Source organism: Gastrolobium bilobum, unplaced genomic scaffold (genome assembly GCF_033153095.1).
Source record: "Gastrolobium bilobum isolate Gb01-03AN ecotype WA unplaced genomic scaffold, APGP_CSIRO_Gbil_v1 utg2191, whole genome shotgun sequence".
NCBI classification, from domain to species: Eukaryota; Viridiplantae; Streptophyta; class Magnoliopsida; order Fabales; family Fabaceae; genus Gastrolobium; species Gastrolobium bilobum.
The window spans coordinates 41,179-113,267 of NW_026896526.1; the positions used below are offsets into that span (position 1 = coordinate 41,179).

Consider the following 72,089-nt stretch of genomic DNA (forward strand, 5'->3'; position numbering starts at 1 on the left):
AAAATCAGAAACATACCTGGTCGAAACTCGGGGTACTGCCGGAGAAGCTCGTCCTCATGCTCCCAAGTACACTCCTCAGGAGTCCTTCCGGTCCACTGCACCTTGACCATCGGAATGATCTTGCTCCTCAGCTGCTTTTTGCCACGATCGAGAATCTTTAGTGGACCTACGGGAGTCTTTAAGTTCTCCCGAACTTCCACATCATCCGGTTGCACCACGTGCGAAGGATCTGCTATGTACCTCCGAAGCTGAGACACGTGAAACACGTGGTGGATGTTGGCCAGGTTCGGGGGCAAGGCAAGCCGGTAGGCAACAGGTCCTACTCTACCAAGAATCTGGTATGGCCCAATAAAGCGCGGGCTCAGCTTCCTCACTCCGAGTGCTCGTCCAACACCGGTGACAGGTGAAAGTCTCACAAACACGTGCTCACCCTCACTGAACTCCAGTGGTCGATGCTTGACATCGTAGTAGCTCTTCTGACGATTCTGCGCCTGCTTCAGCTTTTCCCTGATCATCTGGATCTGCAGGGTGGTATCTTGGACAAAATCCAAGCCAAACAACTCACGATCCCCAACCTCCGACCAGCAGGTAGGTGTACGACACCTCCTACCGTAGAGCGCCTCGTAGGGTGCCATGCCCAGCTAACATGGAAACTGTTGTTATAAGAAAACTCTACCAATGGCAGGTACCTATCCCATGCCGAGCCCTGCTCCAACGTGCAAGCCCGCAACATGTCCTCCAAGGTCTGGATAGTCCGCTCAGTCTGTCCATCAGTCTGAGGGTGATAGGCGGTACTCAATCTCAACTGTGTACCAAAAGCTCCCTGCAGAGCCTCCCAGAACCGAGATGTGAACTTCGGGTCCCTATCACTGATGATACTCACGGGCACCCCGTGAAGCCTCACAATCTCGCGAACATACAATCTGGCCAACTGCTCTGTAGCGAAGCTCACCTTCACTGGAAGGAAATGGGCAGACTTCTTCAGTCTGTCCACAATGACCCATATCGAGTCACAGCCAACCTGAGTCTTCGGCAAACCCACAACGAAGTCCATGGAAATGCTCTCCCATTTCCACTCTGGAATCTCAAGAGGCTGAAGTTTACCAGACGGCTTCTGGTGTTCAATCTTCACCTTCTGACAGATCAAACACTTGGACACAAACACAGCTATGTCCTTCTTCATTCCCGGCCACCAGAAATTCTTCTTCAAGTCTTGATACATCTTAGTAGCACCAGGGTGGATAGAAAACTGACCTTTATGGCCTTCTGCCATAACCTCTTCTGTCAACGGACCTCGAGGAACCACAATCCTCCGCTGGAACAAAAGCAATCCATCATCATTCCAAGACACACCGTCTTGGTTCTTCACATAATCCAGACACTATCTCTGAACTTGTGCCTCTTTAATCTTTTCTAGCAGCTCGTTCACAACATCTGATGCTTCCAACCCGAGAAGTACGCTCACACACGGAGCGGTCACTGCCAAGTGGCGGAACTTCTCAACCACATCGAAGTTACCAAGTAGCAAACTGGATGAACTACTGGATTTCTGACTCAAAGCATCGGCTACCACATTAGCCTTGCCAGGATGATACCTTAGCTCAAAGTCGTAGTCCTTAATGAACTCCATTCATCTCCTCTGCCTCATGTTCAACTCCTTCTGGTCGAATAGGTATTTCAAACTCTTGTGGTCACTGAACACCACAAACCTCAAACCAAAAAGATAATGCCTCCAAATCTTGAAAGCAAACACAATCGCAGCCAACTCCAAATCATGAGTCGGGTAGTTCTCCTCATGAGGCTTCAACTGCCTCGAAGCAAAAGCAACAGCTCTACCAGACTGCATCAGCACACAGCCCAGCCCTTTTCCAGAAGCATCACAATAAAGCTCAAACTGCTCCTCAGGATCAGGAAGGATCAACACAGGTGAAGAGGTCAATCTCTCCTTCAACTCCTGAAAGCATGCCTCACACTCGTGAGTTCACACAAATGGAGTCTCCTTTCGGGTAAGGCGAGTCAAAGGGAGAACCATCGTGGAAAAACCCTTGATGAACCTCCGATAGTAACCTGCCAAACCTAAGAAGCTCCTCACCTCCGTAGCTGTCTTGGGTCTCTCCCAATCCAACACGGCCTCAATCTTGTTGGGATCCACTGCAACTCCATCTGCTGAAATCACATGCCCCAGAAACTTGACTGATTTGAGCCAAAACTCACACTTAGAAGGTTTAGCATAAAGCTTTTTCTCTTTCAGCACTTGCAGAATTATCCTCAGATGCTCCGCATTCTTCTCCTCAGTCTTGGAGTAGATCAGAATATCATCAATGAAGACAATCACAAACTGATCCAGATATGGCTGGAAAATCCTGTTCATGTAATCCATGAACACTGCCGGCGCATTTGTGAGTCCAAATGGAATCACCAAATACTCAAAATGACCGTATCTCGAACGAAACGCGGTCTTCGGGACATCCTCCGGCTTCACCCGAATCTGATGGTATCCGGACCGGAGATCAATCTTGGAATACACACAAGCACCCCTGAGCTGATCCAACAAATCATCAATCCGAGGAAGAGGATACTTGTTCTTGATTGTCACCTTGTTCAACTGCCTGTAGTCGGTGCACAATCGCATTGTCCCGTCCTTCTTCTTCACGAAGATGACCGGTGCTCCCCAAGGAGACACACTCGGTCTAATGAAATCTTTCGCCGAAAGATCCTCAATATGCTTCTTCAGCTCAGCCAACTCCGGTGGCGACATCCGATAAGAAGCTAAAGAAATCGGCCCCACACCGGGCAACAAGTCAATGGAGAACTCTATCTCCCGCTGTGGCGGAAACTCAGGAATCTCCTCAGGAAACACCTCAAGGAACTCCCCCACCACAGGAATGCCAGTGATATCCTCCTGTGTCCCACTCACCAAACCACCCAACATGACATAACCCAATGCCCCTGCTCGCAGCGCTCTCCTGGCCTGCAGCAGTGAAATGTATGGCGAGGAACTAGCTGTGGAATCACACGGAGACATCACCACTCGCTTTGCACAACAATCAATCAATGCACAGTTTCTAGACAACCAATCCATGCCCAGAATAATCTCAAGGTTGGCCATCGGCAACCCTATCAGATCTACCGAGAACTCACGGCCATCCCACTGAAACGCTACACCGCGATGTACAGTGGTAGAATCACAAATCTCTCCGGTGGCGGTAGTCACCCGCAACGGTGGAGAAAGCACAACACTGGGCAACTCAAGCCCCAAAGCAATCGGGGTAGCAACAAACGAATGAGTAGCCCCAGAATCAAAGATAGCATCGACAAAAGAATCACCAATAGACACAGTACCTCTGACAAGGTTCGGAGCGCGGTCCGACTGCTGCCTATCTAGTGTATACACTCTCCCAACAGAAGGTGGCACTGCAGGTGCCGAAGAAGATGCCATCGGAACCATCTGCAAAGGAACTGCCTGAACAGCTGCAGCTCTCGCTGTCGACGACGGACAATCTCTAGAGAAGTGGCCCTCCTTGCCACACCTGAAGCACAGCAACTGCCCCGTAGCACAGCGTCCCACATGCTCCTTCCCACATCCCGAACATCTCAGAGTGGTAGGAGGCCTAGCAAAACTCCCCTGATGTGAAGTAGCTCTCTTGAACTGACTAGGCGCCTGCCTAGTCGCTAACTGCTTTCCCTTGCTCTTATCAGCAAACCTCCTGTCCTTCCAAGAAGTAGGAGCAGGAGTGGAACCACCTGTTCCATTGCTCTCCTCAACCTTGGCCCTCTTGGCCTTGCTTGCCACGCAAACATCTTCGATGTCCTTACACTGCTGTACCAGTGTACCAAAGTCCCTCGAAGCAGCACCAGCAAGATGCTCAACAATCACCTCACTAAGTCCCCTGCGGAACTTAGCTGCCAGAAACAACGGAGTAGGAGGAACCATCCTGAAGTGTGCAAACTTCACTACCTCATTAAACTTAGCCAGGTACTCATCAACAGACATCGAGCCCTGTACCAAACGATCAAACTCTCCCTGCTTTCTCTCCTGCGCATCATAGGGAAAGTATCGGCCCAGAAAGCACTCCTCAAAGAATGGCCACGTCATGACACGACCCTGCCTCTCAAAAGCACGAGAGGTGTGCGTCCACCACTCATGGGCATCGCCCTCCAGCATGTAAGTCGAGAACATCAGCTTCTGTGGGTCTGTACACTGCATAACCCGAAAGATCTTGTCCAGCGACTCTAGCCATCTCGCAGCAGCAATAGGATCCAGAGACCCCTCAAACACAGGTGGCTTATGCTTCCTGAAAGCATTCAGCCGGCGATCGATCACATCACGATCCTCAGCAATCCCCACAAGGGGCTCCCCCGTCTCAGCGGCATGAGTAGCACTGCCGATGTGACTATGGCTCTCCTCCTGAACACTAGGTGGAGGCGGTGGCGGTTGTGGCGGTGGTGGTGGAGCCTGGCCAATAGCAGGACCAGCTCTCATCTCCTCCAACATGACTCTCATCATCGTCATGTTCGCCATCCTGTTCGCCTCGAGGACTTCCTCAGTGGTCCTCCGGTTCGCTTCACGAACCTCAGCTGCGGCTATCCGGTTCGCCTCGCGAACAGCTTCCATCATTGCCGCGTTGGCCACTCTAGCGGCCACCTGATCGGCTAACCTAGCTGCCTGCATCTCAGCCAATGCAGTCAGGATAGGATCAGATTGATCCTCAGAAGTCTCTCGTGTTCTCCCGGACCTTACCATGACTTTGCACAAGTTACACAAATTATGAGTTGATCAGGCCCACGCAATGTGATCACATATACATCATCATAATAAAATTCGACGGAGTAAACACAAAGACAGACACAACCAAACAACCTAGAAATTGCAATACATACAGGCTTTTCCCTTGAACCATTGCTCTGATACCATAAATGTAACACCCCGTATATATCCGGTAATGTTATCACAATATCGTATTAAGCTGCCCTTAATTAAAATGCGGAATTACTTTTTCTTTTCAATTATGATGCCATTAACATTACCAACTTGCTTAATAATCCATTTATTAAAACATCGCCTGTTTGTAATTGCAATAAAACAGCTAACTGAAATACCTCATAACATAGATAATAAAAGTGTGGCTCTAGTCACGGAACTACAACAACGTAGACCGGACCATCTAACAATTTATACAACTCCAAACTAAAAGTACTAACAGAAAGTGTCATGGACAATCCCCATGCTCACTCAATAAGGCAACATGCCCAACATCAGTCTCAACAACAACATATCATAAATAGCAGAAAACATAAACAACATCCAAATCCAGTCATGCTAACATAAGCAGTAAAACATAATCAGCTAAGCTCCGGCCTCCTGCCGCCTGAGGCATCAGTACCTATACTACTTGATCCTGAAATAAGCATTCCCCAAACGTGGGGTAAGATCTATAATCTAGAAATCTCAGTAAGTCAGTGAGTCCTCAAGGATCTTCCACCCCAAGCTCACTTACATGTGCAATATAAGTTCAAAACAGTTTATCATTTATCATTTCTAAAACAATGCAATGCAGCAGATAATCATGTCATGTGTGTCAATACTAATCTACTGGCCAGAGACAGTGCATGTATACGTCTATCACCTACACACCGTCCAAGTACCACTTGCATTCACCCCGGTACACCATCTTGTATGGCGCTACATACTCAGGCTTCTCGTCAAGATGAAACAACATATGCATATTAAAAGCCATTACATGTAAAGTTCAATCAACATATCAAATATCCAAAAGCATGTACACAACATGCATAAACCATACCCCCATGGGACATGGTGGAACCACAACATGGCTAAACCGAGGATACGAAAGCTTACCTTGCAAGCTAACCCCAAAAGCCAAGAGTCCACCGCTCAAAGTCCAAACACAGCAGATTCAAAATCTGTTATGGACCAATACTATATCAATAATAATGCAACACAAGCATATAACTTAAAGACAACGCCTCTCTTTACGTTTTACGTCTTAAGGCTCCATACCAAGCCATAAGTCCTTAATCACAACGATTCTGACTTAGTTCATAAATTACAGAAGTTCAACTTCATCAATCTAGGGTCCACAAACCCCCAATAGCCTACTGTACACACAACACAGCTACTGTTCTACGAAATCCCAGAATATCCAAATATTCCTCGGGACCATATCCGGATATGCAATATCCGGATATCTCACTGGACATATCCGGATATGCAATATCCGGATATCTAGAATCCCATATCCGGATATCTATTATCCGGATACTCAAAACCCATATCCGGATATCACATATCCGGATATTCATCGGGCACATATCCAGATATTTCACGACAGAATGTAGAAAATGCATTTCGTGAAGATATCTTTCCAAGGTTGGGTTTTTACCGATTTAAAGCACTTAAACATGCATTTCTAGGTGTGTTCAACATTACTCAACAACAAGTTATCATCTTTAAGCCTTAACATGCATCAAGCTTTCATTTTTAAGCATTAAACTCATGATCAAAGGTTGGTACACATACCCCAGCTCAAAACAGAAGAAGAGGTTGTTCTTTGGAGCTCACAATCAGCCCCTCAAGACTGACTCAACAAGGTGCACAAAAATGGACCAACAAGATGAGTCCTTTCCTCACCAAGGAAGCTACTTAGAGCTTTAAACCACCAAGAACAAGATGAATCTCCTCCAAACTCTCCAACTCAGAGCAAGAACCTCACAAACAGCAACTCATAAACTCAGAAAGATGACTCTTTTCTGCTCACAAGACTCACACCCTCAAGACCAAGTGTTTAGGAAGAGGTAACATGGAGGTAGAAAGTCACAAGGCTCACACAAGGGAAGAGAGCACAAACACAGAGTAAAACTGATCAGCCACCAAAAGACACTCACGTATAGAGGCAGTTTTCTAGGGTTATGTGCCCTTAAAAGGGTATTTATAGCCCAAACGCACTTAAACACACATTATTAACTTTAATTGCTACGCTTAGTATTTTAATCCCAAACTTTGGATTATGAAACCACATAATTTTCTAAGATTTATCATATTTTTCTTATAATTTTCTGAGCACCTTTTCCGGTACGCGCTTTTCCAAGCCAGTACCGGTTTCCAGCACCAGTTCTCATTATCTGGACTTGAAACTCGTTTTACAAGTCCTACATATTATTCTAGTAATTATCATCCACTTACATTAATTTTCCGGGATACTTTTTTTGCACGCATTTATACCGACTAGCAGAACCGGTATATGCACTTTTCTTCCGAAAAGCGACTTTCAGCATTCTTAATCACTTATTACGATTATTAAGCCACATAAATAATTATTAGGGTCAATTATGGAATCATTTCCTATTTTCTCGTAATTTATTAATTAAATTCCTTAATTAACGGTGCGGGTTCTTACATTCACCCCACCTTTTTAGGATTTTGACCTCAAAATCAGAAACATACCTCGTCGAAACTCGGGGTACTGCCGGAGAAGCTCGTCCTCACGCTTCCAAGTACACTCCTCAGGAGTCCTTTCGGTCCACTGCACCTTGACCATCGGAATGATCTTGCTCCTCAGCTGCTTCTCGCCACGATCGAGAATCTTTAGTGGTCCTACGGGAGTCTTTAAGTTCTCCCGAACTTCCACATCATCCGGTTGCACCACGTGCGAAGGATCTGCTATGTACCTCCGAAGCTGAGACACGCGAAACACTTCTGAAGATTTTGCGCCTGCTTCAGCTTTTCCCTGATCATCTGGATCTGCAGGGTGGTATCTTGGACAAAGTCCATGCCAAACAACTCACGATCCCCAACCTCCGACCAGCAGGTAGGTGTACGACACCTCCTACCGTAGAGCGCCTCGTAGGGTGCCATGCCCAGGCTAGCATGGAAACTGTTGTTATACGAAAACTCTACCAATGGAAGGTACCTATCCCATGCCGAGCCCTGCTCCAACGTGCAAGCCCGCAACATGTCCTCCAAGGTCTGGATAGTCCGCTCAGTCTGTCCATCAGTCTGAGGGTGATAGGCGGTACTCAATCTCAACTGTGTACCAAAAGCTCCCTGCAGCGCCTCCCATAACCGAGATGTGAACTTCGGGTCCCTATCACTGATGATACTCACGGGCACCCCGTGAAGCCTCACAATCTCGCGAACATACAGTTTGGCCAACTGCTCTGTAGTGAAGCTCACCGTCACTGGAAGAAAATGGGCAGACTTAGTCAATCTGTCCACAATGACCCATATCGAGTCACAGCCAACCTGAGTCTTCGGCAGACCCACAACGAAGTCCATGGAAATGCTCTCCCATTTCCACTCCAGAATCTCAAGAGGTTGAAGTTTACCAGACGGCTTCTGGTGTTCAATCTTCACCTTCTGGCAAACCAAACACTTGGACACAAAGATAGCAACATCTTTCTTCATGCCCGGCCACCAGAAGTTTCTCTTCAAGTCTTGGTACATCTTCGTAGCACCAGGGTGGATAGAAAACTGACCCTTATGGCCTTTTGCCAAAACCTCTTCTGTCAACGGACCTCGAGGAACCACAATCCTCTGCTGAAACAAAAGCACTCCATCGTCATTCCAAGATACACCGTCTTGGTTCTTCACATAATCCAGACACTCTCTCTGAACTTGTGCCTCTTTAATCTTTTCTAGTAGCTCATTCACAACATCTGATGCTTCTAACCCGAGAAGTACGCTCGCACTCCATCGTCATTCCAAGATACACCAAGTAGCAAACTGGATGAACTACTGGATTTCCGACTCAAAGCATCGGCTACCACATTGGCCTTGCCAGGATGATACCTTAGCTCAAAGTCGTAGTCCTTTATGAACTCCATCCATCTCCTCTGCCTCATATTCAACTCCTTCTGGTCGAACAGGTACTTCAAACTCTTGTGGTCACTGAACACCACAAACCTCAAACCAAAAAGATAATGCCTCCAAATCTTGAAAGCAAACACAATCGCAGCCAACTCCAAATCATGAGTCGGGTAGTTCTCCTCATGAGGCTTCAACTGCCTCGAAGCAAAAGCAACAGCTCTATCAGACTGCATCAGCACACAGCCCATCCCTTTTCCAGAAGCATCACAGTAAAGCTCAAACTGCTCCTCAGGATCAAGAAGGATCAACACAGGTGAAGAAGTCAATCTCTCCTTCAACTCCTGAAAGCACGCCTCACACTCGTGAGTCCACACAAATGGAGTCTCCTTTCGGGTAAGGCGAGTTAAAGGGAGAACCATCGTGGAAAAACCCTTGATGAACCTCCGATAGTAACCTCATGTGCTACAGATATGGAGATGTCTTAGCTAAAGTCGTGGGTGGACCTATGAGGGTATAGCTCGCACTGAACAGACCCACAAAGAGACTCTATGAGGAAATCTCACAGAGAGTATCATTAGAGTAGTCTCTTTATATTTGGGTATGTCTTTCCTTAGACCAGAAGTTATTACCTAGACTGTGTTCTAGAAGGCATGCTTTGACTGTATACCTCGTCTGCCTGAAACATGGAGACTCATAGGTATACTGTTGGGCTTGTCCTGAAAGAGCACAGGGCTAGGGTGATAAGCTGAAGGAATTCGTCAAATCTCTGTGAGAGATTAGGTTATCTGTAAACCGGAGAAATCGGGATGACATTTACAGAGACTCGGGAATCTATGCATAGTAAAAGAGATCATGAGATGATCTGCCTTTAGAGTCAGTAAATTGAAGATTCCCTATTTCGAATAAAGCTTACCCTAAACCGCAAGGGTTGATACATTTCCTTACCCTAGGTTAATGAGAAGGTAACCGAGACGAAGGGAAATACATACGGCAACCAAATATGTGTAATAGGATGATCAAGTCATTAATCTAACTAGTTCTGGGGCAACAAAGCATTGCTAGTGCTCTGTGTTGTTATTAGATGAGTTGTGGGCTTATTGGGCCCAAATCCATTTATGTCAATGGCTATGTTGGACCTAATGGGTCACACGCTAACACCTAATTGTCTAGATGAACTAGCATTAAAGGTATTAGGCCTAATAATGGTCATTAGTCCAAGAAGTAGTTTGGAAGTCCACCTTGAGGGTGGAGGGCACATGGATCACAGTAATGGACTTGGATAGTCCAAGACACTACTAATTAATTTAATTGGTTAAATTAATTATCAAACATTTAAATTTTGAATTTTGAAATTTGGAATTTGAATTTTGAAATTTGAATTTTGAATTTGAAATTTGAAATTTGAATTTTGAATTTTGAATTTTGAATTTGAATTTTGAAATTTGAATTTTGAATTTGAATTTTGAATTTGAATGTTTGAATATTCGAATTTAAATATTTGAATTCAAATTTGAATTGGCTATGAAAAGTTGTTTCATAACAAAAGGATAAGATAAGATCTTGTTGGAACAAATCACTAGTATCAAGAGGAGATCTTTTGGACATGATCCAAGAAGATTGGGGCGCTGATTTTGGCTGTTGGTGAGTGTCATTTAGTCATCAAAATCAGCTCCAAAAGATACGGTCTGTTGGGAGAATATTTGAGTGAGTTGATTCAAGTTTGAATGCAACTACTCAAACGTATCTGGACTCCTTTTGGGACTGAATGGGGCGCACAGTATGAGTGGTCATGTGATGACCATCAAGTCAGAATCTTGATTAGATAAAGACCTTATCTCATAAGGATTCAATGGAGAGGTTGTTGGGAGTTTTGAATGGCAACAACTCCTTTATCTCCTCATTTTGTTGTGCGCCACTTTCATAGAATTTTGAGGTGAAAAATCTGATTTCACTTATTTATTCCCTCACTCTCTTGTGCGAAAGATTAGTGTGTTCCTGCTTAGGGTTTTTTGAGAAAAGACCTAGCCATTCTCTCCTCCTTCCATGCGCCACCTTGTGAGGTTTTCTCTCTGAAAACATCACTCTTCTAAACACATTTGCCTAGCCTCCTCTTTCATACATTGAGCGCATAGCAAGCCTCATTGTGGTGATCAATTGGTGGTTCTACAAGGAGTTCTTGCATCTAGAAGCTGGTGGTGTGGATCAACGTTAGAGGGTTTGAACCCTTTAGACCTGACCTTGATCATCCTGAAGTTTCACGAACAAGGTATGATATACGTCTTAAAGCACGTATCTTGATATGCATGTGTGTTCCGCTAGCGAAAAATTTTGTTTTTCCCTGTCACATGCCTCGACCTTCAAGGTCATTTACTTTCAGTTGTTACAATATCATACCCTAAAATTAAATTGGGAAAATTTGAATTTTAGGAGAAAAATATTTTCATATTTTTGCATCATATTTTAAGGGTGGGCACTTGCCCCCCTTCTCTAACACTTGGATCCGCCTCTGATTATGCCAACAACACCATCTTAGACTTGGGACTTGTCCATTACCAGAAAAGATGAAGTCGGCAACACAATTGCAGAATGTTGCAGAAAGCCTTCATCGTATATCAAAAAGAAAAGTCCAAGATCTTAATGAAGAGATAAGGGAACCATTTCTCTTGTGTTACTTTTATATAATTATTTATAATTTTCATAATATGACAAACCTAATCTTAAGTCACTCCAATATTGTCTATCTACTAAGCTTTTTGTTTTCTAGAGAAAATATTGATATGCAGAATATGGTACCTGCTGACTTGGCCTCATCACAACTCAAATAAGCTTTCTCAAAGAAAGAATTCAACTTTTGATTCAACAAGAGTGTCGGGCCCATGCATAATGTGATACACCAATATTACCGGATGATCATAGACCAAATATGAAGAGTCTTCCTAACATGATCCGGAGCATTATTGTTATAGCCTAGCTCATTGATGGAGACGGAGTTTGGGAATGACTTTGGGTTGATGTACACCATCAACGCCATCGATGTTGACCCCATAGAGAGAACCAAAAAGAATCGGGGCAACATTTTCAAACTAACAACAGGCTGCATACTAAATATAAAAGTTGATGAAAGGAAGATTCAGAGATGCATGTTTTGTGGATAAAGCTATTCTATTGCAATCGCCACAAGCTATTTGGGAAGGAGTCCTACTAATCTCTAGCCGAGTTATGATAAATCGGATGAGGCTGTTAGTAATTTAGTAGCTCGGCCTACCACTAGGGTCAATATATATCATCCTTAAGGAAAATCAAACCAGAAAAGGATACTCTTTTTATATTAAACAGTAACATGCATTCTTCATCCTTTTTAGACTCTTTCTTATTTGTTCTTGGGTAAGATCAAGAATCTTAAAGTTATGAAACATAACATCTAAAAATATTATGATGTTCTCATGATGTAACAATTCTGTTTGAGAAACTGGTCTCCTGATTAACATAAAGAAGAAACCGGTTGAAAACTGGTCTCAGATGAGAAGAGCAACTTGATCACTGATTATCTTATATTCATATTATATATATAATGATTTTTAGTTATAGATGATGATTTTTCTGCAAGAATAAGTGCAGGTGAAATAGAGAATACGTCCATTAAGTTCAGTACAATATTGCTATCATGCAAGCTATATTCATTTTACCCAAGATATACTGTAACACCCCGTGTATACCCGGTTTGTTATCATGTCATCTTATTAAGCTTTGCTTAATTAAAAATGCGGAATAACTTTTTCTTTTCAATTATGACGTCATTAACATTAACCAAGTTGATTAATTAATTCTCTTCATAAAACATTGCTTGTGTGTAATTTACAATAAAACTAAATACACTGAATAACCTCATATATAAATAACTGTGAGTATATAAGTCACAGAACTACAACACGTAGTCCGGACCATAATCCTGATACATTAATACAACTCGAATCTAAAATAAGACATAGTCAATCAATGTGACATGGACAACCCCCATGCTCACCAAATAAGGCAACAAAGCCCCAACAAAGTCTCAACAACAAAATCATAATAATAACATAAAGCATGTCAGCATCCAAGCATAACAGTAGAACAACATATATCTAACTCAGCTCTGGCCTCCTGTCGCCCGAGGTCTCAACCCCCGAGTTAACTGAACCTGAAAATGTGCCCCAAACGTGGGGTGAGATCTTTAAACAAAAATCTCAGTAAGACAAGGTGTAAGAACTGTTAGTATATGGATATCCTAGAGACAATCTTTTGATTAGATTAGGACATATGTGGACCTTTTATATTGTCACAAATAAATAAAAAGCACTCTTTATCCTGTTTCATATTTTGTCTCAATATTGTAGTTAATATTTTATATGATTAACTGGATGAACCCCTTGGAATAAAATAGGTATCTCTTGAGTATCTGTGATGAGATCACGATCATGAGGATTCAAGGATACTGGATGTTTATTCCTAATTTTATGTTCCTAGTCTAGAGACACTGAGAATGGGGATCAGTGATCTCGGGTAAGACTAGCACGACTTATCTACTTGTATTCGGATGCAAGGTAAAGACCTCATGAGCTACAGATATGGAGATGTCTTAGCTAAAGTTGTGGGTGGACCTATAAGGGTATAGCTCGCACTGAACAGACCCACAAAGAGACTATATGAGGAAATCTTACAAAAGTATCATTAGAGCAGTCTCTTAATATTTGGGTATGTCTTTCCTTAGACCATAAGTTGTCACCTAGACTATGTTCTAGAAGGCATGTTTTGATTGTATACCTCGTCTGCCTGAAACATGGAGACTCATAGGTATACTTTTGGGCATGTCCTGAAAGAGCACAGACCTAGAGTGATAAGCTGAAGGAATTCGTCAAATCTCTATAAGGGATTAGGTTATCTGTAAACCGGAGAAATCGGGATGACATTTACAGGACTCGAAAATCTATGCATTGTAAAAGAGATCATGAGATGATCTGCCTTTAGAGTCAGTAAATTGAAGATTCCCTATTTCGAATAAAGCTTACCCTAAACCGCAACTGTTGATACGTTTCCTTGCCCTAGGTTTAATGGGAAGGTAACCGAGACGAAAGGAAATACATACGGTAACCAAATATGTATAATAGGATGATTATGTCATTAACTTAACTAGCTCTGGGGCAACAAAACATTGCTAGTGCTTTGTGTTGTCATTAGATGGGTTGTGGGCTTGTTGGACCCAAGCCCATTTATGTCAGTGGCTATGTTGGGCCTAATGGGTCACACACTAACACCTTATTGTCAAAATGATATATCATTAAAGGTATTGGGCCTAATAATGGTTGTTAGCCCAAGAAGAAGTTTGGAAGCCCACCTAAAAGGGAAAAGGGCGCATGGATCATGTAATGGGCTTGGATGGTCCAGGACATTACTAATTAATTTAATTAGTTAAATTAATTATCAAATATTTAAATTTTGAATTTGAAATTTGAATTTTGAATTTGGAAATCTGAATTTTGAAATTTGAATTTGAATTTTGAAATTCGAATTTTGAATTTGAAATTTGAAATTTGAAATTTGAATTTTGAATTTGAATTTTGAAATTTGAATTTTGAATTTAGAATTTAAATGTGAACGTTTGAATTTAAATGTTTGAATTCGAATTTGAATTGGCTATGAAAAGTTGTTTCATAACAAAAGGATAAGATAAAATCTTGTTGGAACAAATCCCTAGGATCAAGAGGAGATCTTTGATCACATCCAAGGCTGAATTTGGGGTGCCACTTTGGTTGTTGTGAGTGTCATCTTGTCAACCAAATAAGCTCCAAATCAGATTTGGTTTGTTGAGAGAATCAGTGAGCTAGTTGGTTCAAATTTGAATGCAACTGCACAACGTATCTGGACTGTTTTTGGGGCAGAATTGGGCGCACCATATGGCTTGCCATATGATGGTTGTTAAGTCATATTTTTGTTAAGATATTGACTTGTTATCATGAGGATATGATAGGAGGTTGTTGGCAAGATTTGATTTTGCAACAACTCCATTTTTCCTCTCTATTGGGCGCTACTTATGGTTAGATTTTTAGAGAAAAATCTGATCCAATTTTGATAGTTCTCTCATCTTTTTTGGTCATCCTTTTGTTAGGGTTTTTCTTAAGAGGTTTTGAAAAATAACCTAGCCATAGATCATCAAATCCATGCGCCACTTTTGTGAATTTTTAAGCTGAAAATTTCACTCTTCTAAACACCTTTACCTAGCCTCCTCCTTCACACATTGGACGCCTAGCAAGCTTTTGTGGTGATCCATTGGTGGCTTTTCAAGAAGAGTTCTTGCATCTTGACGTGGGGTGGTGTGGATCACCATTAGAGGGTTTGAACCCTTCAAACCTGACACTGATCTCCTTGGTGTTTAAATCAAACATCATGTTGTCTTAAAGCATGAGTCTTGATTGCATGTGTGATTCCGCATGCTTTTTTTTTCCTTCTCATATGCTTCGGTCTTCAAGGTCATTTAACTTTCAAGTGGTATCAGAGCCTGGTTGCTTTACCATCGGCGGGTGATGGTACCTTGTTTGTGAAAATTGTTTTTCACGGTAAAAAATCTTTAAAGGGTTAAAGCTTGAATTTTTGCATATGGATTTTGAATTACAATGCTTTAAATTGTTAAAGTTTTTGTTTTTATGAACATGTTAATTTGATTGCTATGATCATATATCTATATGTAGTCATGGTTTTGTTTCTTTTTCTTTGTTAAAGTTTTAAAAGGAAACACCTTTTTGAAAAGGATGATTCGGCCATGAAAGGTACTTAGAGTACCTTGATTGTTTTCTTATTTTTTCTCCATGAATTGTTTCATGAGCATAGCATGAACTTTTGTGACAAAATTTATCATATATATGCATATATGATTCAGCCATTAAAGGTTTTATGGTTGCATGCATGGTTTAATTTTGTGTTCTTTAAGAAAGAGTTAACAAAATTTGAATTATAAAGGTTGTTATATAATTCGGCCATTAAGAGAAAATTAAGAAAATTTGAATCATGATTCTTGTAATTATATTTTAATTGTTAAAATGTTAAGACGTGTGAATGAACATGTTTTATGATATTTGATATCTTGTGCTTGCAAAGTTGTCTAACCTTTCAGGTGCAAAAAGGAATGGGATGGTCATAGTTCCCGAAATTTGAATTTCAAATTTTTAAATTAAAGGTGTAATTTTGCTCTATTTAAATTAGAGGTGTAATTTGAATTTTGAATTTTGTAATTTTTCATTTGTCCCTCCAAAGATGTTTTGGAGTTTCTTTAATCATTTGTAATTAGAGAATTAGGCTAGTGGCGTTTAGACGACAAGCAGCCGTGGCTTGAGAAGCAAGATGGACGAATGCGCGAGCACCATGACTGTCTCAAATAAAAGTGTTTTATATGCTTGTATGCTTTGTACGACTAGTATGCATGAGATAGTGTATCCGAATGTATGCTTTTATGACTTAAGACGTCTAGTATGCATGAATTGGACAAATCGCGTTTGTATGCCTTATTATGCACGTCCAATTGCGACTAGTGTAAACCGATAGATGTTTGACATAGGTTACGACTAGCATGATAACATACATATGCGTTTGATGAGACTTAGTAAACCCTAAATAAAAGGAACCCTTAAAAGGAATAAATTATTAAGCGCATGATTACCTCCCACCACCAATATTACTCAAACCTCCTCTAAATAGTGGTGCTCCACAAATCAGTTGGGACCAACTGTTTCGTTGAGCAAGAGTAGTGTTAGAAGTGTGAGACACTTAGGGTGCTGATTAATGCTTAACTAAGGCATAAGTTGCAGGCTCAACCGGGCTTATGTGCTTAGGGTAATAATGCTAGGTTGGTTGCATGAGATGCACCACTAAGTGACAAGGAGTTGTCAACCTAATGTTAAGAGAGGGTATGAGATACTGTTGATAAGGATCAACCCATTATTTAAATTAATCTTGCGGTCACAGACGGGGGTTAAAATAAATAATCGCACTCTTAATCTCACTAAGGTAAAATCTAAAAGTAGATTAACCCTAAGTCAAATGGTAAGGGTCATTGACTTAGATAAAATAGTGGGAGGGGAAAATTATTTAAAGTCTTTAATAATTTGTTCTAATTACATGACAATATTAATTAATTAATCTTTACATATTTTTCAGTTTTTAGTATGACTAATCCACTGTCACTGCGCTCAATACTCGATACGAACAAACTGACTGGTTCAAACTTTATGGACTGGTATCGGAACTTGAGAATTGTTCTTAGGGCCGAAAAGATAGCTTACGTTCTAGATGCTGCATTACTCGTAACTTCTAGGGAAGGGGAAGATGGGTTCACGAAATTTGATTTGGAGGCCCACAAACAGCACATGGATGACAATGTGATGCCAGTCTGCATTATGATGGCATCCATGTCGCCTGAACTGCAAAAGCAGCATGAGTATATGGATGCTCCCTCTATTATCCTGCATCTCAAGGAGTTGTATGATATTAAAGGCAGGCATGAAAGGTATGAGGCCTCTAGAGAATTGGTCTCTTGTAAGATGTCTGTGAGCAGTCATGTTCTTAAGATGATCGGACTCATTGAGAAGCTAGGAAATCTAGGCTTCATCATGGATGCCGAGCTAAGTAATGACTTAGTCCTCACCCCACTTCCACCTTCCTTTAGTCAATTCATTATGAATTACAACATGAATGGGATGCTTGTGAGCTTGCCTGAATTGTTAAGTATGTTAACAACTGCTGAAGTGTCTATCAAGAAGGATAGGACACAAGCTCTTCTGATTGGTGGGCCTAGCAAGGCCAAGGGTAAGGGCAAGGAGCCTGCGAAAGGCGACTCCCTTAAGCCCAAAGGAAAACCCAAGAAGAAGAAAGGCAAAAAGAAGGGTAAGAATGCATCCAAGGACAAAAGCGATGCTGAGTGCTTCCAATGTGGCAAGAAAGACCATTGGAAGAGGAATTGTCCAGACTACCTGAAGAGTGTGAAGGACAAGAAGCATGGGGATGCTTCTACCTTAGGTATTTACATGATTGAGATAAATTATTCTTGTGCTAATCCGACTTCACGGGTATTGGATATCTGCAATGTGTTGCAGGAGCTTAGGAACCCTAGAAGATTGGAGAAGAACGAGGTGGACCTCCGCGTTGGTGATGGAGCAAGAGTTGCTGCTCATGCTGTTGGAGACTCCGACCTTATTTTGCCTACGGGCCTTTTGTTGCATTTGAATAATTGTCTTTATGTTTCTAGCATTTCTAGAAACATTATTTCTATTTCTTGTTTAGAACAAGATGGTTTTGCTTTCACTATTAGGGATGGTACATTTTCTATCGTTTCGAATGATATTATTTTTTGTACTGATTCTTTAATAAATGGCTTATATGTTTTGGAAATGAGAACTGAAGTGCTCAATGTAAATGTGAAACGACCTAGGATAGTTAATCAATCTTATCTTTGGCATTGTAGACTAGGGCACATAAACGAAACAAGATTGTCTAAGATGCATGCAAATGGATACCTAGATTCCATGGATTTGGAATCCTATGGACAATGTGAATCTTGTCTAGCTGGGAAAATGACTTGTCACAAGCCCAAAGGGCTAGAGAGTCATAGGGCTAGTGAGTTATTAGAACTCATTCACTCTGATGTTTGTGGGCCAATCTCTATAGAGGCTAGAGGAGGATACTCCTATTTCATTACCTTTACTGATGATAAATCGAGATTTGGGTACGTGTACCTAATGAGATATAAATCCGAAGCTTTTGAAAAATTCAAAGAGTTTAGGAATGAAGTAGAGAAACAGCGTGGCAAGATGATTAAGACATTGCGATCAGATTGTGGTGATGAATATCTGAGCATGAGTTTCAGAATTATCTGAGAGAAAATGGAATTCTCTCGCAGTTTACTGCACCTTACACACCACACCAAAATGGTGTCTCCGAAAGGAGAAACAGGACCTTGTTAGACATGGTCAGGTCTATGATGAGTGAGACTCAACTTCTAAAATCGTTTTGGGGATATGCCTTAGACACAGCTGCATACCTTCTAAATAGGGTACCGTCTAAATCTGTTCAGACCACACCATATGAGATATGGAATGGTAAGAGACCCAACCTGAGTTACCTCAGGTTATGGGGATCGCCAGTATATGTCAAAGCGTTAGCATCAGACAAGCTTAGTGTTGAGAGTACTAAATGTCTATTTGTGGGGTATCCCAAAGGTACTAAGGGATACTACTTTTACTCTATGGATGAACACAAGGTGTTTGTGTCCAAAAATGCTGAGTTCATCGAGAAGGATTTGATCTCTCAAGGAGCCAGTGGGAGTAAGATTGATCTTGAAGAAGTTCAAAGACCACAAGAACAGATTGAGGAACCCGAGTCTGCTCCGCAGGTGACGTTCTCCAATGGAGAAGTAAACACACAACTCCGTAGGTCTACTAGGGTCATCCATCCACCTGAGAGGTATGGGTTTGTGATTGATAATCAACAAACCATCGAGGATGATGAACCTAGTAACTATGAGGAGGCGGTCAAGGATGTTGACAGAGGAGGAAAGTGATGACAATGAGCCTTTGTCAAAAAGGCTGAAGGCTGGGAGAACGTCAAAATCTACACCAGCTGCTAAGGAGATGTCCTGAAGCAGCTCAGCTCCTACTCTCTCTGACGTTCCGTCCCCACCACCTGCTCACTCTTCACCAACACCTATCACACTACAACCCTCTCCTAGGCAACAACAAGAAGAGGGGAGAAAAGAAATGGAAGTAGCACCTGCTGCAGAAACACCAGTGGCTGAGCAAGAAGCTCAGCCACAAAAGAAAACTAACAAAGGAAAGGGGATTCTTGTTGAATCCTCTAAAAAGAAGAAAAAGCCATCTGTTCCCAGGCAACTCAGTCTGGGAGGTTCCCTCTCTTACCCTGTTATCCGTCCTGACACTTCTAAGGACGAGGCTCTTGCTAGAGCTTTAGCAGAGGAGGAAGGGATGGCAGTTCATCCACCGATGGAGGAACACACTGAGGCAGCCCCATCATCATCCAAACAACCAGAGGTTGACCCCAGGCAAACACCTGAGGAACCTCCTGTTGTTGGCAGCAGCCAGCCAAGCAAACAGATATCATCCTCCCCCAATCCAGCAATTCCCCTTCCAACAAAAAAGAAATCACAAATTGGGATTGCTGAGATTTTCGAAATGCTGGGGAAGAGAATAGAAAAGTTGCTGCCAGCAAAGCAATTCGTTCCTCAAATTGACATGACAAGCATTACTGAGGAGATAAAAGCTCAAAGGGACGGATTAGACCAACTCTCTTCCTCCTTCAACAACTTCCAAGAACAACAGAAGGAAGAAAGAGAACAGCACCTCGGCACCATCAGAGCAGCCATCAAAGAATCAAATGCTGCATCTTCTGCCTCGATATTACAGGCTGTCAAGGGTGAGATCAGAAGAGCATCTGACTCCCTGATACTTTCCAACTCCCTGCATAACCTCAGAGCTGAAAAATTGCTGAATAAACTCCTTCTCAAGCATGCTGAAGAACGAAAAGAGACCAAAGAAGCCCTCAAGGCCTTTGGAACGTACTTGGAGGGGAGAATTTATCAGTTGGAGATGAGGCTACTAGATGTAGAAGGGAAGATTGTCCACATTCTCCATGGCAGGACAATGATGAGGTCCACCATCAATTACCTCGTTGCCGTAATCAGTTATCTACTGAAAGATGCTGAGAAATGGCTACCTGCAGCTGAAGTATTAAGATTGAGAGATCAACTCAGGAGGAGACCTCTCACACAAGAGGAAGTTGATGAAGCCAAAGAAGCTGGAGGTGCTCATAAGGACATCAGACGTCCCTAGTGAAAAGGAGAAAACCCTCCTATCTGTTTTAAGTTTTAGTTTATTTTTATGTTATAGTATTTCCCTTTCTGTTCCCTTGTAAATATTAACTTTTTGCAATGAAAAATCTTTTTTGATCAAACTGCTTGGTACATACATTTCAGTTATAGTATTAAGGCTGTACAATTTTGAATAGTGAATACCATGAAACACAAAGTCAGTAATTAATCATTCTTATTCTTTCTCTGAATGCTTGAAATAAGAAGAGTGCAGAGAATTTAATCCTCAGATTTTTTAGGGATGCTGATATGTGTGAACTAAAGCTGGTAAGGAATGGAATAAAGCCAAACACTTACTTATGAGAGCGTTCCTGAGGTGTAACCACAATGAAACTTCTAAACTTGCCTTGATGCTGTAAGTATTGCTGAAGAACAGATGGATTTCACTAACAAGGATCAAACAAAACCATACACTCGCTTCCATTCCATCCATAGTCACCAAACACATCACCAAGTCAATCAGAAAAGGGGTAAGGAACAGATCCAAAAAAGAACAAAAATGATAGTAGAAAGAAAAGCAAAGAAAAAGGGAATAACCATTCAAAAGAATTCAGAAGAAAATACCAGAAAACCTTCCTTCACGGGAAGAAAAGGTACAAAAAGAAAATGTGTTCCCTCAAACAGAAAAGTCCAGTTCAAAAGCATCAAAAGTAAACGTTCCTTGACCCCGTACTTATGACCACCAATCTTCCACACCTCCATAAACCCTCCTCTCAAAAGATCCTTGTAAGGGAAGACATCTGCACTTCATAGGGAAACAGCAGAAAAGCAAGTTCTGAAGAATCACATCCAGGAATGGACAGAGAAACACCAAGCCCTGAGTGATAGTGAGACAGAAGATCAGTAACCTTCACTTACCTTGGAACAAATTCTTTCTACTTGTCACCAATGCAAAGTAGTTCATTTTTTTGAAAAGATTATGATTGCTCACTGGCTCAAGTTTTTAATGTTGAGCTATTCTTTGAAATTGAGCAGCCTAAAACATTATTTCTGAGTTGTTTGAGGACAAACAACAGTTTAGTTTTGGGGTGTTTGATGGGACGTAAATTCGTTCCCATCTAAGCCCATTTTGATGGCAAAATACCATCTGTTCCCTCATCTGATGAGCAACTTTAGCATGAAAATCACTTGTTTCACACATTTGTGACAAAAACACAGTGGGGGAACGGATGATGACGTAATCCTTTGAAAACATATTAAAAGGGGAACGAATTAAGAGCATTTATTACACTTGCTCCCTTCATTTAGTGCTTCTGTTCATTTTGCAGGAAACATGGAAACAACATCTCCTAAAAGCAAAGGCGGTGCACCACTTAAGCACCAAGAAACGTGAACAGCAGAGAAGCAAGAGTACTCATTGGCTAAGAAGAAAGCAAGGCATGGGGGACTGCAAGAAAACGGCTAATCATCAACAATAACTGACCCATCAAGCAAGTTGCAAGCTTCAAAACATTGTTGCCACCGCCTCATCCCTTCAGTCAAGAAACCAACTCCAAAGGATTTTACGAGACTACCACTCCCTCTTCTGCCTATAAAAAGGAAATCCCAAACACGAAGACATCATCGAATTCCTTAGGAAAAAAATTCCTGAAGAAGAGATCACCTAAATTTTAGCTAGTAGTTTAATTTTGTATAGTTGTAGCTGTAGTTAAGTGACAACTCTTCTACTTTGTTCTGTAACATTCACTTGAGACTCCTCACGAGCATTTACCATCTTCTCCATTTTATATTTTGTTGTAATCTTTCTTGTTTCATTTCAATATAAGTGTTTCTTCTTTCCTTTCCATTCGTTATCTCTGAACTGAATCTCGGGTCTATGGGACTTCAGTTTAGAATAATTATGTTTAAAGTATCAACCATGGGCTGAAATATCTGTGGGACGGATAAGCTGCAAAACTCTTAAAGAATTATTTCCAAAAGTTTTGACTGAAGCTTTTTGTATTTCTTTGGCTAAGTAAGCTATATTCATTGTGTATCAATTGAAATTGAACACATACTGAGAAAGGGACTTCCTTAAGGAAGAGATTTCAGTCAGCTTAGCCATTGGGGGAAGGTAGTGTTATGGCAAAAATACTATTGGTCACCTTAGGAATAAAGGGCCACTTCATCCAATTTAAGGTTCTGTACTAAGTACCTGTTGGAGTCAAGAGAGCCATAGAAATATGGAAACTTGTGAGCCATCTAGTCCATGAGCTGAGGAATCAGAGTTGGCAGATAAGAAACTGGGACAAAGCCAAAAAGTGCTAAGTCTTGAGCAGATGGAATAACTATTTAAGAATGGAGCAATGAATCTGTTCCTTCTGTTAAACTATTTTTAAAACCATCCACCTTGTTGTCTCTTGATTATAGTTATTACTGTTTTATTTTTTTACTTTGTTTAATCTTGTATCTATCAAACTCCAATGATTATTATCACACCTTCTTTTAAACAGGAAGGATCACATATATAACGCAGCGAGCAATTGTTTGCCATCAGACTGAACTTACTGTTCCTGAGGAACGTTGTCAAGACAGTAGGGAACATTTGACCAGACAGTTCAATCACTAACTTTTCTTTTCATTTCCATTTTTATAAAATAGTTTAAGACAATATTTAGAGTTCTATTCTCGTGGGAATGATAATCTGAGTATTAATACACCTATTATTACTTGATGCATGCACTTGCGCACTTGGGTTGGAGGTAAGGGAACAACTCTATTTTCTATTTCTAATTTAGAACAGTGGAACGTCCCCCAATAGAATATATATTTTTCCACCATCAATAAACCACCCAACAGAACCCTTACTTGATAAATTTATCATTATCCTTGTGATCTAGGGATAGACATAGGGTAATTGTGCAATCTTGTAATTCTTGATCTTAATGCATGTTTTCTTGGGGAATAACCGGGGAACTAGGGTTCTTCTGAGATCACATAGATTTAGGGTAACAAGGAATTAAGCCCTAATTAACTTAGATAGAATTGATTGGCAATATATTAAGAAAAGGATTCTTGACTGTTTAATTTATAACATATTAAGGAGATTGGGGAAAGTCGAAACCTTAACTACGCTTGTTTTACATTCTTAATCAATCATCATCTTTTCAATTGTCTTTTTAATTCTGAATTTTCTTAACTGAGTGTTATTAATTGTTTTTAATTTTTAAGTTCTTCAATTACAATTCTCTCAAACCCAACCTTTGATTGTCCAACTATGACGCGATTAGCGAACTAGTGCTTGAAATTCTGATCCTCGTGGAAACGATCTCGTACTCCGATACACTTTATTACTTTACGACCGGTGCACTTGCCGAGTCGCAAAAAATTTTGGTGCCGTTGCCGGGGATCGAATTCTTCAACATTGGAAGTAACTAATTAACTTTTAGATTGGACGTTTTATTTTTCTGCACTTTAAACATTCTTCAAAAATATTTTTTTTGCATAAAAATTATGCATCAATTTTCTGCATATTTATTTTTCTGCATTCTTTGTTTATTTTTATTATTTTTCTGTTTTGTCTTTTTCTATTTTTTCTGCACATCTTTTCAATCTTAGTTTATGTGAGGTACTCGTAACCCGTGAATTTTGTAGTTTGATCCTGAGATAGAAAAGACAGAAAGGAAACTTAGAAAGGACGCAAAAGAAAGAAAAACAAAAGAAGAGAAAGAAGCATCAAGTTCGACGGAACCTAAGGAGGAACCTATGGCAGAAAACAATCAACTCGCTCCAAGGACTTTGGGGTATTATATGACTCCAGCCCGAGTTCCGCAAACGGCGAGCATTGTTAGACCGGCCATAGAAGCTAACAACTTCGAGCTGAAGCCGGCGCTGCTACAACTGATTCAAAAAGAACAGTTCGCTGGAGGAAGCACAGAGAAACCCTATAGTCATCTTGATGATTTCCTATTTTACTGTGATACATTAAAAGTGAATGGAGTTTCTCGTGACGCTATCTTGCTCAGACTATTTCCACGCTCACTGAAGGATGATGCAAAAGCTTGGCTGCAGTCTCAACCTGAAGGAAGCATAACTAGTTGGGATGATTTAGCAAGGAAATTCTTGGCCAGATTTTTCTCAGCTTCAAAGATGGCAAGACTCAAATCGGAAATCACCTCTTTTGAACAAAAAGAAAGCGAATCTCTGTACGAGGCTTGGGAGCGATTTAAGGGATTACTTAGGAAGTGTCCTCAACATGGAATTGAAGCATGGGAGAAAGCAAGAATCTTTTCCAAGGGATGACGTCCAACACAAGAACACTGGTAAATGCTGTTGCAGGAAGCTCCTTGAAAACAAAAACTACAGAGGAAGCGCTAGAATTGTTGAAATCCTTAGCTTCTCAAGAATTTGACAATGCCTCAGTTGCACAAAGGAGAGCAGGAATTATGAAGCTCGACGACTATGATGCAATCTTAGCCCAAAATGAACAAATGCTGCAAATGCACAAGAAACAACAAGAATAATTGGATGCTCTTACTAAACAATTTAATCTTTCTCAAGTTTCTTTTGTTAGTATTTCTCAAATTAAATGTAGTATTTGTGCAGATGCGACTGAAGATTGTGACTACATGAGAACGACTGAAAAGCCACCAGCAGAGGCCAATGGAATCTGGTACGATCAAAATAACCATAACAATACAGGAAGAAACCAATATGGTAATCATGGGTGGAAAAATCTTAACCAACACCCTGGGTTTAGTTACAAATCAACCCATCAGCTGAACCCTCCTTTTCCATTGCAACAACAACCTCCACCTCAAGGCACCACTTCAGAATGGGAAAAGGCTTTTGCACAGTTGTCCAAGACCACATCAAACTACATTCAAAATGCAGATGCCTTCAGAGATGAAACACGAGCATCATTCCGGAATCAAGAAGCTTTGATCAGGAACTTGGAAACTCAAATAGGCCAGCTGTCAAAGTAATTTGCTGAAAGAACGCATGGCACCTTTCCAAGTAACACCGACACGAATCTAAATGCACAATGTAATTCAATTGTCACCAGAAGTGGGATCGTGATCCAACCTTTGGAAAAGCCACAAGTGGAGAAGAAGAAGGAAGCTGAACCTAAAGCCGAAAAAGAGAAAGAAGAAGATGCAGGAGAAGCTGAAAAGAGCAGTCCAGAGAAGAAGCTGTTCAAATGGGAGAAAAAGAAAGCTCTAGACCGACAAACAAAGCCGGCAGATCCGTCTCCCTATGCACGAGTTCCATACCCTCAACGGTTGAAATAAGAGATCCAGAAACAACAATACACCAAATTTCTGGACATCTTCAAGAATCTGCAAGTCAATATTCCATTCGCAGAAGCCCTGGAAAGCATGCCCAATTACGCAAAATTCATGAAAGACTTTCTGTCAAAGAAGCGCAAGTTGAAATAGTGCGAAACAGTGGCCTTAACTGAGGAATGCAGCGCAATCATCCAGAAGAAACTCCCTCCCAAGCTGAAAGATCCAGGCAGCTTCAGTATCCCTATATCCATAGGAATATTGAAGTAGAAAAAGCATTATGTGATCTGGGAGCGAGTATAAATCTGATGCCACTTTCCATGTGCAGAGCTCTTGGAATCAAAGAGCTCAAGCCGACCACGGTTTCTCTCTAGTTAGCTGACAGATCGATCAAACGACCAGATGGGGTAATTGAAGATGTCTTAGTTAAAATTGACAAATTTATCTTCCCTGCAGATTTTGTAATTTTGAATATGGAAGAAGACGCTGAGATTCCCCTACTACTCGAGAGGCCATTCCTAGCCACCACAAAAGCAATGATCCATGTGGAGCAAGGAAAACTGATGCTAAGAATGAACGAAGAAACAGTCACCATTGATGTCTTTGAATCAATGAAACATCCATCAGACGGAGGAGACTGTTTTATGATTGACATAATACAAGAAGCAATTGATGATACTATGAAAGAGGAGAGTTCCCCACTCAAGTTAGAACAAATCAACGAAGAAGTTGAAATAGCTGATAAAGAACCAGTGGTGGAAAAACTAGAAAGAAAGAAAGATGACATCTCTCTTGGAGCACCGAAGGTGGAGCTTAAGGAGTTACCTCCAAATTTGAAGTATGCTTTCCTTAGTGACAACAACACATATCTAGTCATCATCAATGTTGAGCTGATAACCATGGAAGAGGAAAAGCTTCTCAAAGTGCTGAAGAAACACAAAGCTGCCATAGGATGGTCCTTCTCCGACTTAAAAGGTATAAATCCTTCCTTTTGTACTCATAAAATTCTAATGGAAGATGATATTAAACCTGTGAGGCAGTCGCAAAGAAGACTCAATCCAACCATGAAAGAGGTGGTAAGGAAAGAGGTAGTTAAACTGTTAGATGCAGGGATGATCTACCCTATATCTGACAGTGCATGGGTAAATCCTGTACAAACGGTACCCAAGAAAGGTGGAGTCACCGTGCTAAGAAATGAGAACAACAAGTTGATTCCAACAAGGACAGTCACCGGGTGGAGGATGTGTGTTGACTATAGAAGACTTAATGCAGCCACTCGAAAGGACCACTTCCCAATTCCCTTCTTGGACCAGATGTTGGAGAGACTAGCTGGCCATGCCTTCTACTGCTTCCTGGATGGGTACTCGGGCTACAACCAAATAGCAGTAGCTCCAGAAGATCAAGAAAAGACAACATTCACATGCCTTTACAGAGTCTTCGCTTACCGGAGGATGCCCTTCGGCCTTTGCAATGCTCCTGCAACTTTTCAAAGGTGCATGCTTTCTATCTTTTCTGATATGATTGAAAAATCTATTGAGATCTTTATGGATGATTTTTCTGTTTTTGGTCCCTCTTTTGACATTTGCTTAGAAAAATTTATCTTGTGTTTTACAAAGATGTCAAGAGAGCAAACTTGTTTTAAATTGGGAAAAATGCCACTTTATGGTGAAATATGGCATAGTTTTAGGACACAAGGTGTCTAAATATGGTATAGAAGTTGATAGAGCGAAGATATCTGTTATTGAGAAACTTCCCCCTCCCTCTAACGTTAAAGGCATTCGAAGTTTTCTCGGTCATGCAGGTTTTTACAGGCGCTTTATCAAGGACTTTTCCAAGATAGCAAAACCACTATGCAAGCTGTTGGTCAAGGATGAGGAATTCAACTTCACGGATGAATGTTTGTTAGCATTTAATATTTTAAAAGATCAATTGACCACTGCACCTATAATCACTGCACCTGATTTCACACTACCTTTTGAATTAATGTGTGATGCTAGTGATTATGCTATAGGAGTTGTCTTAGGTCAAAGAAAGAATAAATTATTGCATGTGATTTATTATGCTAGTAAAATTCTTAATGTTGCACAAATGAATTATGCAACCACTGAAAAAGAGTTACTAGCAGTTGTCTATGCATTTGATAAATTTAGACCGTATTTACTGGGGTCTAAAGTAATAGTTTATACTGATCATGCTGCTTTAATGTATCTATTGAATAAGCAGGATGCAAAACCACGACTGCTCAGATGGATGCTACTTCTTCAAGAATTTGAAGTAGAGATCAGAGACAAGAAAGGTGTGGAGAATTTGGTGGCTGATCACCTCTCCAGGATTCAAGAGAAAGATCTTCAAGACGGACCTGAGTTGAAGATCAAAGAAGAATTCCCTGATGAGCAAATTTTGGCGATCAATGTCATCTCGGACCTGAAATTAGAGGAAGCAAAGAGCACAAGTACACCTCCATGGTTTGCGAATTTTGCAAATTTCAAAGCAGCAGGGGAAATTCCAGTAGACTTCACATGGCAACAAAGGAAAAAATTTCTGCACGATGTAAAGAAGTATTTATGGGATGAGCCGTTCTTGTTCTACAGATGTGCTGACGGAGTAATAAGGAGGTGCATTCCAGAAGAGGAAATGAAAGATATTTTGTGGCACTGCCACGGTTCAAGCTAAGGTGGACACTTCGCAGGAGAAAGAACAACCGCAAAGGTGCTGATGAGTGGCTCCTATTGGTCAACACTCTACAAAGATGCAAGGAAGTTTGTAGAATCATGTGATAGATGTCAGAGAACGGTGAATATCTCTAGAAGACATGAAATGCCCCTCAATAACATATTGGAGGTTGAAATCTTCAATGTGTGGGGAATAGACTTCATAAGACCCTTTCCTCCCTCATATGGCATCTAATACATCCTTGTTGCAGTGGACTATGTCTCCAAATGGGTAGAAATTGTTGCTCTTCCTACTGATGATGCTCGGGTGGTCATTGCGTTCTTAAAAAGAAATATATTCTTTCTATATGGAGTACCGCGAACAATCATAAGTGACGGAGGAACTCACTTTGACAACAGACAAGTGGAATACGTACTGGCTAAATGCGACGTGAAGCATAAGATTGCAAAACCGTACCATCCGCAAACAAGTGGCCAAGTGGAGATTTCCAACCGAGAGCTGAAGCGAATCTTGGAGAAAACAGCGGGAAGTTCCAGAAAAGATTGGTCCAAGAAGCTTGATGATGCACTGTGGGCATACCGGACTGCATTCAAGACACCAATAGGTATGTCTCCTTTCTAGTTACTGTTCGGGAAAGCTCTTCACTTACCAGTGGAATTGGAACACAAAGCACTGTGGGCAATCAAGTACCTGAACTTCGACTCCAAGACCGCAGCTGAAAAGAGATTGCTTCAACTGGATGAGCTCGACGAGTTTAGACTCTCTACGTACAAGAGTGCTAGTCTGTACAAAGAGAAGACAAAGAAGTGGCACGACAAAAAGATCCTGCCTTGAGACTTTAAGGTGGGGAATCAGGTATTACTCTTTAACTCTCGCCTCCGTCTCTTCCCTGGAAAACTTAAGTCCCGATGGTCGGGACCGTTCATCGTAAGGAATATGAAATCATATGGAGCAGTGGAGATTAGTCCGCTGGATTCTGATAGAAGCTTCACAGTGAATGGTCAATGGCTGAAACTATACATGGGAGGAGAAATAGACAGGGGAACAACCACCGTTGCCTTTGTAGAGGTAACTTGAACTAGGTACGTCAGGCTCGTGACGTTAAACTAGCGCTAATGGGTAGGCAAACCCACGTTTTGCTGTTTAAATTTTTATTTTAATTGTTTATTTTCAAGAAAAGAAAACAAAAACAGATAGAAGTATGAGACTAACAGTGTTTAGGATATTAAGTGACGGGAAGAAGAGGACTCAAACTGCCTAAGTATGAATTTTTCTAAGTTAAATCTAAAAACCTTCCTGCCTGAAAGCGTTTAAACGCTCAATATGAGCGCCAAAACGCTCAAGAAGAAATGCAATTGAGTTTCGAACAGAACGTTTTAGCGGACATATGCGCGCTAAAACGTTCTCCTAAGAAGGAAAAGGAACAAAAGCCACTGCCTTTGAGCGTTTTAGCGCAGACCTGAGTGCTAAAACGCTCTGGCTAAGCTAAAACAAAGTATCGAAGAGCGCGTTTTAGCGCGCTAATGGGCGCCAAAACACGCTTATGTACTCACAGGGCCAAGCTCTCTGCCTTAGAGCGTTTTAGCGGCCATCCTGCGCCCTAAAACGCTCTCACGCGGCCCAAATTTTTAAAAGGCCTTTCTTTTTTCCCTCCCCCATTTATAACTCACATACCCCCTCTTCCTCATCCTCACTCTCACTACCATTTGGTTCTTCATATCTTTATCTGCAATCTCTCTTCCTCAAGCTTACAAGGAACTTCAGGTAACATCTAAATTTTTACTAATGATAGTTGGTAGAGTTCCAAGTCAAGGGAAATTTTTTATAGTTTGCTGCATATCTTAAGAATCGATGGTTGAATTAGAACTTAGGGTTTCATTTTTGAATATCTGAATTACTCATTGAAAATGAGGAATTGTGAACTAGAATTTTAATATATGTCATATTTCATTCATTGAATTGAGTAAATTATATTGTTGTGGTTCTTCCATGATTAACCTAAAGAAGATTGACATTTCTTAACATATGCAGTATAATGTCATACAGTAAGTTCATGCAAAATGGTGGTTCAGTTGGGTGCAACAAGAAACATTGCATGACTATAATGGAATAAATATATCATTGTTGATAGATGATCAATACATAAGTGGAAGTGTTGATGCATACTGATTGATGTTAGGTGTTGAATGATGTTGCTTACTTACTGAATCTTTGTCTTTCATTGAGTTTGCACAGAAAACAAATAAATTGGAATAGAAATCTAGAACATGGGTACCTCCATGATTGAATCGAGTGATGCATGCTTATTAAGGTTTGGTGAGAATTGTGATGCTACAAGTTAAACATGGAAGTACAAATACTACATGAAAAATTTCTCAACGAGAAAATTCACTAAATTGGTTCATACACTGTCATTTGACTTGGACAATTTTCTGAATTTCAGGACATGTCTACTAGAGGAAAATATCCAAAGAGGACCAAGGTGAATCCACGGGGTGGATCCAGCTCTAGGCCAGCAGCTGAAGCTAGCTTTGATGAGCACCGGTTCCGATCCGAAGCTCATGCTAACAGGTTCACTGACATGATTAAGAAGAAACCCTTTGTTAGAGAAAGGGAATTCTATCTGAAGCAAGGACAACACCCAGATTTCTGCAATATAATGGTGGCCAATGGATGGAGGAAATTTGGGAGACTGCCGGTAAAAGCTATGGAAGAACTGGCTAGAGAATTCTATGCAAATGCTTACACGGTTGAGCAAGGGGCGAATAGGGAATATGTTAGCTATGTGAGAGGGAAAATAGTAAGATACAATGCTACTGCAATTCAAGAACTTCTCCAAACTGCTCACCATGACACAACTACACAGAGGACTTACTGGTTTCAAACAAAACTTGCAACCATTGAATATGAACAAAATGAGCCTTTTGGAGTAGCTGAACCTGTTCTCCGGGGTATAACACTTCCTGGAGAAAAGTGGGACCCAACTAAAGACCACAGCCAACCAAAGAGAATCTGGTTAAAGCAACTGAAAAATGTGGCCAAAGTGTGGCATCACTTCATTAACAGCAACATCATGCCAAACTTGAACCAGACGGAGATTGTGGTGAAAAGAGCTGTGCTGATTTATACAATCATGGAGGGACTGCGGATTGACTTGCCCCGACTACTAGCTGACAGCATCTACGAGATGGACCACAACAGATCCAAGACAGCCGCCATTGGTTATGCCTCTCTGATCCAGAGTTTATGTGCAGCAGCAGGGGTGGAGATCCCACTGAAGGCGATATGATCCCCTTGCGTCCCATTATAGACACAAAATATATTTCTACCTATATAGGAGGATCCGCTATTGAGGGAGAGGAGGACACAGCACCGCCGCAGGAGACCTGGAGACGCCCACCAGGACCATCTGGTCCAGCTGAAAGACCACCAGTCCCGACTACTGAGAGTCGAATGGACAATCTTGAGACGCAGATGGGATTTCTCAGGCGGCGGCTCAGATATATGTAGCGGAGGGAGCAGGACTACCAGACATACATGGTGACATACCATTGTCCAGCTCGACCTGATGGACCTCTGATAACTCTCCCATATGAGAGTTAATTTGTTATTTTTATGATGAATTTGTTGCATAAATTCCATATAAGTTAGCCACTTTGCATGATATTTGAGCTAATTATTGTATATTTATGATTAAGTGCTTTGAGATGACTAAGTATGGAAAATAAGACAATATCCCTTGATTTTGCGTAAGAAAAGATGACTTGTTGAATGTTTGTCTTCGCAGGGAAAATTGACGTAGGAATGCTGTAGCAGAGAAGCTGACGAAGTAATGATATAGCAAGCGCTACAGCATGACAGCGTGGACAAAGGGACAACCGAACTTTTGAATTACAAAAGTTAGTTATTCTTCAACAATACACCAGCAAGCAAGGGAAGTTTCTGGAGATTTAGTTCATAAATCACAAGGGTCAAAAGACAAATTCAAAAATTGAATCTTATCCAATCCCCAATGAACAAAGACAACAACCTTGATTCGGTCAACAACATTGGCACAAGAAAACCAAGAAGATAAGGATCTTATCCAATTAAGTGCCAACAAATCCGAAAATCCCAAGGATCAAGGACGATTTCAAGGATTGAGTCTTATCCCAAAATCCCAAAGAACAATGACAACAAAACTCTTGTTTGGTCAACAACAATATTGGCACAAGATAATCAAGAAGATTAAGATCTTATCCAATCAAGTGCCAACAGCCCAAGAATTTAGGGATAAGATAAGGCTGCAGCAACCAGATTCAACAATCTCCACTCTTAACTCCTAAAACCCAAAGGCCAACTATTTTTCCTATTTAAGAAGAGCTCCTCCACGAGAGAAACAGAGTTCGAAACACAGTTAGAGAGGTTGAAGGTTCAGAAGGTCAGAAGCAAGGAGGAGAGTTTTAGAGGGAGATAGTGAGGTTCTTGGAAGAGGAAGAGCAACGCTGGAGCAGTGCTGGAGCAAGACAGTGACGACGTCTTCCTACAGCAATTGTTTTCAACTTCTTTTCTTTTTTCCAATGAATTCTTTCTTTCTTTTCTCTGTTTTATTTAATTCCATTATAAGCTAAATTGCTCCATAGGTTAGGTGATAAAGTACATATGCTGTAACATTGAGATGTATGCCTAAACTTTGTTTATGTTAATGTTTAATTAGTTATTCAACGAGTTTGCTTAATCGTATTCATGTGTGCATGTCGAGAGATACATATGTGATATTGAGGAGGTTGGGGCCAAGAGGTTTTCGAATCCAGACCCTTGTTGAATAGTGTGGATTAATCGAGTTAAATTAACTTAATTAAGTTGTGGGTAGAGAGATCATTCACACCACATAACCTAGAACTTGAACTTAACAATTCAGTGATTAGTTTGGCCATAGAGATGTGGGAATCAATTATTGGGTATATATGTTAGGTTGGCCAAAAGCCCCAGCATACATTAGTGTTTGGTTACTAGTTAAACATCGATATAGCATTGTTAAAGCATCAGATCAGTATTGCTGTATCAGGGAAATTGATCCTGACCTATATCTCATCCATCATCTTAATACCTATTATTTTAGTTTCTTGTTTTCTTATTATTAGTTGTCTTTTATTTTACAAAACCAACAATCATAATCAATCACTTTACTCACTTTCTTCACCTAAATAATCATTACTTGACACTTATCTCCGTGGGAACGATACTTGGACTCACACATCCCTTTATTACTTGTGACACGTGCACTTGCGTATTTGTGTGGAAGATTTAAAATTGATTACAAATTGCACAACAACCTCCCCCTTTCCAGCCAGAGCCATATGAGGGATCAGATGAGGAGGCTGATTTTGATGCAGCCAGGAGGAGCACCTCGACAACCCAGGCTACGACTTTACATGCTGCAGATGAGGATGCAGATACTGATGTCGGACATCATGAGGAGGCTGGTGAGGACACAGAGATGATCCCTGCCATTGTCCGCGACGCTGAGGATGATGACATGGACGACTGAGACTTTATTAGCTCACTGCTACCACCCCATCCCCATACTCCCCTTTTATTTTCTGTTATTTTGTGATTTGAGATTAGCATTTTGCTGCGCTAACCCTGTGATCTGATTTCATACTTTCGCTTTTATGACTGATTATTATGGATCGTTTTATGCTGTTTCAGAATGAGCGACTAGTTGATCTTAGCTCTCACGCGAATTCTTTTTAGATTTAAATATATTGCTGAGGACAGTAACATTTAAATCTGGGAATGGTGAACGCGCGTTCCATCTAAGCACAATGGATTGAGCCGGAGGAATTTCATGAGTATACACTGAATAACCGGCTGAGACATGAAACATCTCAAATCCCTTTTAATGCTTGAATTGATTTTATTCTTTTATTTTAAGTTAGTTATTTTAATGTTTTAATTGAATAATTTTAATTTAATAGTTGTTGAAAAACCCCAAGCCAATGTTTTTTTGTGAAAATTCTGAATATTTTAAAAGTTTTCTTAGTGTTTTAATTGGAAAAATGGCGGGAATTTTAAATTAGTAATTGATTCAGAGCATGATGATGCACTTATACATTTTTTTATGAGCATCATTGCAATAAGTGACATGATTCATTGAATATATTGTTTGGTATTGAAGTTGTTTGAGAAAAAGAACAGGATAATTACTGTGCATTCATAGCCGTGAGGTTTTGAGCCTATACAGAAAAATTTTATTGAGTGTGCATTCCACTGTTGAGATACTCTAGAACTTACTTTATTTCTTGATTGAAATAGTCTGTGATATATTTTGTAGAAATGATAGAGGCATGTTCTTTCTCTAACTAGATGGCCAAATAGCTAACCTTATTGATATTTCTTAGTTAAGCCCCTTGAGCTTAGACTTTTTATTCATGAAAAACCCTTGAAAGTGAAAAGCCACTTCCCCAAATAAATCTTCACCTTAATAGAAGATTCATTTCAGATTTGAAGTAAGGAGTAGATACAAGTTACGGTTACAAGGTTGTGATGTCTAGAAGTACAACCAGAAAAGGGCAAAGCCCAAAGAAGAAAAGTTGGTTTAAACAAAGAAGAGCAAGCAAAGTGCTCAAAGAAAAGAAAGGAAAAGAAGTGAAAAGCAAAGAATAAAATGTTCTTGGAAAGAAAACGATAAAAAGAGAGAAGTTCAAATGAAAAGAAAAGAAAGAACTGGAAAAAAGAAGAGAAAAGCTTTACAGCTGGAAAAAACGAACTACACTTATTCCTTCCTTCAGAATCTGAATTTTAATCTTAAGCTTTTGTTCCAAAAATCTTTCCCTTCCTTTCACCAGGCCACATTATAACCCTACTGAAGACCTCTTGATCTGCTTGACTTATCACAAGAACTATGGAAAGCGAGAATATAAGCAAGCCTATGGTAGTGTTGATACAGTTGAAAAAGAGTGAAACACCAACCCTCTAGACAGTTAAGTGTGAGTGAATTAAAATCCTAGTGAGGGAGTGTCTCAGGAAGTTTTCCCTGTTCTTGATCTTAAAGAACTTCATTAAAAGTTTAATTGATGAATCATTGATCTTGTTGTTTTGATGTATCATTCTTTTTAAGTCTGAATGCTCTGTGGTCATGTCTCTAATTAAATCATGTCTATGAGTTCCATGCAATTGAAGGAATGATGAACCCTTAGTTCATCATGGTTTTTAGCAGGAATTATGATCAAATTGTGTGATTAAATGATGAAAAACTAGGTTAATGTCCTAAGATGTCCTCAATTATAAGTTCAAGAGCTTTATTGGAATTTTGTATGATTCTTGTAGGAAAAGCAAGCTTGAAAGACAACTGGAGAAGGAAGAAGATTCTGGAGCTCAAGAGGAGAAAAATTGCCTAAGTGTTGAGCGCTAAAACGTTCACACTGAGCGTTTTAGCGCCCTGCTACAGGAAAAGGCCAAAACTTGCTGGTGATGAGCGCTAAAACGTCCACACAGAGCGTTTTAGCGCGCTGCTACACTAAGAAGATGGAAAATTGCTGGTCTTGGGCGCTAAAACGGCCTGCAATACGCGTTTTAGCGCCTTAAAGTGGAAAAAGATTCTGGTCTTCACCGCTAAAACGTCCAAATAAAACGTTTTAGCATTGGAGTCAGTTAAAGTTAGTTGAGCATTCACCAAGTTTGGACGCTAAAACGGTCATTCCTTAACGTTTTAGCGTTGAAATAAGTTAAAAGCAGTTGAGCATACGTAAAGCATGGACGCTAAAACGGCCACTTATGGACGTTTTAGCGCCCACATCATTTTTCTGTTTTTAATTGTAACACTATATAAGGCAAAGCCTTGACACTTAGATAAGATCTGGGGGATCTGAACTCTCTCTCTCTTAAACTTAGTTTGACTTCTCTCTAAATTCTCTTAGTTTTTGTATTAGGATTTCCTTGTAATAGTTTGGAGATTGAAGACTCAACTATCGTGACAATGGAGTTTGATCTATCTTTCTTCTCTTGTTTGTATTTCAATTATGTCTGAGTAGAGTCCTTTGTAGTCTGATTCAATGGAACTCAAGTTTGAATTTATGAATGGTTAATTAGATGTTTTGTTTATCTATTATGTGATTGTATGAAGTTGTCTTGATTAATTCTTCATGTCGAGGAATAGTGTAGAACAGACATGTTTACATTGTTTCTCTATTTTTGACAACTTCATCATCAGTGTTCTAGTAGTCAAGGGATTGATGCTAGGATTCTGATGTGATCTTAAGACCTTAGTAATTAATGCATGTATTAAGAAAGGAATCACCAAGGGATTGGGGTTTCTGATTAATGTGTCTATCACGGTAGTAAGGGATTACATCTTGAGATGATAAGAAAAAGGTTGATCAACATCACATAGTAGATAATTCATAATGGAAATTGGTTCATCTATAAATTCATGTTTGAGGGAAAATGACATCTGACTACTTGTTTACATTATAATTTACATTTTATTTATTTATCAAGTTTTAATTCAATTCAGTGTAGTTTCTGGTGACAAGAAATCTATGCAATCTATGAACTTTTGTTTGATTCAACTCAAGTACATATGGTTAGTCAGTGCTTGACACAAATCCTCGTGGGAACGATCTTTACTTATCATTTTATTACTTGTACGACTAGTACACTTGCTAGATCCACAACAAGGAACTAATTAATTTCCAATAAGTTTATTCTAGTTAATTGCTAAGGAAAGCAATATTCAAATCTGGGAATGGTTGATAAACCCTTGGTTTACCATGGTTCTAGGCTTAAATATACTTGAAATATATCATGAATTGCATGGAAATTAGGGTTTTATACCGTAAAGTCACAATAATTGAATATCTTGCTAACATCTTGTAATATTTCTGATTTCAAGGGATTTTAACATCCATTATGGCTTTTTGGAGTCAAAGGAATGTAACAAGATGAGTTCAAGCCTCAAAGAAGCAAGATTCCAAGCATCTGCAAGCTAGAGGAGGACGTTTTGGCGTCCAAGAAGAACATTTAAACGCTCCAGAAGCAACCAGAAACCCTTCGAAGAGGACGTTTTGGCGCCCAACAGCACGCCAAAACGTCATAGGCAGACAGCAACACACTGTGAGAATGTTTTAGCGCACAAACAGCACGCTAAAACGTCCATGCACGGCCAAATATAAATCCAAAAGAGATCTTATATCTTATCAAGATATGCATCAGATTTTACAAAAAAATACAAAGTGGAAACAAATCAATCTTGATTGAGAATAGATATAAATACATGGGAAAATATGATGGAAGATCACAACAAAGATTCAAAGCTCAAATCTGTCAACCAATCTTCAAGATCTTAAATGCAAAGAAGAAACAATTGTAGAATCAATTATAAATCTGATACAGATTCGTTGGGAGATGCAATGAAGGATGTGGCTTTGAAGATTATAAATAAGAAGCTTGGGGTCAAGACCAAGACACTCATTCACATACTCATTCAGAACCAAGTCACAAGTCCAGAGAAGGAGGAATCCTGTTGCGGAGCGCTGGAACACTGAGGAACCAAGTCAACATCACACCAATGGAGGCTTGGGGTTCTCTTATCTTTACTATTGTTTTTCAATTCAGTATGCTAGGTTAGATTTTTATGTAGTTAAGGGTAGATGGAACCTAATTGAATCTTTATGTTTATGAATTAAATTGTCTCCGAATTCTTTTCATTTTATAATTGAATAAATTTATCTATCTTTAATGTTTTCTATGAGCTTGCTCCTTATAGAATGATTTTGGGAAATTGTATGACAATAAGGATGTTGGTGCATGAACTCTTACTTGATAAATTTATCATAATCCTTGTGATCTAGGGATACACATAGGGTAATTGTGCAATCTTGTAATTCTTGATCTTAATGCATGTTTTCTTGGGGAATAACCAGGGAACTAGGGTTCTTCTGAGATCTCATAGATTTAGAATAACAAGGAATTGAGCCCTAATTAACTTAGATAGAATTGATTGGCAATATATTAAGAAAAGGATTCTTGACTGTTTAATTCATAACATATTGAGGATATAGGGGGAAGTCAAAACCTTAACTACGCTTGTTTTACATTCTTAATCGATCATCATCTTTTCAATTGTTTTTTTAATTCTGAATTTTCTTAATTGAGTGTTATTAATTGTCTTTAATTTTTAAGTTCTTCAATTACAATTCTCTCAAACCCAACCTTTGATTTTTAAGTTCTTCAATTACAATTCTCTCAAACCCAACCTTTGATTGTCCAACTAAGACGCGATTAGCGAACTAGTGCTTGAAATTCTGATCCTCGTGGGAACGATCTCGTACTCCAGTACAATTTATTACTTTACGACCGGTGCACTTGCCGAGTCGCAACATGGTGTTGGTGAGTATTGTACATCAATGGATCAATCTTTTCCTTATTGTATTAGTATTTTTTCAGCATCTTTATTCTCTTTGTTTCTTATCTCTGACTCACATTTGTTTCATTTTTATTTTTGAACCCAGAATAAAATTATATTTATATATAAATTGATTACTTAAATCTTTAATTTTATTTATTAAATTTAAGATATTAATAAATTTATCAAACTTAAGTCAAGTCAGTTTTATTAAAGATATAATTTGTGAGAATAAAAATAACACTTCTAAGCGTTCATTCTTGCTAACAATATTATGAATATTGTCTTATTGGAACTCTAATTTATAGCTTTCAGTGTATTTTTTTCTCTCGACATCGTTGGGATAAAAGGGTTTTTGACAATTTGGTATAAATTTCAGAAAAAAAATTCAAAGTCGGATGAAAAAAATATGTTAGGAAATTATATTTTCTAATAATTATTGTGGGTCACATATTACATTAATAATTATATTGTGCTATTTATATATATTGGGTAAATTAAAGTGATCAGTTAAATATTCCCAAATAGATTCCTAAGTGAGTATGGGCTGAATGAGTGGATACCGGTGTTGGGCCAACTAGGTATAATGGGAGCTTATTGACCCAACAATAAAGATAAAAACACTATATAAGGGTTATGGTCCCCAATACGTCAAATGAACAACCCTAGTTTCTCTTCCCCATCAAGAGAGAGACGGCACACTAAGGAATAAGGTTTTAGGGTGATTTGACCGAGGAAGACTACAAACCCCAAGAGACAAGATCAAAGTTATTCCGCTGCAATGGAGACAGGTATTCCTCCACCTTTATGTTGTTCTTATTTTTCTTTATGATTTGGTATGATGGATCTTGGCTTGTGGGTGATAGTTATTACCATAAGGTTTAGAGGAATTAAAAATTCCAACAATTGGTATCAGAGCCATAATCATATTGAATCATGAGGGAATTAAGTTTTGTGATTTTTATGTATGATGAATCGTGAAAAGTTTTGTTTTATTGTCTTTTGGCATAAAGTTTATTATTTTTTGAACGTGAGTTCCATCTTATGTATTTTGTATTAGCTATGTAGTGTTATTTTTGTTCCCTGACGGTGATTTTTTGGTTTTGTAACAAAAGCTACATTTTTTTTTGAAAAAACTAGGATTCACAGTTTAATAAGGGTTTATTATTTAAATTTTGAATCTGTGAATAGATGGAATGTTTGGAAGAATTTTGGCTTTATAATCGATGAGGTTTTGTTGTTTGAATTTTTTGAATAAACAATGAATTCTCTTAGAAAATTTTGGACTTACGGTTTGAAAGAAATCAAATGTTTAAGGTCTTTGATTTTGGGGTTTTCCTTATATTTGATATTCTTTGTTAAAAGCTAAATATATATATATATATATATATATATATATATATATATATATATATATTCGATATTATGCATCATTTTCAAGCTTTCATTTGAAAAGGCTTACATGTGCGTTGTTTGTGCATCATTTTTTAAGCCTTATAATGAATAGGTATTTATTGTTAATGGTATAAGGATAAAGTATGTATGTATATGGGTTTAAATGAGTTTATTATCCCTAAAGGTTTCTATTTGAAATTAAATATGATAGATTTGTTAGCCGCCACAGTGGCCAAATTTATAAAAGGTTAATTTGATTTCAAATAGGTTGGTCATATAAATATATTTTATTTATGCAAATATTAATCGGCCCACAGGAAAGTTATTGTTTGGCCAAATAACATATGTTGTGTGATCATGTGTGTGTTTATTGCTTATGCGAATAGTGATCGGCTCACAGGAAGGTTGTTATTTGGCCAAGTAACAAACATACCTGTGGTAATAAATATGTGACAATTATCAAGAATTATCCATGTAATTCATAGTCGGCCCACAGGAAGGCTATGATTTGACAGGACTTATTGTCAATGTTTGATTACTACATTAAGAGTACCACTTACAAGTTGATATTTTTGTCCACAGACTAAATATTAATGGTGTGCTAGGTATCTTATAATAAACTCATTTTACTTCGGATTATTTGTCTATATCGTGTATGAATATATATGATATGACATGTTATTAGTATGTTATCTTTTTTGGTTCTCTGTATAGTTTCTGCTACCGCTGCCAATTATGTTGCTCAAATGAATATGCTTCCAATGCTTAATGGGGCAAATTTCAAGCTGTGGAAAGAGAATGTGGAAATGTTCTCGATTGCATGGATCTCGACAATGCGCTAAGGACTGAGAAACCCACTTCCACTCAGGAAAATCCAAACACGGATAAAATTGAGAAGTGGGAACGCTCAAATCGCATGTGTCTGATGATCATGAAACGTTCCGTTTTGGAGGCGTTTACGGGCTCGATTGTTGAGACTACTGATGCCAAGTTGTTTCTGAAGGAACTCGAGCAATACTTTGCTCGAAATGAAAAGGCTAAAATTGGTCAAACCTTGTCCAAACTAATAAACATGAGGTATAAAGGAAAGGGAAACATAAGGGAGTACATTATGGAAATGTCTAATCTTGCTGGAAAACTAAAGGCATTAAAGTTAGAGCTGCCCTCTGAGTTGCTCATGTACTTAGTTATTATTTCTCTTCCTGCACAATACGGTCAATTTGTGGTGAGTTATAACACTCAAAAGGAAAAATGGACTCTCAATGAGCTCATTTCTCACTGTGTGCATGAAGAAGAGAGGTTACAGCGAGAGAAGACTGATAGTGCTCACTTGGCATCAACCTCTCAAGACAAGAAAAGAAAGAGAGCTAAGGATAATGCGGATGCTTTGCCAAAGAAGCAAAAAAAGTAGGACCAGGAATTCACTTGTTTGTTTTGTAAGAAATATGGACACATGAAGAAAGAGTGTTCCAAATACAAGGCATGGCGCGAAAGGAAGGGTATGACTCTCACTTTAGTTTGTTGGTACTGGTTCTGTGGCACAAGCGTTTAGGTAATATCTCTAAACAGAGAATTCAGAGGCTTGTGACTGATGGAATTCTTGAACCCCTTGATCTGGATGATTTTGAGGTGTGAATTGAATGCATAAAGGGGAAACAGACAAACATAAGGAAAATAGGTTCCAACAGAGCTTCAGACGTCTTAGAATTGATTCATACGGATATTTGTGAACCATTTCCTATAGCCTCTTGGAATGGTCAACAATACTTTATCACATTCATAGACGACTATTCAAGATTTGGATACCTATATTTGATTAGAGAGAAGTCACAATCATTGGATGTTTTCAAAGAATTTAAAGCTGAAGTTGAACTTCAGTTAGGCAAGAAAATTAAGGCCATTAGATCTTATCGTGGTGGTGAATACTATGGTAGATCTGATGGATCAGGTGAACAACGTCCAGGGCCCTTTGTGACCTTCCTAAAGGAGTGTGGAATCGTCTCGCAATATACAATGCCAGATAAACCTAGCATGAATGGTGTTGCGGAAAGGCGAAACCGGACTCTTAAAGACATGGTGAGGAGTATGCTTAGTCATTCTTCATTGCCAGAATCACTTTGGGGAGAAGCACTAAAGACTGCAGTTTATATCCTTAATAGGGTTCCCAGCAAAGCAGTGACAAAAACCCCTTATGATCTATGGAATGGAAAGAAACCTAGCATAAGGCATTTACACATTTGGGGTTGTCCAACAAAAGCAAGTCCTTATAGACCAAATGAAAGAAAGTTGGACTCAAGAACAATCAGCTGCTATTTTGTTGGATATGTTGAACGCTCTCGGGGATTTAAGTTTTATAATCCCACTACAAGATCCTTTTTTGGAGACGGGAAATGCCAGATTCTTTGAGGTTGTTGAGTTTGGTGGGGAAAATAAAATAAGGAATGTTGTCTTTGATGAGGAAGAAAATAATATTTCTCTTCCTAATATTGTCATCATTCAAGATGCAATTACGGAACAAGAAATTAATGATCAGGTCCCTGTTCATGACATTGTTATGGAACAGGCTTTGGTCCCTGACATTGCTTTGGGTCAAGACAATAATGAACCACCCCCTATGCCACCTATAGAACAAACTCAACAAACTCAAGAAGTGCCATTAAGGAGATCCACTAGAGAATGGAGAAATGCAATTCCGGATGATTATATTGTGTTTCTTCAAGAGCATGAAAATATTTTAAGCTTGAAGGAAGATGATCCAATCAACTTCCAACAAGTCTTAGAAAGCTCTAATGCTCATAAATGGATTGATGCCATGAAAGATGAGATGCAATCTATAAAAGACAACGACGTTTGGGATCTTATTGAGTTGCCTAAAGGTGCGAAACCCATTGGTTGTAAATGGATATTTAAAACCAAAATGTATTCAATTGGCAACATCGAAAGATATAAGGCACGTCTAGTTGCTAGAGGTTTCACTCATAAAGAAGGCATAGACTATAAATAGACTTTCTCTCCGGCTTCTACGAAGGACTCTTTTAGGACAATAATGGCGCTTGTGGCTCATTTGAATTTGGAGCTACATCAGATGGACGTAAAGACAACGTTTCTCAATGGTAACATTGATGAGACAATTTATATGGTGCAACCAGATAACTTTGTATTGGGAGATTCGAAGTCTATGGTTTGCAAATTGAAAAAGTCCATCTATGGCCTTAAGCAAGCTTCTCGTCAATGGTACCACAAATTCCATCAGGTTATTATCTCCTATGGCTTTGAGGTGAACTTATAACTAACTTAAACAATGGCAAAACTGAATAAAATACTTTATATGGGTCTCATTTATTTAAACAAAAACTCAGCCTACTCAGCTCATTCTTAAAATAAAAATAAGAAAAATGAAATTTTTTTTATTTATGTTTAGATCTATTTGGCTTAAATATGTTTTTAAGGTAATAGGCTTTTAATTTTCGTAAATAATATTTTCATTATTTAAAATATTTTACAAATAAATAATTTTATTTAAATATTTAATAAATAATTGTATTATAATTTTTATTGATAATATTATAATTATACAGGGCAACAATTAGACAAAATATATAAATTCACAAACAGACTGAGTGATATATTTTTATAATCATAATAAATTTAAGTGATAAATTTAAAATACCACAAAAAATCTAAGTGATACACTTATTTATATATTTTTTAAATTGCGGGTTAATATTATTATATTTACAATAGCGTGAAATTGAAATTTTTCCTTCAAATAATTTAATATTTGTTTTCAATTCACAAAGGATCTTGACTATATTTATTTTTTGGTAAAAACTGTATTTTAATTTTTTATCTATAAAAAAATATAACCATCTAAAATGATATTTTCTTAACCAAAGAAATTGGTTCAAGTGGTAGTGTTTGATTCTGCGTAACCAAAAGAGGTTGGTTTATCAAAAAATGACATTTTCTTATTTTCTATTCTCCAAAATATAATAAAAAAATATTTTAAATTTATGTAATTGTTAAAAAAGAGTTATTTTAATTATTGTTTATTGATTTTCATTTAAAAATTATAAATAACTGAATCTTGTCATATGAGGTTCCTTCTTGAAATGAGATTAGAATCCTGACCTAATCATAACTGACTTTCGTTCATAAATTAATGGAATTATTTATTAAAACAATATTTCCTGAGTGATTAATTTCTTTCTTTTTTTTTTGGTTTTAGATTTTTTTTTTTTTTAGTTAGTTTGATTATCTATCGTATCACGTGCATCAAACAACCTTTTAGAGTAGACCGCTTTACAAGTATTCACGTCACAACACCTTAGGTTGGCTATTAATACGGATGCGATCCCATGTCGTAAATTCATAAAGATAGAGAATCATAATAGAGTCCCACAGTTGTCAGAGGAAAGAATATTAATTTCTTTCACTCCTTCAACATTCTTTCACTCCATTGACGCCGACAACGACTGGTACATTGAATTTCTCAATTTTGCAATTTCTTCCCCCTCTCGATCTTGAAAAATCAATTTCAAGATAATTTATTTCTTTCTTGATTTTTTTTTCAAATAAGGTTTTTTGTTCCCTTGAATTAAAGAAAAGAATTCTTGAAAATCAACCGAAACCAGGAATAAAATCAAAACTATATGTAATTTCTTTTACTGATATGTTAAACTGGGAAAAAAAATAAAATAATAATCATGAAAATTTTAATTAACAAATTTAGAAATATTTTTTCATATATTTATTTTAAAATTTGTTGTCATTGTTATTTTAAATAGAGATATAAAGAAAACTTATTGACTAACGTAATTAGAGAATTCAAAAAAAAAAAAAAAAAAAAAAAAAAAAAAAACTTTACAGTGTGAGTAAATATGTTCTTGAACTCATTTACAAAAAAATAAATATATGTTCTTGAATTCTTTCATAACTTATATTATATAATCATCTTAGTACCTGTTTGGATTATCTTATTGTTGTGTTATTTAATACTTGTTTGAATTCTTTTATTTTTAACTTTTTTCTGAAAGTCTTTTTTCTTTTTCTTTTTAAATATATGCTAAAAATTCCATATATTTTTTTTAAGCTCTTTCTTTTATAGTTTAAAGAAAGTATCCAAAGATGTTCTTGTCATGGTGGCATTCAGAGCATTTATCCCCAGCCCCATAATCAGAGTGTAGCTCACTCGGCTGAGATAATGCGCCAAGGATGTCGTCAGAGTGTGGCATTAGTTGAAGTTTAACATAGCCATCGCTATCGGTGTCAATGGCAATGGCGTAAATCATACGTACGGCGAATCTCTTCCGGTGTGGTACGGGAGCCGAGGGCGAGGAGTACTTTGTTGAGTTTAGCTGCAGAGATCTTGCCGTCGCCGTTCTTGTCGAACTTGTTGAAAATTATTCATCCGACGGACAGACAGGGTGTAACAGTAACCACGCATATTTCAAAATCCTCAACGCCATCTTCAATTCAACAGTCAAATTCTGTGCAATTCTGGTACGTGTTTATCTCGGAATTTGTTCAATTTCCCCAACTATCTTAAGAATCAAAAATCTGCACTCTAATTCCTGCTTTTCTATTTCTATTTGTTCCTTCTTTCCGTTTTGATCTTTCGAGGAATCAAACTAGTTATACTGTCATATGATTACGTTGTAGGTTTTGAAGCATTTGTCCCGAATCCGATCTTTACTGGTTTTGGATCTCTATATCTGACTGTAAGTTATAGTGTGCTGTCTCCTTTAATTATTTGTAATTTTCATTTCATGCTACAACAGCACTTAAGTTTTGTTACGGAGTAGATCCACATCTTAACCGCATATCTCATATATCTCTAAAGATAATGGCACATCTGCCTCAATAACATGAGATGATAAAGGTAAGAGGATAAAACCCTTATCCCTACAAATAAGAGGTTAAAAGATCTTACAAAATCTGAGAAATCTGGACAACTTAAGCCCAAGAGGTAACCCATATAAATAAAAGGCTAAAGATCTCAGGTATATACTTTGAACCTATTTATTATTATTGCCAACATTGTGCACACACTCACGTCTTTGCTATAAGTTTATTGCTTGTGCGCAATGATTGAGATATTGGCTTAAGCCAACCAAGATATCTATCTCTAAGATAGATCTGAGCGCATACCATACGATATAGTTTAACGGTTCTCTAAGACCGAACATTGGCGTCATTTGTGGAAAATTGATAAATTTCGATCACCGCTCCACGATGGTGAATACACGAAGCGAAGTAAATAATCCTCAACCCCCACACCAACAAGCCGTGATGGAGAGACTCCAAGAAAGGGGAGGAGAAAATCCTATTTTGGTCAAGGTGCAGGTTGAAGATGCGGAGCTCGGACCAACACTGAGGGAAACCCGCCATAATAATCTGGTGATTCCAGAGGCGGTAGTTCTGATAGAGGGCGGATAATCATATCGCAAACCAACCACCACACCAACCTCAACCAATGACAATCCAAGGGACGGTCAACCAGATCCATGAGATCGCTCTTAATCAGATTTTGTAATGCATGCAAGAGATAGAGAACTGAGTTTTAACTCAACAGCAACTCGACGGCCAGAGGATTGCCGAGATGGAGAATAGGGCGTTAGCTCGGCAGAATGAGAATGCTCGAAGATTTGAACAGATAGAGGGCATAATGATAAATCAGAATGTCCATGCTCACTGAACTGGGGGGAGCATCAAAGGCGGGACCATTCTGACATCCGAGATGTAAACTAGGCTCGCAACAACCGCGACCAAAGCAATGCTTGTGAAGATCGAAACCTATGTCGCAATGGCCGAGGTGAAGATGGTGAAGAGCAGGACAAGGGCTGAAGTGTCCATAATGTAGGGCATCATGTTATCCGAGATCAAGGATATGGCCGAGATGATGAAAATGATAATTAAGAAAATGACAGTCCATTCACCAATCAATTGATGAATATGGCGATCCCAACCAGATTCAGGAAGTGCAAGGTACCTCGCTATGATGGAAGTCAGGATCCATAGACCCATTTGGAGGCTTTCAAGATTGAGATGCTATTTAATGGGATTACGGGACCCATTATGGCCTGAATTTATGCCACCCCCTTAACTGGGCAAGCAATGTCTTGGATAAATAGGTTGCCCAGAGATTCTATCGATTCGTTTGAAGATCTAGCACGCACGTTTTGCCTGAGCTTTGCCACAGTAAGGATCACCCAATGTCGGCCTACATCTTGGGGCGAGTTCGGCAAGAGAAGGGGGAAACGCTGAGAAAGTACCTAGAACGGTTCAAACAAACCGCCCTAAAAGTATGAAACTTAACCGAAGGTGGACCTCCACTTAATTGTGCCAGGATTGGATGCACGATCTCCACTAGCTAAGTCAATATTCAAGAACTCAGTCAACGACTTGGAAGAGTACAGAAGGACGACCGCAGCCCAGATAAGAGGAATAGAGAAAGAGATCGGCAAGGCCAGAGAAAGGCAATTGACTCAAAGTTGAAAAGGTCGGATGAACGTAATAAAGGACCCTGGTTCGATAATTATGCTCAACTTAATGTTCCGAGGTCCAAAATTTGGAAAGAGGTAGCTCAAACCGAGCTTTGCAATTTAGAACGTCCAAAGCCAATAAAAAGTAAAGGCAGACTGGACCGCGACAAATACTGTGAGTTTCATGGAGGACATGGCCACACTACAGATGATTGTTGGGACCTCCGAGACGCTATTGAAAAACATATCCATGAGGGGAAGCTGAAGCAATACCTCATTCGTACACAGGGAAAGAAGAGCGGCAAACACAGACAGCGAAGCCGTAGCCGATCTCCGAGTCCAAAAAAGGATGACAAAAGAAGTCGAGATAAGGATGACAGAAGCAAAGGTAAAAAACCTGAGGACGGAGATGAAGAATGCCAAGATGTTGAGTATGAGGTGATTCTGCCATTGTTAGAAGAAAATACCTAAGAGAAATTATGTCAATCAGGGAGAGGCTGACTTTTAAAGAAAAACGTACCAAACCTAAAGCTCCAAGGTTGTTCTTCACTGACAAAGACCTAGAAAAGATTGCTCCTACAGACACTAATGGCTTGGTGATTACCGAAATTTTGGTAAATTGCCGAGTTAAGAGGATGTTTGTAGATCTCGGAAGTTCAGCCGACATACTTTTCTGGAATGCTTTCAAAAAGATGAATCTGGATGAGCAAGACCTGAAGCCATGTATCATCAAACTAGTGGGATTTAACTGAGAACGATCACCTCCTAAGGGATACATTGACCTGAAGCTCATTCTAGAAACAAATAACTCATTTCGGGCTGGCTGAGTTCACTTCATCGTGGTGGATGCAAGCTCATCCTACAATGTCATCCTTGGTGTTCTACAATTCATGAATGGGACATGCTTGTCTCCACCAAACATCAGGCATTGAAAATGGTGGGATCAAAAAATTAGGTCGTCACCATTAAAGGAGACCATAAAGAATCACGAGAATGTTATTACGAAACTCTCAGGATAGGTCAAGGCGGTCCCAACTCACCACCTAGAATCTGAGACGGTGAAAGGACTTCTGTTAATACGGAATCAGCTAATCCATGTGGCAACCAAGTCAATATGGTCGAGCTAGATATGAGGGAAGAATTACAAATTCCTAGACCAGAGCCTGAAGGCGAGCTCGAGCAGGTCGTCATTGGTAAAAAGGTGAAGCAATATACCAAGGTCGGCAAAACCATGGAAGTTGGTGTAAAGGAGAATCTAGTCTCCTTCTTGAAAGAAAATCCTGACGTATTTGCTTGGAAGGCAGCGGAGATACCTGGAATAGATCCCGCATTTTGCTGGAATAAATTATCCATGTATCCCGGATCTAAACCGGTAGCAAAGAAGAAATGAAAATTAGGCCTAGACTGACGTCAGGCCTTGAATAATCATGTAGACGAGCTGCTAGAGGCCAGATTTATAAGAGAGATACAATACACCACCTGACTATCAAATATGGTGATGGTTAAAAAACCAAGTGGAAAATGGAGAATTAATTTGGACTATACCCACTTGAATAAGGTCTGTCCCAAAGATTCCTACCCAATGACTAACATAAACCAGTTGGTGGACAACTCCTCTAGATTCCAGCTCCTCCCATTCATGGATGCATTCTCGGGATATAATCAGATCCCTCTACATCCATCTAATCACGAGAAAACCACCTTCATAAGTGAAAAGGGAAATTTTTGCTACAAGGTCATGCCATTCGAGGTCAAAAATACGGGGGCAACGTATCAGAGAATGATGAATAAGGTTTCTGAGAAGCAAAGTGGGAAGAACCTTGAAGTCTACATAGATGACATGATAGTAAAGTCTATGCGACCCGAAGACCATATAGCCGATCTAAAAGAAACATTTGCACAACTGAGAGGCCGGCAAATCAGGCTAAATGCACGTTCGAGGTACCAGCGAGAAAGTTTTTAGGCTTTATGCTCACAAATCGGGGAATTGAAGTTAACCCTGACAAATGCAAAGCCGTAATCGAAATGAAAGAACCCCACAATAAAAAGGAAATCCAACAGCTCACAGGACGACTTACCGCCCTCACAAGGTTCCTACCGAGGTCGGTGGAGAAGTCCCGTCTTTTCTTCAAACTCTTAAAAAAGGAAGCTGAATTTGGATGGGGAGAAGAATGTAAGATGGCTTTTAGTGAGATAAAGAAATGTCTCTCGGTCCCACCCGTGTTGTCAAAGTCGAAGTCAGGGGAAATTCTAATTCTATATCTTTCTGTGGGCGAAGCAGCAGTTAGTGTCGCACTAATACGAGAGACAACTAAAGGCCAACAACCGATATATTTTGTTAGTCGGACCTTGCAAGGACCAGAGCTCTCAAATACCAAAGGTCAGAAAAGGTTTACTTCTCCTTGTTAATCACGGCAAGAAGACTCCGACATTATTTTCAAGGTCATCGGATAATCGTAAGAATGAATCAGCCTATTCGACAAGTATTGCATAAGCCAAATCCGGCTAGAAGAATGATAAATTGGGCAGTGGAACTCTCAGAGTTTGATATATATCATATGAACCTCGATAAGCAATAAAGTCGCAGGCTCTAGCCGATTTTTTAATGGAACTAGCTCCCATCAAAGGGGAACTCGGCCCAACAAACGATATCTAGACAATCTACGTGGATGGATCATCAAACGTTAAGGGATGTGGAGCCGGGGTGATAATTGAAAGCCCTCAAGGAAAGTCCATCGAGCACTCATTACACCTCAGGTTCCAAACTTCGAACAATCAAGCCGAGTTCAAAGCTTTCCTGGTAAGGCTACTGCAGGAAAGGGAACACGGAGCTATAAGAATCAAAATTCTTAGTGACTTCCAACTCGTGACTCCCCAAGTTGAGGGGAAATACCAAGGCAAAGGACCCCTCATGATGAAGTATCTTGGCAAAGTTAAGGAAATGTTTGCCGAGTTCGACGAAGCAATAGTAAAATACATTCCAAGAAATGAGAACATTAAAGCCGACATATTGTGAAAGCTCGTCAGTGTAAAGAGCTCAGGAAACCACAAAACCGTGATCCAACAAAGTATCTCGGAACCGAGCTGCATCATGTTAATCACTAATGGAGAAGACTGGAGGAAGCCCATAGTGGTATACCTAAAAAAGGGAACGCTCCTAGACGAGGTCTTAGGAGCCAAGAAATTGATCAGAAAATCGGCAAGTTACACCGTGCTCGAAGGACAACTATATAAGAAAGGATTTTACACTCTAATGCTAAAGTGCCTAGATCCAAACGAGGTGGATTACATTTTGATCGAGATTCATGAAGGCATCAATGGTCATCACTTAGGAGGGAAATCATTAGCTCGAAAAGCATTACGAGTCGGATACTACTGGCCCACAATGGAGGCTGATGCCAAAGAGCACGTAAAGGAATGTGACCAATGCCAGAAACATGCACATCCATCATGCTCCCCCAGAAGAGCTCCAAAGTATCACGACACCCTGGCCGTTTTATAAGAAGGGAATGGACCTTTTAGGTTCATTCACTACTGCGGAGGGACAACTCCGTTGGCTAATAGTGGTCGTAGATTACTTCACCAATTGGATAGAAGTCGAGCCCCTCACTACCATAACCTCGACCAGAGTACAAAAGTTCTTCGAAAGGAACATCGTGAGCCACTTTGGAATCCCACCCGAGATCATCACAGACAACAGAACTCAATTTGCTGATAAGAAGTTCCAAGAACTTATGTCTGAATAAAAAGTCAAACACCGTTTTGCCTCTGTAGATCACCCCCAAACTAATAGACAGGTCAAGGCTGCAAATAAGGTGATTGTGGATGGGATTAAAAAGAGAATGTTTGATGCAAAAGGGAACTAGGTACAACAATTACACCTCATTTTTTTGGGATACAGAACAAGTACCCCAAACCTCTACAGAGGAAACCCCGTTCAAGCAGACCTATGGTTGTGAGGAAATGATCCCAGTCGAGATCAGAGAACCATCTTGGAGAAGAATGCAAAGACTGCGAGGAAGTGAGAAAGAAAACAATGAAGCTTTAACTGTAGAGCTCGACCTATTAGATGAAAACAGGGAAAATGCCAGGTACAAGGGGGTAGTTAGGATTCTTTCATAACTTATATTATATAATCATCACCGATGGTGTTAGTTACGGTCTGTTAGGATTCTCTTATTTAATGTCTGTTTGAATTCTTTTATTTAATGTCTATTTGGATTCTCTTATTACATAATATAACGCGTGTGGATGTTTTTATTTTTAGTGAGATATGTGCTTTTGCATTCAAATGTACTTAATGGTGGCATTCAGCGAGGAGCATTTATCCCCTGCCTCAATGAATTTTTTTCTCTCGACATCATTGGAATGAAGTTTTTATCTTCCGATGTGGTACGGAAGCCGAGGGCGAGGAGTACTTTGTTGAGTTTAGCTGCAGAGATCTTGCCGTCGCCGTTCTTGTCGGACTTGTTGAAAATTATTCATCCTACGGACAGACAGGGGGTAACAGTAACACGCATATTTCAAAATCCTCAACGCCATCTTCAATTCAACAGTCAAATTCTGTGCAATTCTGGTACGTGTTTATCTCAGAATTTGTTCAATATCCCCAATTATCTTAAGAATCAAAAATCTGCACTCTAATTCCTGCTTTTCTATTTCTATATGTTCCTTCTTTCCGTTTTGATCTTTTGAGGAATCAAACTAGTTATACTGTCATATGATTACGTTGTAGGTTTTGAAGCATTTGTCCCGAATCCGATCTTTACTGGTTTTGGATCTCTATATCTGACTGTAAGTTATAGTGTGCTGTCTCCTTGTAAATTATTTGCAATTTTCATTTCATGCTGCAACAACACTTAAGTTTTTTATTCCATTTTAAATTATTGCATACAAAACAGGTTAGGCTCTATTGAAAGGGATTTTAGGGATCACTGAAAAAAGCTAACCTATCATTTCGTTTCAACAGTTTGTTCTAGTTATAGTTTATTGTCTACCCTTTTCTTAACTTCAGTTTGTTAGGAGGATTCCTTGTATGCCTTTCTTTTACCGTCGTCTTCAACTAATTTTTTGGTCCCCATTAAAAAACAATTACTGTTACATTCATTACCCTGCTTAATTGGAATTGTTTAAGCCAAAATTTCCAAATGTTTATTTACTTTCTTCTTCATCTTTTGCTTTAATATTTATAATATTTCCTATATACATGAAGAATCTGAAAATTCTATTTAATGTGCAGTTATTGCAAGTATTCAAGTGGCCTTTGTAATTGTCGAAGAGTAAATGGAAGGGGTAGGTGTTATGGAATATATCCATATCCTAACCACCTACCCAAGAATTACTTAAGGGATATTACCAATTATCCTAACAGCTTAAAGCAATAGAAATAATGAGAATAGAATCTCTATCCCTTAAAAAAAGGAGTTGAATCCTACTCCAACTGGAAGATCTACACAACCCAAGAGGTAACCTCTATAAATACAAGGCTTAAGACCCCAGGTACACACTTTCTGACCTATTTGCTATTGTTGCCAACACTGTGCACACACTCACATCTTGGCTATAAGCCTATTGCTTGTGCACAGTGATTGAAGTATTGGCTATAAGCTAATCTGGATACCTATCTCTAATGTATCTCTGAGCGCATATTATATAGTATATCATTACGATTCTCTAGGACTGAACATTGACGCCATCTGTGGGAAACGATAATTTTGATTCTCATTCCACGATGATGAACACTCGTGCAACAACTAGCAATACTCAACCCTAACCATCGCATCAGTCTGCCATGGAGCGTCTCCAAGAGCTCGTTGATCCGATATTAGTGTAGGTGCAAGTCGGAGAGGCCGACACTAAGTCATTGCACACCACGACCTGAAGCAACCTACGACGGAGTCAGTACGTCATCCACAACAGAATGAACAACCCGGAGCTGACAACTAGATAGTGAACATTGTCCTGAATGCGATCCTTCAAAGGATGCAAGAGATGGAGAATATGTTTCTAACTCAACAGAGGCTGGATGCCCAAAGAATTGAAGCATTGGAAGCCGAGTTGCGAAACCAGAATACTGAAGGCCGAGATGGAAGAGAAAGCCGAGCTGCGAGAGATGGCCGACCTGAAACTGAGGGGCGAGAACGCCGAAACCCGGCAACTAAACATGCTTGAGATGCTCACAACGAGAATCAACACGAAAACAGAGGTCAAGGCAACGGCCAAGGAGATAACTATCTCCATGATGAAGATGCCAGTGACAGCCCGTTCACCGAGAGGCTCATGAACTTGACAATGCCGCCAAGATTCAAAAGTGCCAAAATACGTCCTTACAACGGAAGTCAGGACTCAGATGCCCATTTGGACGCGTTCAAGACGAAGATGCTCTTTAATGGGATAACTAGACCTATCAAGGCCAGAATCTTTGCGACAACCTTAACAGGTTAGGCAATGGCATGGATAATTAGGCTGCCCAAAAACTCAATTGAGTTATTTGAGGACCTAGCTCGAACCTTTCGCTTGAACTTCACCACCAGTAAAGCACATCCCTTGCCGGCTTACGCTCTAGGAAGAATTCGGCAAAGGGAGAACAAATCGTTGCAGAAATACCTTGACTATTTCAAAGAAGCCTCCCTCAAGGTACGAAACTTAACCGAACCAGTCGATTTGCACTTGATTATGTGGGGTCTGGATGGCGAATCTCCACTCGCCCAATCCATTTACAAGAACCCGGTCAACGACCTAGAGAAGTTTCGATGAAGGTCGGATAAGTATATCGACGTCGAAGACATGCAGAGAGCCTACGACGAATCTAGAGGGCGAAGCCCGAATCGCCAAATTCCAAACAAGAAGAGCAAGGATAGAGATCGGCAAGGATCAAAGAAGGCATCTGACTCTCATCACAAGAGGTCAGATGAACGTTCCTCAAGAACTAAGTTTGACAGTTATGCTCCTCTCAATGTATCCAGATCTCGGATATGGAAAGAGGTGGCTCAAACCGAGTTGCGTAATGTTGAAAGACCTCGACCATTAAAAATAAGGGCGACTTAGATAGAACCAAATACTGCGCTTTTCATGATCAGAATGGCCATACAACATATGACTACTGGGATCTCCAAGATGCTATTGAAAAGCATATCAGAGAAGGAAAGCTCAAACAGTACCTCATCCGAACTCAGGGCAAGAAAAATGGCAAGTGAAGACAGAGAAGTCGGAGCAGGAGTCCTAGCCCCAAAAGGGATGACAGGAAAGACCGAGGTCAAGATCACCCTAATAAAGGAAAAAAGGCTGAAGACAAGGACGAGGAGTACTAGGAAGTTGAGTACGAATGCAATGTGATAAGTGGAGCCTCGGGAAGAGGAGGCGACACCGCTAGTGCTAGGAGGAGATATCTAAAGGAGGTCATGTTAGTCAGAGACAGACCTACCTTCAAAGGAAGAGCTGGAAAGCTCGATCTCCCCAGGCTATTTTTTACTGAAGAAGACCTACAAAAGGTCGTCCCTGGCCACACTGATGGCTTAGTAATCGCTGGGATGCTAGTCAATTGCCGGGTAAAGAGGATCTTCATTGACCCCGGAAGATCAGCCGACATACTCTTTTGGAACGCTTTCCAAAAGATGAACCTAGATGAGCAAGATTTGAAACCATGTATCACCGAGCTAATTGGTTTCATTGGAGAACCGTCTCCCCCAAAGGGCTACATCGACTTGGGAACGAATGAGGCATTCTGAGCTGGTAGAGTTTGATTCATAGTAGTAGATGCGACCACCCTACAATGTCATCATTGGCCGACCTACAATCCATGAATGGGATTTGTTAGTCTCCACCAAACATCAAGCATTGAAAATGGTAGGAGCAAAAAATAAGGTCTTCTCCATACGAGAAGATCAAAATAAAGCCAGAGAATCTTACTACTAAACATTGAGAATATCTAAGGGCGGCCCGTCATCCCCTCCAAAGGTCAGAGGAGGAGATAAGGTCTCACCCAAAGACCAATCTGTATACCCATTCGAAAATCAAGTAAACCTGGTCGAGCTGGACATGAGAGAGGAGCTTCAAGCACCATGTCCAGAGCCTCAGGGAGATTAGAAGTCATCAGCATTAAAGGGGACGACAAGCGTCGCACCAAGGTCGGAAAAAGTTTAGAGGCCGAAATAAAGAAGCAACCAATCTCATTTCTCAATGAGAATTTCGATGTATTCGCATGGAAGGCATATGAGATACCAGGTATAGATCCTACTTTTTGCTGCCATAAGCTATCCATGTACCCGGATCAAAACCAATCTCTCAAAAGAAGAGAAAAATGGGCTCTGACCGACGTCAAGTGTAACACCTTGTGTATACCGGTTTGTTAACATGTCATCGTATTAAGTCACGCTTAATTAAAAATACGGAATAACTTTTTACTTTTAATTATGACGTCATTATCATTACCAAGTTGAATTACTTAATTCATTTCCAAAACATTGCATGTATATAAATGCAAAAGACAAATATCTATACTGAATAACCTCATATCATAAATAAGTGAGTATCTAAAATCACGGAACTACAACACGTAGCCTGGACATAATCCGGATACATTATTACAACTCGAATCTAAAGTAAAACATAGTCAAGTCAATGCGGCATGGACAATCCATATGCTCACCAAATAAGGCAACAAAGCCCAACATAGTCTCAAATCAATAACATAACATGAAGCTAAAAGCATAATAGCAACAGGCATAATCCAGCATCCAACATAAGCAGCATAACAACATATAAATCAGCTAAGCTCCGGCCCCCTGCTGCTAGAGGTCTCAATCCTCGCATTACCTGAACCTGAAATATGTGCCCCAAACGTGGAGTGAGATCTCTAAACAGAAATCTCAGTAAGACAAGGGGTCCTCAAGGATCTTCAACCCCAAGCTTACTTACATGTGCAATATAAGTTCTAAAAGCAGTTTATCAATATAAGTTCCAAAAACCAATGCAGTGCAACAGATAATCATACCATGTGTGTTGTAACTATTCTACTGGCCAGAGAAGTGCAGGAATACGTCTATTACCCATACAGTACGCGCCCAAGCAGTACCTGCCCACAGGATCACATCCCGTCTAGGCGAACACCACATATATATCATAAAGGCACTCGCATATAACAGCTCAATAGCATTTCAACAAATCAGTATATCATGAAAACAACAATATGCATATAACCATCCCCCCATGGGACATGGTGGAACCAACAATGGCTAAACTGAGGACACGAAAGCTTACCTAGCAAGCTAGCTATCCAAGCCAAGAGTTCACACAAGCTCAAAGTCCAAACACAACAGAATCACAATCTGTTTTGGACCAGCAATCATATCAACAACCATAGCTCATAAGCATATAACATAAAGACAACGCTTCTCTTTTACATTTCATGTCTTTAGGCATCTCACAAAGCCACAAGCCCTTAATCACAAAGATTCTGACTTAGTTTAATTATTACAGAAGTCTCACATCATCAATCTAGGGTCCACATACCCAAAACAGCCTTCTGTATGAACAGTACCGTTTCTGTTCTCGGAAACCTAGAATATCCGGATATATGTTGGGACTATATCCGGATATCAATATCCGGATATCATATCCGGATATCCATATTCGGATACCAACAGATCCCATATCTGGATATCATATCCTGATATCAATATCCGGATATTTCGCGAAAGAATACAGTTCTGCATTTCGCGAGTTATCCCTCCTAAAGGTGGTTCATTTCACGATTTCAGAAGCTTAAACATGCATTTCTAGGTGTGTTTAACCTTACCCAACCTTAGGTTATCAACTTTAGTTCATTACATGCATCAAGGCTTCATTTTTAACTAAAGAAACTCAAGAACAAAGGTGATGATCATACCCTAAGCTCAAAACAGAGGTGGATGATGCTCTTGGAGCCCTCAAGTCAGCTCCATGGTTCTGTCTCTCAAGGTGCACGAAAATGGTGATCACTCCTTGGAGCTCCCACAACCAAGGAAATGGCTCCCAATACCCAAACAAAGAAACTCAGCCCTCACACTTCCGACATAGAGGCCAAACTCAAAAAAGAAGGCACCTCACACACTCATAAGACCAAAGCTCACTCAACAATGGTGTTTAGGTGAAGGTTTCATGAAGAAAGGTGGCTCATTGGCTCACAAATGAAGGGAGGAGAAGGTGGCAAGGGGAAGGCAGTAGCTGAAGCTCAGAAAATATTCACGTAGGAGGGACCAAATAACTTAAGATCATGTGCCCTTATCTATATATAGCTATTTAAGTCTTAATCGCACTGTATTAGCGCTAATAGCTACGCTTAGCATTTAATCCCAAACTTAGGGTTCTGAACCTACTCATTTTTCTAAGATTTATCATATTTTTATATTATTTTTCGTAGCACCTTTCCGGTACGCGCTTTTCCATAGCCAGTATCAGTTCTAGCACCAATTCTCATTATTTTAACTTGAAACTTGTTTTACAAGTCCTATATATTATTCAAGGAATATTCCCACACTTATTATAATTTTATGGGATACTTCATCGGTACACATTTATACCGAGTAGCAGAACCGGTATCTGCGCTTTTCATCAGAAAAGCGACTTTCAGCATTATTAACCACTTACCATAATTATTTAGGCCTTATCATAATTATTAGGGTCAATTATGGAATTGTTTTCCTAATTTCTCATAATTACTTAATTAACTTCCTAATTTAACGGTGCGGGTTCTTACACTCACCCCACCTTTTTAAGGATTTTGTCCTCAAAATTAGAAACATACTTGTCTCGGAAGTCAGGATACTGCCGGAGTAGTTCATCCTCTCGCTCCCAAGTACACTCCTCAGGAGTTCTTCCTGTCCACTGCAGTTCGACCATCAGAAAGATCTTGCTCCTCAGCTGCTTCTCGCCACGATCAAGAATCTTGAGTGGTCCGACGGGAGTTTTCAAGTTCTCCCGAACCTCCACATCATCTGGTTGCACCATGTGCGAAGGATCCGCTACGTATTTATGAAGCTGAGACACGTGAAACACGTCGTGGATGTTGGCCAAGTTCGGAGGCAAGGCAAGCCGGTAGGCAACAGGTCCTACTCGACCAAGTATCTGGTAGGGCCCAATAAATCGCGGGCTCAGCTTCCTCACTCTGAGTGCCCGACCAACACCGATGACAGGTGAAAGTCTCACAAACACGTGCTCATCCTCACTAAACTTCAGTGGACGATGCTTAACATTAGAGTAACTCTTCTGGCGATTCTGCGCCTGCTTCAGCTTTTCTTTGATCAACTGGATCTGCTGGGTAGTATCTTGAACAAAGTCCAAGCCAAAAAAAATCCTTATCTCCAACCTCAGATCAGCAGGTAGGAGTCTGACACCTCCTACCATACAACGCCTCGTAGGGTGCCATGCCCAGGCTAGCATGGAAACTGTTGTTGTACGAAAACTCTACCAATGGCAGGTACCTATCCCTTACTGAACCCTGCTCTAAAGCGCAAGCCCTCAACATGTCCTCCAATGTCTGGATGGACCACTCAGTCTGTCCGTCAGTCTGAAGGTGATAGGTTGTACTCAACCTCAACTGAGTACCAAAAGCTCCCTGCAGCGCCTCCCAGAACCGAGATGTGAACTTTGGGTCCCTATCACTGATGATACTCTCGGGCACCCCATGAAGCCTCACAATCTCGCGAACATAAAGTCTGGCCAACTGCACAGTAGTGAAGCTCACCTTCACCGGAAGAAAGTGGGCAGACTTGGTCAATCTGTCCACAATGACCCAAACAGAGTCACAACCAGCCTCAGTCTTCGGCAAACCCACAACGAAGTCCATGGAAATGCTCTCCCATTTCCATTCCGGAATCTCAAGAGGTTGAAGTTTACCAGACGGCTTCTGGTGTTCTATCTTCACCTTCTGGCAAATCAGGCACTTAGACATAAACACAACTATGTCCTTCTTCATGCCTGGTGTTAGTATATGGATGTCCTAGAGACAATCTTTTGATTAGATTAGGACATATGTAGACCTTTTATATTGTCGCAAATAAAAGCACTATTTATCCTGTTTCATATTTTGTCTCAATATTACTATTAATATTTATATGAGTAACTGGATAAATCCCTTGGAATAAAATAGGTATCTCTTGAGTATCTGTGATGAGATCACGATCATGAGGATTCAAGGATACTGCGTGTTTATTCCTAATTTTATGTTCCTAGTCTAGAGACACTGAGAATGGGGATCAGTGATCTCGGGTAAGACTAGCACGACTTATCTACTTGTATTTGGATGCAAGGTAAAGACCTCATGAGCTACAGATATGGAGATATCTTAGCTAAAGTCGTGGGGGGACCTATAAGGGTATAGCTCACACTGAACAGACCCACAAAGAGACTCTATGAGGAACTCTCACAAAGAGTATCATTAGAGTAGTCTCTTTATATTTGGGTATGTCTTTCCTAAGACCAGAAGTTATTACCTAGACTGTGTTCTAGAAGGCATGCTTTGATTGTGCACCTCGTCTGCCTGAAACATGGAGACTCATAGGTATACTGTTGGGCTTGTCCTGAAAGAACACAAGGCTAGGGTGATAAGCTGAAGGAATTCGTCAAATCTCTGTAAGAGATTAGGTTATCTGTAAACCGGAGAAATCGGGATGACATTTACAGGGACTCGGGAATCTATGCATAGTAAAAGAGATCATGAGATGATCTGCCTTTAGAGTCTGTAAATTGAAGATTCCCTATTTCGAATAAAGCTTATCCTAAACCGCAGGGGTTGATACGCTTCCTTACCCTAGGTTTTATGGGAAGGTAACCGAGACGAAAGGAAATATATACGGCAACTAAATATGTGTAATAGGATGATCAAGTCATTAATCTAACTGGTTCTGGGGCAACAAAGCATTGCTAGTGCTCTGTGTTGTCATTAGATGGGTTGTGGGCTTATTGGGCCCAAGCCCATTTATGTCAGTGGCTATGTTGGACCTAATGGGTCACACACTAACACCTAATTGTCTAGATGCTCTAGCATTAAAGGTATTGGACCTAACAATTGTTATTAGCCCAAGAAGTAGTTTGGAACTCCACAGATAGGGTGGAGGGCGCATGGATCAAAGTAATGGGCTTGGATAGTCCAAGACATTACTAATTAATTTAATTAGTTAAATTAATTATCAAATGTTTAAATTTTGGATTTTGAATTTGAAATTTGAATTTTGAATTTTGAATTTCGAATTTTGAATTTTGAATTTGAATTTTGAAATTCGAATTTTGAATTTTGAATTTGAAATTTGAAATTTGAATTTTGAATTTGAATTTTGAAATTTGAAATTTGAATTTTGAATTTTGAAATTTGAATTTGAATTTAGAATTTGAATTTGAATTTAAAATTTAAGTGTTTGAAAGTTTGAATTCAAATGTTTGAAATTTGAATTTGAATTGGCTATGAAAAGTTGTTTCATAACAAAAAGATAAGATGAGATCTTGTTGGAACATATCAGGAGGAGATCTTTTGGACATAATCCAAGGATAATGGGGTGCTGATTTTGGCTAGATTTGATCATCAAAATCAGCTCCAGAAGATACGGTCTATTGGGAGAATATTTGAGTGAGTTCCTAAGGTGTAACCACAATGAAACTTCTGAACTTGCTTTGATGTTGTTAGTACTGCTGAACAACAGGTGAAAGCCACAACCAAGGATCAACCATCAAAACACTTCTGTTCCATACATACATCCACACAACCACACACATTCCTAAATACCACCAGATCAATTGAAAAGGTTAAAGAGCAACAACAACATGAGCAGAAAGGACAGAAAGATAGAAAACAAAGAAAATGGGAACAGCCATTCAAAAGAATTCAGAAGAAAATACCAGACAAGATTCCTCCAAGGGAAGAAAAGAAGGTACAAAAAAAAAGGCAAGGTGTTCCCCCAAATAGAAAACTTCAACTCTCAAAAATAAAAGTGAACAAGTTCCTTGACCGAAGACCTATACCCACTCCATTCTAAACCCCTCCACAACTCCCTCTCAAAGATCTTTTGAAATGGAAGACACATGTACTTCTTAGGAAAGCAGCAGATAAGCAAGTTTAAAGAATCACATCCAGGAATGGACAGAGAAACACCAAGCCCTGAGTGATAGTGAGATAGAAGATCAGCAACCTTCACTTACCTTGGAACAAATTCTTTCTACTTGTCATCTATGGAGAGTAGTTCATTCTTTGAAAAGATCATGATTACTCATTGGTTAAGTTTCTAAAGTTGAGCTATTCTTTGAAATTGAGCAGCCTAAGCCACTATATCTGAGTTGTTTGAGGACAACCAACAGTTTAGTTTTGGGGTGTTTGATGGGACGAAAATTTGTTCCCATCTAAACCCATTTTGATGGCAAAATATCATTCGTTCCCTCATCTGATGAGCAACTTCAGCACTAAAAACACATGTTTTATATCTTTATGGCAAAAACACAGTGGGGAGCGGATGATGACATAATCCTTTGGGAAATATAGAAAAAAGGGAACGGATTGAGAACATTAAATACACCTGTTCCACTAACTCAATCTCTCTGACCACTTTGCAGAAAACGTTGAAAAGAAATTTCCATAAAGCATAAGGGGTACAATAATCAAGCACGAAGAAACATGTACAACAAGGAATAAAGAGTTCTCATTGGCTAAGAGGACAACAAGGCATAGGGGACTGCAGAAGAAATAGCAAATCTCAATAATAAGTGTCCCATCTAGCAACTTGCATCCCTCTGAGCACTGTTCACACCGCCCCTTTCATGTAGTCAAGAAAAAACTCTAGGGAAATTACAAGCTTTGCCATTCACTCTTCTGCCTATAAATAGGACGTTCCAGCACGAAGAAGATCATCGAATTCCTTAAGAAGAGATCACTTAGTTTATTTTGTAGTTTTTACATTTCAGTTGTATAGATTTAGCATTAGTTAAGTGACAACAACTTATTCTTTATTCTGTATCACCCACTTAAGACTCCTCACGAGTAGCAACCATACTTCTCCACTTTTCATTTTACTGTAACCTAATCTGTTTCAAGTTAAATATACGTGTTATTTCTCTTCTTTTCCACTCGTTATCTCTGAACAAAATCTCAGGTCTATGGAATTTCAGTTTGGAATAATTATGTTTAAAGTAGTAGCCATGGGCTAAGCTATCTGCGAAATGGAAAAACTGTGAAGTTCTTAAAGAACTATTTTCAAAACTCTTGTACTGAAGCTTTTGTATTTCTCTGGTTAAGTGAGCTATATTCATTGTGTATCAATGGAAATTAAATGCATACTGAGAAAGAAACTTCCATAAGGAAGGAATTTCAGACAGCTTAACCAGAGGGGGAAACAACACTGTTGGTTGCCTTAGGAATAAGGGATCACCTCGTTCACTAAAGGTCCTGTGCTAAGTAACTATTGGAGTCAAGGGAGCCATAGGAATATAGAAACTTGTGATTCATTTAGTCCATGAGCTGAGGAATCAGAGTTGGCAGTGAAAATACCTCAAATGTCGAATGCTTAAGTCTTGAGTGGAGATTATAACTATTTAAGAATGGAACAGCGGATCTGTTCCTTGTGTTAAAACTGTTATAACCCCTCCATATTGTTGTCTCTTAAATATTGTTATTTCTATTGTTATTCTTGGGTTATTCAATCTTGTATCTATAAACCTCCAATGAATATTGTCGTTCCTTCTCTCATCAAGAAGGATTTCATATATAACAACGCGAGGATATGTTTGCTGTCAGATTGAACGTATTGTTCTTGAGGAACGTTATTAAGACAGTAGGGAATGTTTGACCAAACAGGTCAATTACTAACTTTTCTTTTCATTTTCATTCTTTTTAAAATAGTTGAAGGCATTAATTAGAGTACTATCCTCGTGAGAACGATAATCTGGGCACTAATAGTCTCCCTTATTACTTGATTCGTGCACTTGCGCACTTGGGTTGAAGTCAAGAAAACGAATGTGTTTTCTCTTGATAAACTAAAGTAAAGGAACGTCCTTCATAATAATATTCTAAGCAACCAACAAGTTCACACCCAACATAGTACATCTAATATTCCCCTTCAAACTCAGAGTGATTGGAGAGGGATGCCAACATCCAACACCCTGAGTTTGTGTCTTAACTCTGCAAATCTTATTGGAGAAAGTGGCTTGGTGAGTGTCTCAGCAATTTGGGCAGCAGTAGGAATATGAGTCACAATAAGCTCCTTAGCCAGAACTCTTTCTCTCACAAAATGAATATCTAGCTCGAGATGCTTTGTCCTAGCATGTAAAACTGGATTATGAGATAGAGCTACGACACTCAAATTATCACAGAAAATTTGAGGTGTGGACAGAGGAAGCTTCAGTTCTTTAAAGAGAGACTTAACCCAAAGAACTTCTGAATAAGCAAGAGCCAGACTTCTATATTCTGCCTTAGTTGTAGATCTGGAAACAAGGGTCTGTTTCTTTGACCACTAAGAAACCAGATTTGGACCCAAGAATAAACACGCTCCAGAAGTTGATCTTCTATCATCTGGATCACTGGCCCAGTCAGCATCACTGGCCCAGTCAACATCACAAAAAGCTGTCAAAGAGAATGGAACTTGACAATTTGTATCCTGAATAAGCAGTCTATATGTGCAGGTCCCTTTGAGATATCTTAAGATACGTTTCACAGCTTGCCAGTGATCTTCCCAGGGCTGACTCATGAACTGGTAGACTTTGTTTACTGCAAAGCTAATTTCAGGGCGAGTGATGGTGGCATATGGAAGAGCTCCTACTATGGAACGATATAAGTGTGGATCAGCAAAATAATTGGACCCAATCCTTGTAAGTTTGCAGCTTGAGGACATGGGAGAAGAGATAGCCATAGCATCATGCATATCTTCCTTGGTTAGTAAATCACGAATATACTTGGATTGTGTGAGGAAGAGAGTAGTGGGGGACTGTTGTTTAACTTCAATTCCAAGAAAATAATCAAGAGTGTCCAAATCCTTTAGAGCAAAATTAGAATGCAGTTGAGTAATGAGAGAATGAATAAATTGAGGATCATTGCAAGTGATAATAATGTCATCTACATAAACCAAGAGATATATCAGTCTTGATGCAGCCTTTAAAACAAATAGGGAAGGATCACATCAGCTGGACTAAAATCCAAGAGAAACCAGTGATAGCTTGAGCTTATCAAACCAAGCTCAAGGGGCTTGTTTGAGCCCATATAGTGATTTAGTGAGTCTAAAAACCAGATTTCTATCTTTAACTTACAAAGCCCGGGGGCTATTGCATATACACTTCTTCCTCCAAGTCCCCCCATTAAGAAAGGCATTATTAATATCTAGGTTACTCAAAGACCAGCCAAAAGAGAGGGTAAGTGTGAGAATAATTCGAATTGTGATTGGTTTCACAACAGGGGAGAAGGTCTCATTATAATCAAAACCCTCCCTTTGATGAAATCCTTTGGCAACTAATCTGGCCTTGTATTTATTTATGCTACCATCTGGGTTTTCTTTGACTTTAAAGATCCATTTGCATCCTATAGCAGTCCTGCCAAGAGGTAAAGGAACAAGTTTCCAAGTATTATTAGATTGCAAAGCATCAACTTCCATTTGCATAGCCTTAAACCAATGTGGACTGAGTAAGGCTTGTTTCACTATGGAAGGCTCAATGTGAGTTAAAAGGGCCAGATTGCGTGCTGCAGTTTTAGATCTTGTAATAATAGATCTAGGAGGAGATAAGGTGCTGATGTCAGTAAAGGGAGCATATTCAAATTGAGAAGAAGGAGAAAAAGATGAAGAGCTGGAAGATGGGGACTGTTGGTCAGTATTAGAGGGTGTGGAAGATGGGAAAGTGACAGGGGATAACTCATCAGTGACAGGAGGTGAGTGAATAACAGGTTGTGTAGTTTGTGAATGAGTAGAAGTGGATGATTGAGTATGTTGTGCAGTGTTAGATGGAGAAGAAAGACAGTTGCTGGTCTATGGTGATAGACTGGACTCCAAGGAAGGTGAACTCGAGGAAAACACTTGAGGAAGAAAGGAAGTTTAAATAGACAATGGAATAGATGAGGGAGGAACAAGACATGGTAGTTTTTGGGACCATATGGAATAAGGGAACTTATATTCATTGAACAAGACATCTTTAGAAATGTACACTCTCCCTTCAGGATTCAAACAGTAATAACCTCTATGGTTTAGGGAATAACCCAGAAATATGCACTCTTGGGACCTAAAATCAAGTTTATATCTATTGTATGGTCTAAGAAATGGAAAGCAAGCACAGCCAAATATCCTCAGGAATTTGTAATCTGGATTCTGGTTGAAGAGTTTATGGTAGGGCACTTCAAAATTAATGAATGAATATGGGAGTCTATTTATAAGGTAAGTGGCAGAAATAAATGCATAGTCCCAGTATTGCATAGGGAGTGAAGCATGTGCCAATAGGGTTAAACTAATTTCCACTATATGTCTATTCTTTCTTTCAACAACACCATTTTGATGGTGTGTGTGAGGACAAGTAAGGCGATGGGAAATGCCTTGATTATTCAAGTATTGAGTGAATGTTCTGTATTCTCCCCCCTTAATCTGTTTGTACGGCTTTAAGAGGTCTTTGAAATTGATTTTTGATCATTATATGAAACTGTTTGAACACTGCTAGAACCTCATATTTCTGTTTTAGTAGGTAAATCTAGGTGTACCTTGTGTAAGCATCCACAAATGATATGTAATAAGAGTAACCCAATGTTGATTTTAAAGGTGAGGGTCCCCATAAGTCACTATACACAAGTTCAAAAGGATCTTTATATACTACTGTAGAGGATATGGAAGGGAGTCTATGTGACTTGGCAACACAACATGATGAACAGAAATCATCTACCATTTTATTGACATGAACATTACAAGACTTCAGTACATTTTTGAGTGACTCGAAGTGTGGATGTCCTAAGCGACAGTGCCACAGAGAATATATAGATTGTGAAAGTACACAAGGCTGACTATTGTCACCAACTGACTTACAATGACTATTAGACATATGACATTCAGAATTTTCTGTACATTCAGAATTTTTTGTAGATACAGTAGTATTATGACAGATAGAGGATACTTCAAAAACATTATTGGAGGAAGTTCCCACTGATGAACCAGATTACAGCTTCTGAATAGAAGGAAAATAGTATAGACCATCTGAGCCAACAGTCCCTTATAGGAGAACCTTATGTGAAACCTGAGATTTAACAAGGCAAGTGTGAGGATGAAACTCAAAAAAGACAACATTATCCTTTGCAAACTTACTAACATTAATAAGATTTTTTGTGATTGAAGGAACCAAAAGCAGATTATTAAGATGTAATTGAGTGTTAGAATCAAAAGGAGAAAAAAAGGAGGAAGAACCAATGGCTTTTATTGGCAAACCTTGACCATTGCCTATAAAAACCTGGTCAGAACCAGGTAGTTGATGACTTTGTATGAGGTTTTAAGCTCCACCAGTTACATGACTTGAAGCTCCAGAGTCTGGAAGCCATTCCATCATAGGAACAGAACTAGGAGCAGGAAGAAAACCTTGCTGACTTGTAATTAGAGCTTGGGGCTGAGGATTTGATGATCTGACATATTGGTATGACCTTTGGCCCTGTGGTTGAGGTGTAAAGAAGTGTGAGACAGATGGATTTTGTGGTGGAGGCAAGGTTGGAATAAAATTTTCATCATAGCGATGCCAGCAGGAGTTAACATCATGACCAAACTTATAGCATAATTGGCAGTGTACATTGGATCTGTTTCCACGACCTCTGCCTCTATTGAAACGACCTCCAAATCGTCCTCTTCCACGGTTCTAACCATAATTAGAGGATAAGTTCCTTTGCTCACCTCTGTTCTTCTGATTCTGAACCTGAGTGTCATCTTTTTCACTTCCTAGTTGCTATGTTAGGTTAACAGCTATAGTCTCTGATAGTAGAGATTCATTTTTCTTCATCAACAGTTGTTCATGAGCTAGTAGTTTAACACCAAGATCTGCTACAAAATATGACTTTTCTCTTCCATGAATCAGCATAACAAAGGAGTTATAATCTGCTGGAAGCCCTTCAAGGATTTGTTTAGTGTGTTCTTCTACAGAAACTGGTTTTCCAATTGCCTTTAGAGAGTCACAGATAGTTTTGATTTGTGCAAGATACTCCTTCACTGACTTTGTGCCTTTCTTGATGGTTTTGAATTCAGATCTTAACTGTCTTGCTTTAGATTTCATTGTTCCATGAAACAACTTGTGAACATTGTCCCAAGCCTCAAAAGAATGCTTCACTGGCAGTATATCATTAACAACTTGCTCAGAAATAATTGAAAGAAGTCAAGTAAGAAGCATCTGGTCTTGTGTGAGCCACTGCATATATGAGGAACTCAGAACATCATTTTCGCGATCTACATCAGACTCATACTTCAGTGGAATCTTCGGATTCACAAGAAGTTTGTGTAACTCGTGAGATGTAATGACTGGATCTATAATCTGATTCCAAAAAAGGTAGTTATTCTCTGTAAACTTGACAGAAACTTGAAGATTGAAGAGAGAAGAAGAGGTTTTAGGCTCCATCAAATTTTCTTGACATATGCATGGATGATATGGCTCAGGCCCTCAAAATGAGAGCTGTTACCATATTATATTAGATGTATTACCTTAAGTTAGTTGTTACTGAGTTACCTTGTATATTTTACTCAGTTACTGTGGTACATTTTATTATTATACTTGTGTCCACATTAGATAGAATTGACTTTGTTGTGTAATTGCTTACTGTTATCTTTGATGAGTCCATTGGGTATTAAATGAACCCACAAGGCCCATACTTTAGCTTAGTTGTCCTTCCTATTTTATAAATAGGACAAGTGTCCCATCAATGTGTAACCTTTTTCACTTTTATGAAATCAGATCTGAATCTTTTTCTCTCTCTCATTTTGCTCTCCTCTAGTTCTCTCTTTCTCTTTCACACTGAGATTTGTTCAAGCATCTATGGCTTCTACACAGAATTTCAACATGGTATCAGAGCTTCGGTGACCATAAGGTCACGAGTTCGATCCTCACCGCCCCCACCTGTGCAATATCCACACTTCAAGCCCAAAGGGCTCTTGTGTGAGGGAGTGTGTTAGAGAATAATATAAATCATTAAAAAGGCCCTCAACTAACACCTTAAGGTTTTGGGTTGAATTGATTCTTTACAATCACATGTAAATGGGGTGAGAACTGGTCATAGAACCTGTGGTCGAGGTTGAGACCGAAGAAAGTCTACCTCGACCTGATACTTTATCAAGCTGAGATGATCGTTCCAAAGTGCTTGGTTTTTCACTCGTTGAAGGGATACGAACCCGTCCTTGTCTAAAAGAACCTGATCTCCGATTACTTCCTTTACCTCGGTGATCACAAAGAAACAGTTCTCGTTTCTCCTCCTCTGTGTATTCCTCGCCCCAAAGCCAAACACGAGCTCCTTTTGGCAGCTTCTGGATTAGTTCCCTTTCTTTAGTAGCATCATCTTCATCTCGGCCAGGACCCTACCAGAACTTTATCCAGAGACACTCATCTCAACCCAGAAAATCAGCAAAGAAAAGGGAAGAATTTCCAAGATTTTCAACCTAAATGGGAATGAGAGGGGTTTCCCAAAGAAAAGAGGAACCTCATAATTTCTAAAAGAACTCTCATGAATAGTTCGAGATGAATTAATACTCAAAATGCAAAATCCTTATAAACAATCCAAAGTGCATAAGAAGAATACAAAAGTGCCAAGAAAAAATGGATAAATGACAACTGATGGGACGTAAATTCGTTCCCATCTAAGCCCATTTTGATGGCAAAATACCACACGTTCCCTCATCTGATGAGCAACTTCAGCATGAAAATCACTTGTTTTACACATTTGTGACAAAAACACAGTGGGGGAACGTATGGTAACGTATTCCTTTAAAATATATTAAAAAGGGAACGGACTGAGACACATTTAATGCACCTGCTCCACTCATTTAATACCTCTGAACATTTTGCAGGAAACGTGGATATAAAGTCTTCTAAAAGAAGAGGCGGTGCACCACTTAAGCACCAGGAAACGTGAAGAGCAGAGAATCAAGAGTTCTCATTGGCCAAATAAGAAAGCAAGGCATGGGGGGACTGCAAAAAATGGTTAATCATCCACAAATCCTGTCCCATCCAGCAATTTGCACAGCTTCTATACTCTGCTGCCACCGACCCGTCCTTTCACGCAAGAACCCAACTCCAAAGGATTTACAAGATTGCCACTCCTTTTCTTCCTATAAATAGGACATCCTACACACAAAAACATCATCGAATCCTGGAGGAATTAAAGTCCTAAAGGAAGAGATCACCTAGTAGTAATAGTAGCTTAGTTTTATTTTATTTAAGTTGTAACTGTAATTAAGTGACAACCCCCTTTCTCTTCTCTGTATCAACCCTTAAGACTCCTCACGAGCATCAAACCATCATTCTCCATTTTCTGTTTCCGTGTAAACTGTCTTTTAATTTAATATAAGTATTTTTCTCTTCATTCTATTCGTTATCTCTAAACTGAATCTCGGGTCTATGGGATTTTAGTTTGGAATAATTCTGTTTAAAATATCAGCCATGAGCTGAACTATCTGTGGAATGGGTAAACTGCAAAACTCTTAAAGAACTATTTTCAAAACTCTTGACTGAAGCTTTTTGTATTTCTTTGGCTAAGCGGGCTATATTCATTGTGTATCAATGGAAATTGAACACATACTGAGAGAGGAACTTCCATAAGGAAGGGATTTCAGACAGCTTAGCCATTGGGGGAAAGTAGTGTTATGGCAAAAACACTATTGGTCACCTTAGGAATAAAGGGCCACTTCGTCCATTTTAAGGTTCTGTACTGAGAACCTGTTGGAGTCAAGGGAGCCATAGAAATATGGAAACTTGTGAGCCATCTAGTCCATAAGCTGAGGAATCAGAGTTGGCAGATAAGAAACTGGGACAAAGCCAAAAAGTTATAGGTCATGAGCAGAGAAAATAACTATTTAAGAGTGGAGCAGTGAAACCGTTCCTTCTGTTAAACAGGAAGGACCACATACATAACGCAGCGAGTAATTGTTTGCCATCAGATTGAACCTACTGTTCCTGAGGAACGTTGTCAAGACAGTAGGGAACGTTTAACCAGACAGTTCACTTACTAACTTTTCTTCTCATCTTCATTCTTTATAAAACAGTGTAAGACAATATTCAGAGTTCTATCCTCATGGGAACGATAATCTGGGCATTAATACTCCCAATATTACTTGATGTGTGCACTTGCGCACTTGGGTTGGAAGTGAGAACGAATCTGTGTTCTATAAGAACAGAGGAATGTCCCATATCAGAACTTATAGTTTTCCACCTTCAGCAAACCACCCAACAAGTTTTTGAGCCGTTGCCGGGGATAGCAACACTAAATTATGTTCTTATTTACTATTTTTAGTACATACACTGTATATTTGACTTTACTTTTATTTTATTGTCACTAAACTTGATGTTTATATAACTTGTGTTTATGGTTTATGAGTGAAGAGTTTGAAACAAACTCTGATCACTCCATTGAAGTACCTGAGTTTCTCTTTGATCCCGAACCAGAACGTACACTTCATAGAAGAAGAAGAAATCTCAGGGAAGAAATTCTTGAAAACATGGCTGATCATACCAATAATGAAGATATTCCTCCTGAACAAAATTTCAGAACTTTGGCTGCTCCTTTCAGGTACAGACCAGACAGGGGAGTAATCCTCTCTCATGTAGCACCCAATTTCGAACTGAAACCTATCATGTTTCACATGATTAGGGAAGCAGGGGTCTTCAACGGACTCCCTGCAGAAGATCCTTACACACACCTCACAACATTTCAAGATATCTATGATAATTTCAAAGCTGAGGGTGTGACAGAGGAGAGTATGAGAATGAGGTTGTTCCCTCACTCCTTGGGCTTAAAAGCAAAAATATGGACGAAAACTCTCACCCCTGGTTCAATAAACTCATGGGAGGAACTCTCTAACAAGTTCATAGAGAGGTTTCTCCCTATGTCTCGACAAGCTGATGTAAGAGCAGAAATCTCTAACTTTAGGATGTTTTATGGAGAAAATCTCTATGAAGCATGGGAGAGATACAAGGACATCATCGGAAAATGTCCAAACCATGGGGTAGAGAGTTGGGGAGTATTACAATCTTTCTATAAGGGACTTGATTA

General features: G+C 39.5%; 2 non-coding genes across 2 annotated transcripts; both read right to left on the reverse strand.

Moving 5' to 3' along the window:
* Positions 1 to 24,809: 24,809 nt before the first annotated feature.
* Positions 24,810 to 24,916, reverse strand: LOC133300256 (small nucleolar RNA R71). The gene has a single exon (XR_009750047.1). It is a non-coding gene; the product is annotated as a small nucleolar RNA R71 (small nucleolar RNA).
* Positions 24,917 to 71,937: 47,021 nt separating this feature from the next.
* On the reverse strand, positions 71,938 to 72,044 carry LOC133300257 (small nucleolar RNA R71). The gene has a single exon (XR_009750048.1). It is a non-coding gene; the product is annotated as a small nucleolar RNA R71 (small nucleolar RNA).
* Positions 72,045 to 72,089: the final 45 nt, after the last annotated feature.